This window comes from Thermobia domestica, chromosome 10, assembly GCF_964235325.1.
Source record: "Thermobia domestica chromosome 10, izTheDome1.hap1.1, whole genome shotgun sequence".
Lineage (NCBI taxonomy): Eukaryota > Metazoa > Arthropoda > Insecta > Zygentoma > Lepismatidae > Thermobia > Thermobia domestica.
The window spans coordinates 43,658,102-43,710,413 of record NC_137463.1 but is presented as its reverse complement, the minus strand read 5'-3'; the positions used below and the strand labels follow the sequence as shown (position 1 = coordinate 43,710,413).

The window sequence follows — 52,312 nt, the reverse complement described above, 5'->3', positions numbered from 1 at the left end:
GTCTCTGTTCTCGAAGGTTGTCGTTTGACTTTTTTCGAGGCTTGTATAAGGACTCCGCCATTCAGCACTTTGACGCTTGTATAAGGTCCATACTTGTTGCACCAACTTTCATCCCCTCCAATAATCTTTGAAACAAATGTGGGATCACGTCTGCCTCTATCCAATACGTGAGTAGAAATTCTTCGTCTTTCTTCTTTCTGTTCGTCAGTTAGTGAGTGAGGGACGACTTTTGCATGAAGTTTCTGTTTCCCTAAATCTTCGCGTAAAATCTTACATCACGACTCAAATTCAGTTCCACTGATATCGTATGCACAGTTACACGACCGTCTTCTTGCAGGAACTGCCTTGCACGCTACACGTTTGCATTGGTATGTGCTGTAGACAGGCGACTAGTTCTGGGATCGTATTGCACTCAATCACTGTTGTGTGTGTTGTTGTTTAAGTTAGCTAGCTATGGTGTAGCTAGCACCCATTGCGAGGGCTCTACCCTCTACTAGGGAAGGAGATTTGACATTATTATGAGAAAAGAAATTTCTGTTGTGCAAAGGGACATTTACTAACTTTATTTAACATCCATAAGTTTTTTTTTTTTTTTTTTTAATTCGAAGATGCAGTTTGGAAGTCTGAGTGGACTAGCAATTTATGGTGAGATGAGTAAAGTGAAATGAGAAAGAAGTGCTGCAAGAACGGCACAACACAAAGGAACTGGTTGATAAGACAGATGCTGGGTTATAATCTTCTGTCCAGGGGCGACTCTGGACGTGATGAGATACATGAGGAGGCTCTGTAAGCAACAAGCGGATTTACTGGGCATGATATGAAGGTGAGATATGGGCCAGGATGTGTGACATGCTGAGGATATTGATGATGTTAAAGTCGGGATGATCTGGAGGTACAGTATATTTATATAGTGCGAAAAGCAGTGAGAGAGGTGAAGGCGTGTGGCGATGGTTTTGGGTGTAGAGAGCGTCGCTGTAAACGGTTTCAAAAATGAGAGCGTGTTCGCTGTCATAGCGTTGAGTTATATATTTAAGACGAAGAGCTTCGAGATTATAAAGAAAATGAGGAAATATAATGCGGCCGTACAACTCATGGGTTGGACTCGGTAATTTAATGCGGTAGGCTAGGCGGAGAGCATGTCGTTCCATTATTAACAGCTTTTCGTAATGTTTTGCGCTTGCTGATATCCATTCGGTGAAACCATACATAAGAACGGGACGGAGGAAGACCTTGTAAGTTTTAATGGACGTAGAAGAATGGAGACCCCACGTTGTACCTATGAGACGTTTAAGCCAATTTAATCTATTTTTTGGATTTGCTTACGGCGGTAGCGAGGTGTGGACGCCATGTAAGATAGTGATTAAATGTTATACCCAAGTAGCTCACTGTCTTTAAGTGCTGTATTGCTGTATCATTGGCGGTAAGTGCAAAACTAGCTGGGTTTCGATGAACTCGTGATCGACGTTTTGGTGAAATAAAGACTATGGCCTGAGTTTTGGTAGTGTTTATTGTTAAGCTCCACGTCCGACACCAATCGCTAAGCCGACGGATTTCTTCATTCATCGCTGTGTTTATTTGAGAAATAGTTTTAGCTAACTCCAAGAAAGCCGTGTCATCGGCATACTGAAAAGTATGAACATTTTGTAGTAAAGATGGCATGTCGGCGACATAAAGCAGACAAGGCAGAGCCTTGAGGGGACAAGGTAGAGCCTTGAGGAACGCCGCTATGAAGAAAGATAGGATAAGAGACACTATCATTGATGTAGATGTAAGCCAGGCGGTTTGTAAAGAAATTATATATGAAGCGGATATACGTGATAGGAAGACGGAAAGACAGAAGCTTGAATACTAGTCCCATGTGCCATACTTTGTCGAATACTTTTTCGAGATCGAATAAAACTAAACAGGCATACTTGAAAAAATTGTAATGATTAGTGATCATGTTGGTGAGACGAGTTAGCTGATCGTTAATACTACATCCTGGTCGGAAACAGCTTGATGTAAAGGTAGCAAATCTTTCGCTGTTAAATGACTGTGAAGTCTGTTAACAAGGATGCGCTCCAATATTTTGCTGCAAGTCGGAGTTAATTGTATGGGCCTGTAAGATGATACGATATTCAGTGGTTTGTGTGGCTTAGCAAACATGAATGTTTTGGAAGTCTTCCATTGATGGGGAAGATAACCTGTGTGGAGAATAAACGTAAAGATAGTTGCTAATAGGTGTAGTAAGAAGTGAGATACTTCTTAGACATACCGATAAGGATTGAATACAGACATGGGGCAGTATTCCGTTTGCGAGCAGTGACGGAGTTGAAATATGTTACCGTGATATGCGTAGCAAGAGGATGGTTCGGTAAAATATGAGACGTGCTGGGTTGAAGTTCTGGTGAATTTATGTTAAGGGCATGTGTGGGATGTCTGCGAGGTATGGCAGCTTCAGATGGCGTGAAGATAGGTTGTAGATAGGTTGCGAAGGCGTCTGCTTTCTCTTTGTCCGTCTGAAGAAGATTTTCGTTTTCTATGAGAGGATAGGTAGTTTGGGTCTTGCGACCAGTAAGCATGTGGAAACGGTGCCAGTATCTGGATGGGTGTGCAGTTTCTACCAAATTATTCCAAGATTTTATCCATTGACGGAGTTTATATGCTTTAACATAATTGTGAACTGTGCGTTGAAATTGACGATGTAAGTGCAACGACTCTGGATTTCCTGTACGTTTGTAATCTCTGTAGAGTGCTCGTGAACGTCTGATAAGTGGTAAATAATGGGGTGGGAGCGTTGAGTGATAACTATGTCATGTACTAGTCGGTATAAAACGGCTGGTTGCGTCATGGAGTGCAGTAGTTACTCTATCCAAAGAATTATAAAGATCTTCCTCCGTTTCTGGTAAAGTTGAGTTGGCAAAAGTGCTACTGAGGTAGTTTCGATATTCTGGCCAGTCAACTTTATCGAAGCGCAACGTGGTGCGAGTGACAGGAGATAAAAGTGATGCTGGACGGTGTGAATACGTGAGTGATAATTTAACGGGAACATGATCACTACCAACTGCACTGTGATCGAGTACTGTGAGAGTACAGCGTGCAGAGATACTGGCTAAAGCAATGACAATGTTTGGAGTGGTATCCGAGTCAGATCTGGAGTAATGAGGCAGGGTATGAAATGTGTTGGATGTTTCGGTTGCAATGAAATCTAGAAATTGTTCCTTTTGGCAGGCCGTTCGACTGTGAAAATTTATGTCTGTCATAATGATGTACGTGCGGAGCGTGTCTCGGATATATTGAAAGAATTCGAGAGGTATGACATGACCAGGGCGGATGTAAATGGTAGCCAAAGTGACACATATACCTTTGTAGTATAGAGTGGTAATGATGTATTCCGGGATGTTTGGTATTGACAGTAAATGTTGGCGATAGGCGATTGATGGAGAAAACCCAAGGGCGACTCCGCCATTTGCACGGCACATGGGTATGGTTGTGTCATGTCTGAGCAATGTGTATCGTGAAAATTTGCAGCTTTGTTTAGGCTTCAGATGAGTTTCGTTAAGGAGAAATGCATTGACTTGTTCTTCTAGTAGTAGTTGCTCAAACAGTGGTTTATGAGGTTGAAGAGACCAGATATTAAGAAACAGAAATATTAAAGCCATAATGATCGGTATACAATGAGTGAGCTTTTTAAGACCTAGGTGAAACCGCAGTAGCATGGAAATAAGCATATGGACCTGAATATGTAGTATTGAATGTGACGTTGGGAGTTGCCTGACCTGCAAGTTGGATTTGTTGGAGTACATATTGTCTTTGAAAGGGGCAAATGTTTTGCAGAGCAAGGGTGAAAAATGCCAGAAGTTATTCGATCGTGATAGGTTGATACACTGAGGTGATAGGCCGAGATTCAGATTTAGTTTCGGGCGTTCTGACAGTCACCAGAAGTTCAGGTTTAATCTCATTCACTGGTGGCCTGGCTTTGCATTTATAGCTGAACGTAGGATGTTGTTCAGGGCATGTAGTGCTTTAGGCAATTGGTGAGTATTTGGTCAGACCTTTAATGAAGTGAGACCCGGAACAAAAGCCACACGTTGGTTGATTTGGACATTTTGATGTTGGATGCGAGTTATATTTTTGAGACTTTTCGCATTGAAGTGGGAGAAATTGTGGAGTGCGAGATGCCTCGACCCGATGTCGACGTTTAAAGATGAATGCCCCTGAAGTAAGAAGTTCATCGATGGTTTCTTGATGCGAGGAAAGAACACCCATCATATAAGTCGGGCCCATATTGTTCTTAATACGGATGCATTTCGTAATGACATGGCCTTCTTGTTTGAGCTCTTCTGCAACCTCTTCATCTGTGATCGACCGGTCCACACCACATATAACTACAGAAAAGGTAGGCAATTTCCGTGGTGGTGGTGTCTTTTTGACTCTTTTGTCGGTTAATCATGTCATAGTGGTTGTTTTGCAAAAGACTTCACAGTTACAACGGTTCAGAATTTTATAGGCCAGTTTTTCATTTGTTGATTTGATGATGATGGCATTGCGAGTAGATATTGCTCAGAAATTGATGTACAAGGTACGTACTTGTGACAATTGCCTCATATTCGTTTTCATTTAATTTTAAATAAATTCTTTTAATTCAATTATACATATAAATAAAACAACTCGAGCGAATGTCATTTTAAATTTTGTGTGTTTAAAAGCAAAGTTAACTAAAATTGCATTCTTTATTTTCTTTTCCTATCCAAACGTAAGATGATTCATTTTTATTCTGTATACCTGTCGTTGTGGCAATGACATTATAACTACCCTTTTTTTGTCCCAATAACAATACTCGCTGAACGTCTGAAGCCACACAAAGACCACGCATACAGAGGACCCTTCGTGAACCCAATGAAAGAAACAAAAGAGCTTTTAACATCTCTCTGTGAAAGAAGAGAAACATATTAAAGTCTGTTCAAACTGAATAGAATCGTAGTGCAAAATAATCTCTATGAATTTGTGAAACACACATCTCACTCAGAACGTCGACATGTAGAACCCAGATAAAATTTTTACACAGGTCTGTAAGTTAGACCAAGAGCATGGAAGAGACAGAAAGTCTCGAAAGGAACTCCCATAAAAATTTTCGATATAACTTGTGAAATTTAAAGAAATCACGTACTTTGGAGAGACGACGCTAGAGCACCGTAAATGGTCGCACACGAATAAAATAGAATTAAGGACACCAAAATAATTAGAATGAATGAGAGAAAATTATGGAGAGCAAAAACGCAGTTAGAGGCGTGTCCTAAAAAAACGGCGAGTTGAGAATTCAAAATTCCAAGTCAGTAGCAGTTAGTCGGAGACCGGGAACAAGTGAAATACAAATTCGGTCACATACAAAAATTCCACACACCACTAATTATCACAAGTAAATTAAGAGAAAGAATGCGCGGTTAAGCTAAAGAGTAGCCCAGTGAAAGATTTTTCAGCAGCACTAAAGTATAGGCATTTATACGTAGATTTTCTTCAACTAAGAAAAACGTTCAAATTCCGAAATAACGTAAAACGTTTACATACATTTTGTGTGAGTAATATATTTTCACGTGCTTACATATATTTACGAAAAATTCCGCACAGCGAGCGTTAACGAACTGATTTCGCTAAGATTACTAACGAGTCGTGAAAACAAACTTGAACGTTGCTTACACACTTTCAGACAGCACTTTAGGAGGAAGGCCCAGGAGGAGTCCAAGGAGAGAACTCGGGACCCAAGACATTCGTCACGCAGGCACAAAACGAGGAAACGTAAGGACCTCTGTGTATGAATGGTCAGCGCCGTTGCAACAACGAGTGTGGTCAAGGCAGTGGTGACAACGGAAGGTAGGACCCATCTAAATTATTTATTGGTATTAAAAGGGAAATTCTCAGCATTAAATAAAAATGCAAGACGTTCTCTGTACAAATATTAAAGCCGGAAATAGTTGAGACTTCCAAGCATAATTTCATCGCATTGAGAATAGATACTATAATCCGAACCTTAGCTATCAAAGATTAGAATTTTTACCTTAAAGTCAGCCTACATTGAACTATAGAGACACTTTGGCAATTTTATTTATGTTGTATGTGATATTAGTGACCGCATCGTTCTCATTAAAGAGATATGAATTCCTATATTTTTTCTTTCTTTTTTGCCATTTAGGAAGCATAATTGCGCATAAAGAGAGAGAAACTAAATGTAAACAAAATAACATGTAGACTTTTAGTGGCTCGAACTGTGCAATTTTTGATAGAGGATGATAATCTAAGCATTCAAATTAGAATAGTTAAATTTGTATGAAGTTAAAGTGCGTCATCTAAGCTGTTGACAGACACTCTTTTGATGTAAGATGATTAAAAACAAAGCTTGATATTTTTTGGAGTGCAATCAGTATATTGTTTAAATTGTATAAAATCACTATGTTTGTAAAGTCATTTACATAGAAGTTGATAACTGATTGAATTTATTTCAATCAATATGGTAATAGGAGCTTATAAAATAATCTGCAGTCATGTCTCATTGAAAGTATTCGACGTAGAGAGCTTAAAGGTTAATTAGTAATTAGAAAAACGCACATAATCTCACGATCAGTCATTTTTGTGTTAAAGATACGGAATCCGCCAATAAAACGGAACAGATATTATATTCTGTCATAAAAAGTATGTATTGGCAATAACCATGAAGTAGGCTAAGCAAAGCCGAATTTAATGAATTATTCTGATCCTCCAACCAATAGAGCGATCACAAGTCTATGCGCATAGATCACACTAATAACGACAACCTACGGCTATATGCGTATGTTACTGTTGCAACATAAGGAAAACTATGGGAAATAGACACATTTGTCTAACAATTCTTTTAAAAGACGTCTTTGCATCTATTATGAATATTTCAGTATTAACTGTGTTCTGTGTATGTATGTATGCCTATATTTGATTTATCTATGTATATTTGTGTCTTGATATTTTTTTTTATAGTCGCCAATATGTATGTATGTATGTTATGCATGGTTAAATCACAATATTACTCGCGTTGATATTATGTATGATGTATTTTTGTTGTTTAGCTATATATCAAATTTAATATCGGGTGTAATTGTCTCCCATTCTCAGTTATGATTAGAAACGATTAGAAGTCAGGCATAGGCTTACTTACTTTCTTTAGGTCATTGTATTTTTCTTTCAAACTTCTCACTAAATCCTAAATCAAAGTCATGACTAATTTCAACTTATTTCGACTTATTTCAACGTATTCCAACTTATTCTGGATTATTTCACTATATATTTGTAATTTTGCTTAACATAAATCGTAGGCTGATCAACGCTAATCATATGATTATTATCCAATGTTACGCAAATAAGTATTTTCAAATGTAAGATTGTAAATTAACCAGCTTGTATTGAGCATAATTATAAGAGGTCATTATGTAAGTATAATCAATCGTAAATTTCAGGTAGGACTGGTTATAGATATCGGTTTCACTATAACTCGACAAGTTTCAAACCAAGATGCGCAGAACGCTGCGGAGCACTTCGTATTCCGCCATCCTCCCCACTACTCTTCCATCCACTGGTCTGGCTTTGAAAGTTCCAGTGATACTAACTCAGCAAACTTATGTTACAACAAATATCACCTGCTAAAATGTTTAAAGTCCGAATCTTACTTTTTTTTAGTAGGTTAGCAACCTCATGGTAGAGGTTTGCACGAGCTCGGGCCTAGGGCCGGGCCCGGGCCGTAAATTTTTTAATAAACAATCATATTTCTCGGGACCTTTTCGGGCATAATACAACGATATTTTCTGGAGAGCTTTTAACGCACACCTAAATTTGTAACTTAAGACGCCCACACTTAAAATCACTGTGCAATTGAAAGAAAAGCTGTGTAATAGAGAAAAAAACTAAAGTAACAGAAATAAATATGCTTAGCTTGTCTGAGTGAAAATACTGCTTCTTACACTGAATTAAAAGAACAAGAGCATTGGGAACAATGTGTCTTGGTTTTTTCTTCAAGACAATGTCAGTTTATATTATATGAGAATTTATATAACTTTTTTTTAATTCATAGTAAACTAAATGTACAGGATAACCTTTATTTCCTTGTTTTCTGAATCATGAAAGCTTTTTAACTGCAAAATTAAACATCTAATTGTTGCAAATAAAAAATACAATTTTGCCTTAATTGTTAAGTTTTTGTAATTCGGGCTTATTTCGGGCTCATTTGATTATCACATGGGGTCGGGCCAAAATGCTAAAACATATTTCTAACTCGGGTCGGGCCTCATATTATTAATTCACGGGCCGGGCCCGTGCAGACTACCTCATGGATACACTGTAAGCAGTGACGCTTTCCGACGGGGCGATCCCTTCACGCCTTCTGAAAGGAAAATTTCTCTTGTTGTTATTATTTTTTCATGGTACGAACTGGCACAGTCAATATACAGCATTTACACTCAAATGTTGTAGAAAATCCTCAGACCATTCCGCTCCCTGCAGATTGCAACACTGCAAAACATCATCGTCGCGGAGAAGGGAGTGGGGAAATGTAGGATTAGGTGCGCAACAGCTAGGCTGCAGCGTTCTGTTTACAAACTTTTTTACTTATAGTTTATGTATGTCAAGTTACTTGTAATAGTTCATTCAAGCTGTAGATCAAGAAGGAAAGCAAATGTAATTCACTTAAATTAATTTTGGTGCTAAGGCCTTCTGCCTTATTCTTCATATCTGTTGTCATAAAATTCCAAATTCAGTGTTAATTTTCATCATACTTGATCTTTTTTAAATATTTTTTATCTAAACATTTTTGTTGATTTTTACTCATTAAAGCTTTTATTATATTGTTAACCTAAATTCGTGAACTTTTTCTTTCATGAACAAATTTTATCCTCAACCTGAGAAATAACATTTTTGTCTAGAGTCTGTTAGGCTAAACTAATCCGGCAATGTAGGCAATTTTCTAATTCTATCTACCATGGACTGAATTGAACTGATTTTCATGATTTTCAATCAAAATTTTAAATTCAACATATTTGTTTGTTTTCTTGCATGATTATTATTATTATTATTATTATTATTATTATTATTATTATTATTATTATTATTATTATTATTATTATCCAATTTTCATAGAAAGTGAAAATGAGTCAGTTCATCCCTACAAACCAAAAATTAGAGCAATTTTTTTTAGCATTGCAGCATGTGAATAAATGGATACAGATCCAAATAAAATAAATTTTCGTTTGCTCTCGGTTTAGGGGATCTTATTTCCCTGAAGCCCTGGGATACCGCGGGGAGATAGGATTTCCATTACCGTGAAATCCGTCTTCATGGAGTCATAAACCATTTTAGTTCCAAGAACGGAGACTTCAACGTGGGGCACATGACAAATTGTGGTACCCGGAACACGAACCCAACACTTTACTAATTTTTCTTAAGTTCTAGGAAATTTGACGCTCCAAACCACCAGCCATACATCTCTTCATATTTTTAAATTTTCACAAATATGGCGCTCGCACAAACCATTTCTATTTTTTAAATTTTTCACATACTTACAGAATTGCTGGAGCAGAATTTTGAGATTGGTAAACTTAGGATCAAACTGTTGAAGGAGAAAGCTGTATACGGGTGGACGTTGCGGTGTTTATAATGGGGGAAATTGCCGGTCATCTTCTAGATCTGTCTGAAGTTCAGATTCAGAATCGCTAATGGTGTGTGCTTTCTTTGATGGCTGAGACAGAGTTGATCGTGAAACAGTGGTGAACGTGAGCGAGATCGAGATCGACTAGTGCCTTGAGCACGTTTATGGCTTTCCCTGCGTTGCCTGTCAAGAGCAGCTGCGGCTGGTGGACCTGGGATGATTTGCAGTAATTCACAATGCTGATATGAGGGTTGTATCGGAGAAGCCATGGCCTTGTGTTGGGAAAACAAGCAATGAAAGAGGAAGACAAGTATTCGTTAGCCGGTAGAGATGCCAAGGTCTTCAACTGATTTCGGGTATCTCTGCCTCCGAAGAGGAGAGTATCAAAACATCGAAAGGCAAAGAAATAGCAAGGTCATCAATTGTTAGGATCAATTACGTCTGTTAGCCTCCGTAGAGGCTTAAAATCAATTCGACGGTTGTTTCCTTGAACCAAAATGAGGCCAGTTATCCAACCATATATGAGAAGTTCGCGATTATAATTGAACCAATGAGGATGAAAACACCAAGTGACTCGCTTATTTTTCTCCGCCAGCTATGGATAACCTATTTTTTAACCTGATTAGAGCTCCAGGTGGCCAGTTCATGAATCTCGATTTGTACCACTCAAAAACACGACTCTTTGAGAGTGCCTCGCCTACATATGCTTGCTTAATCATGTCTCACGCTTCATTAGGAGGTTTTCCGACCTTATCACGGAACTTAATGTTTACTCTACAACGAGATTGTATATCTAATCGATAAATTACTTCTATTTTCTTGTAGTTATTTTGTACAACGGTGTTTAAAAGCTCACAATTGTTTTGATAAGAAGAAGAAATGTAGAATATATGTGATTCTATATTGACAGTCAGGTAATGTGAGTTGTTAAAAAGAAGATAGGTATTTGTCTGTTGTTGCTATAGCAACAGAATAATTTTTCATGAAATAAGAAGAATGAAAGTCAGTTGTCAAACATTTAATGTGCTTGATTTTCAAGGCATTTAATAAATATTGCAATTACAGGTAACAATCAATGTGTTTAATCGTGTTTACCAATTTAGTGACTCGAACTGTGGACATACATACCTTGAGAGTTGCGTGAAGAAAAGTAAGCAATCTCGAAAAGACGTCAAAACGGAGTACACTTTGTTGAAAAGTAAAAAAAAAAAAATCTATCGCAATCTTAACATGGATGTTGAAAGTAATAATGAAGAAGCTGGTGGAACATCACGTTTGGAGACATCAACAAATGAAGCTGACCTTACAAAACAGTTAGGTCAATCTTTGTCGCAGCAAATGCAACAAATGGGCACTAAATTTGAAAAGTTTCAGCAAATGGACACTAGTTTTCAGCAAATAGATACTAAATTTGAACTAAATTTTCAGCAAATGGATACTCAATTTCAGCAAGTGGATACTAGGTTTCAGCAAATGGATACTAAATTTGAACAAATTACACAGGCTATGACTCATCGAATGGATAATAAATTAGAGCAAATAACACAGTAAATAAATACTAAATTAGAACGAACCGACGGTATGATGGAACAAATGTTGCAGAGATTTACAATTGTGCAAAGTGCAGTGGATGTTGTTGAAACACAGGTTAGTGAACATAGTAACCAAATTAAAGCAATACAAGAAGAAATAGACACTATAAAGGAAAAGATCATCACCATAAATATTAACCCTGATTTGATCATCAACAGGGACCATTTATCCAATGAACCCAGATTGGCAATAGATGAAAGTGATATACCGGAAAACTCTTCGGAGAGGGATGAAAGTGCCTGTAGTATCGGGAAGGAAAAGAGGAGACCCCGTTCATTATAATGCAGGAAATCCAGATGCGTAGATCTAATCATACGAAACTGTCTCATAGTAACAATTATCATGTCAAATTCAGTGAAATACGATCTTAAACGAAATTCAGTGGAAGGTCGGAGGACATACCCGCCAGTGTATTTTTAGAAAAATTCGAAGGGGAATGTGACTTAATCGGTATAGACAAATCAAAATTTCTCAAAATGTTACCGCACGTTTTACTACCACCTTGCTCCATTTGATTCAAAGCAATCAGGAGGAGTTTACGCAATTATTTAGATTTTAAGAACGCTTTGCTTTCCAATTTTGAAAATGATTTCATGTTGGGAAACCGAGACGCCTTGGTTCGAAACAGACGGTTTGATCCTAAAATTGATAAGAATCTAACTGATTTTGTGATTTCTGTATATAATGAGTTGAAATTAATTAATCAGCACCAACAAGAATCACGAATTATAGCATCGATCCGGATACTATTACCTTTTAGGTTGCAACAAATACTGATTTCTGTACAATGCATTAATTTCAATCATTTGATTATGATAGTGCAAAATTTTGAAAATCAATCCATGATGCAAAGTAATAATAATCGGAAACAAAATTATAATAATAACCAAAGTCAAGGAAATCGTATTCCCGTCCGGAATATCAATGTGCGTGAAGAATGTAACCCTAACGTAAGGAATAATGATAGACTCAATTATACCGGTAATAGAACTGAATCTAATTTCAGAAGAAACAGGAATAGTAATTATACAGAGTTTAGAAATCAGGCAAACCGTACACCTAATTTTTCTCTAAATAGGTTTCGTAACAATTTCATAGGTGGCAGAGGTTATCAAAATAGAAATCAAAGATTTGGAGGAATTCATAATATATAGAACTGTACACAAGATTGTAGTAACCAAATTAACTGAGCCCTTTGGCAATGTAACTTAAGCTAAAGTTGTGGCGTCCCAGAAAATATATTCAATTGATTTTAGTTTTATTTCACTTTAAATATTGTTATGATTTCATTTGTTTACAAGAAAGTAGTTCTAACAAATTGAGAAAATGTATTATGAAAGATATTCGTTTGAATCATCCGAGATATATTTGTACTTTCAATTCTTTTATAATCATCCTGATTATGCTCAAATGGAAGGAATAAGTTGTGTAATATGTCAATGTACTTTTGTTTAATGATTTAATGAGCTCCGAAGATATTGATTTAAAGAATCTATTTTAGGACCAGAATAATTAACAAGTTGGTCGCATTTTTGAATAAGTCCTTTTCGACGATAATTTATAGAATTAAAATATAATTGATTATTAAATAAATGTAAGATTATTGTTGAGATAAAATGAAATTAATATATGTATTATATATATATATATATACGAGGGATATTCGAAAAGTAAGGTAACCATGTATGTAAGAATATGTAACGGTCCAGGATTGTTTCTTAAATTGTAATCAATTTAAGAAGTTCTCCTCAGGAGCGATATATACACAACGAGATTGTATATCTAATCGATAAATTACTTCCATTTTCTTGTAGTTATTTTGGACAACAGTGCTTAAAAGTGCACAATTGTTTTGATAAGAAGAAGAAGAAGAAATGTAGAATATATATTGATTTTGTATTGACAATCAGGTAATGTGAGTTGTTAAAAAGAAGAAAACTATTTTGCTTGGTTGCTATGGCAACCTAATAATAATTTTCATGGAGGTTTTGAGAATAAAAAACTTGGTGTTCTGCATTTGATGTGTCTAATTCTCAATGCATGCAATCAGTAGTTTTTTACAAGTACAGGTAAATAAAATTAAGGTGTTTAGCCGTGTTGACTTATGTTATAATTCGGACTGTGGGCATATATAACGAAATATAAAATATAAACGTCGCCATTTATCGTTATAACTCTTTGCTCACTATCAGCATCCATTGTGTCACCTTAACTAATGCTACAACAACCTAAAAAGTATGTTGCTGAGCACAGCCCTGCCACCTAGCGAGTTTGCGCGGAAACATTACCAAAGTCATTTTAAGTAGAAACACATAGCAGGTAACATAAAAACAACATTTATTTCTTTTTAATATTGCAAACTCAGAAATAAAAAAATGTCCTGGAACTTTTCTGATAAAGATTGTACTAACAGTCACTCACAGTGTAATAAGATTATGACACCGATGTTGTAAAGAGTTTGTTTACCCTACAGTATTTTTCCACTTAGTTTTTTTTATTTTTCAACATCAAAAACGTAAGAGAAACTGATATTACTCTGCAATGTCTACTCGCGAAGTGCCTGGAGGGATTTAACTACCTTCCAAACGGTATAAACTACGGCAAAATTCACTATACCAGTGAATTTCCGGGAAAATTGCACATGAATTTGAAGCATCACTTGCACCTATTGCCATTTGAAAAATTAAAATTTGAATCGAATATGGTGGATGCAAGAGGGCGGTTGGGGTGGTTAACATGTGTCAGAGAAGCAGTACTTGATTCAATTTGTTTTGCATATGCCCACATTCATGTCCAGCTACATCTAGAGAAACTAAAAGCAATTTTGTGTCCGAATGTTTTAGTAGTGTATGATTGAATTCCAGATACATGAAGGCCATAAATATGCAAATGACTAGTGTGGGACGCTAAAATTAGTACAATACACATTGGTCCGTGGAGAACTTTGCATTTGAATCAATTTTACACGAATCCCGAGGGGGTACTTCGCAAATGTTCCTTGTTAAATAAGAATTAGTTTAAGAATTTATCATAGTTTTTGGGTATATCTTATTAACCATATTGTGTACTATCATCTTGCCAATGTCAAAATTAAAAGCTTGATGAGGGTATACATAAATATAAGTTTCATTTTAATAGGTCGCGTGAATACCGTACATATTCAATTTTTAGGTTTTGAAAAAAAAAAGAAAAAAAAAGAAAGCTTTCCCTCCATTTTCTCGAAATCAATGCATACGGGTTTACAATAATACATATAATTTTGTTCAATCGATTCTCACTATTGGACATTTCTTTTTCTATAATGGTAATAATGTTGAAATGAAATGAAATCTTTCAGTTTTACGACCCACGTTTATGCCTGTTAAGTTAGGAGAGACAGATGATTAAGGCAAATGAGTGATGATGGAAGAATTGGTGGAATGAGAATATGGGAGGAAACGGGAGTACCCCGAGAAAACCCGCGGACACGATGTTGTCCACCACAAATTTACTTGGCCGGAGATCGAATCAGAGACCCCACGCACCAAAGGTAAGCGCTCAACCTCTGAGTCACCGTGCCGGTGGAGTGAATAAAGTGGGAGAAAATGGGAGAACCCCAAGGAACGGTATTTGTCCACCGCAAAGTCCCCTGAGCGCGAGTTGGGATCGAACCTGGGACTCCACGCTCCAGAGGTGGGTAATACTATTGTAGAATTTTCAAAGCTTATTTAATTCTTCTGAATGTATCAAAGAATCCATACCTTTATAAACAAAGAAAGGAGATTGTTTTTTATAGTTCCAATGTACCATTCTACATTGATAATGAATAGTTTTTTCGGGAGCTGCCTGATCGAAATAATGTATTGTAGGCTCTGTCACTCTTAAGACACTGTCTTAAATTTGTCATTATATGCTACTTTATAAACAAACAAACAATTCCTTATCTTGACCTTAAGTTGTTTATCTAACTGTAGGTGTGTCTCTGAGAAAGAGAAGATAAATCAATTATATTTGGATCTCATGATAAAGTAAATCAATGTTGGGATTGTTTAGAAGGAATATAATAGTAGGACAACGTTCAATCATTGTTGACGTTTCTGCAATTATTAGATAGTAGAGTCATATGTTTGATTAGCTGTTTATCATTTCAGAATTCGTTATAAATATTGAAAGGTCCTTGCCTTAGTTACGATTAACCATGAAGGTTCTCTGGCTTTTTGCTCTTCTGCATATTGTATATTCTGAATGTCCGGAAGGGTGAGTTAAGCTCTTCTTTTTTGTTTCTATTCACTGCGTTAAACAATGGACTTTAAACAATTCAAGTCACGAGATAAAAACACTTACTAATAATTACAATACTTAAAATCAAAACATCTTAACCGACTTCACACATGTGACCCACTTGTTCAAAATGTGAAAAACACAAGTATAACGTACAATGAATGTGTTCTGAAACTTTACAAACTTTACATGCTGTCTGATGCAACCACAACCAAACTAAAGAGTGAATAGGTTACCTCGTATAAGTATGCTACACTGCCTTATAAATCCTATATCCGTTGAGTTGTTTCACAGGTTAGTTCCAAAGATTGCATTCAGATTCTGAAAAAAATATGTGCACGCAACGGAAAGGTATATTCTTTTAAACAAAGTAAGAATCATCAAAATCGATGCACTTACCCGTACCCGTAGTAGAAGTTACCCGTAAAAATACCAGAACATACAAAGCTACATAAACAGATTGAATTGAGATTCTTTTAAGTTGGTTAAAAATGCTCCAACTTGTGGGTGAATATTCAAAAGAGCGATTAATTTTGTGTTTGGAAAAGCTTTCTTTACAAATATGATTATTTTTACTTTATTAGTTTATATTGCAATTTAACAGTTTCATTCATTTGCCTTTCAAACTGAACACAAGAAGAAAAGGTTGTTTTGGTGTTTAAGTCAAACGTTAAATTATGTATAGAAAAGATTTATGGTGCAGAAACTACGATACTTTACTCTTCAACTCATTTGTCTTACAATTTAAGAGATAATTCGGCTGCTAAGCACTAAGCAATTTTAAATCATTATAAGTAACAACTAGAAATTCCATGATAAAACTTCTATCAATTAGGAATCATGTCTTTGATTTCTTATTTCCCCATTATGGTTGGGCTTAACAGTCATTGTAGAATTTTCCTAATAGGGTTATTTTAAACCCACCATAATTTTGTAATATATTCTTGACTGATTTGTTCCAAACCCAACACGGTGGTAACAAGACTTGTGGTGTACGAGTAGTTTTGAAATAACTACCCTTTTCAATAGAAATAAGTCCATATTTTTTTCTGAATTTTTTCTCTAAAGGTACTGGCCGACACAGTATTTACTCTACTGATATACTTAGTAATAGATTTTACGTCACTAAATTATACATTCATAGTTCTTTGATTCACTCATCTCCCTTGTGTTTTTTTTCTCGCTATCTGAGTTTGAAATAATTAGTTGTTTTCTAACATAGGAGAATATACAATGATGAATATTGTCCGTAAGGTGTTCTTCTATAGTGACAGGAATATATTCTCTCGACTTTTATTTGTTGTCATCGTTGTAATTCATAATACTTCCGTTGAGTTTTTCTTTCAATTTCTCGTATTTCCTTCTCAGTTCACTAAGAAGGAAATACGTTGCTCTTGATGGTTATTGACCTCTTAGTTCAACCTCTCCAACACCCGTCTCATAGGATTCAGATTATCATGTAACGGTAGTCGCATACTATTAAAGATTGTTCAAATCTGGTTTTCCACAACCCAAGTGCGTACTTGTTCATTAACAGGGGCAAGTTCGAATAAAGTTTTCGTCCTGTCAAACATAATTTATTCCTGTTTACCTTCAGACATCACTGCAGATTGATTTCTATTATCCATTTAAAATTCAATTTATTTTGATAGAAATAATTTAAGGAGCAATTGTAGTTTACGGCACTACTCCATGTTTCGATTGACTGCTAAGGTAACAAGTAATTTGAATAAGTACGTAGAGAATTAGGTATACAGATCACAGTAATCGGGAAAGTGAATGGGGAAATCCAAAACTAACCATAACTTATATATTGAAAGCTAAAATTCCTATTTTTATGTCAATGTGATAAGTCTATATTGTAATCAAACTTACTATCCATTACGATATAAAGAAATAAGCATTGCAATTGAAAATACAAAATAAAAAATCTTCACTAAAAATCGTGTTTACCTCATTACTCGAGTTATTATTATACATATTTACGTAATTATAAGGTAACTTTATGCTAACACGTTTAGTTCAGTTCATTTTTTCAGTTAACTCCCTTACGGGAGATTTATATAAAGTTAGTCTCGGCCTTAGAGCCCTTTGGACTGTTTCACTAATGTTGTTTTAAATGAAAATTGTTTGAAATAAGATTATGTATTAAGATGGCTTGTGCCAAAATGGCCGAATTAGCCTGTTTTAATTATAATTGTTTTCCCACTGTTAATGTAATAAGGAAGGATAAGCGGCGCATGAACATATTGAAATTGAATAACAGTATATTAAAATTGTAACAAATAACAAAATTTTTAAAAATATTGAAATGTAAATAGTAAGAATTGAATAAAAACTGAGATTAAAGCTCTCCAATACTTAATGTTTACAGCGCCATGCAATTTAAATATGACACGTTGTCATTCTTTATTTCACTTGTTGTCATAGCAATTCCAGTAACAATTACTATTGACTATCACTAAATAACTAATTATTTTGCAGCATTACACACACAGACTAGAATACCTATTCTAGTCTGTGATTACACAGATTGATAGAACATGAACAGATTAACGAATTATAAAAGAACTTATCTGATAACTAGAACCGGATCTATTTGAATCCAAAATAAATTGTAAAAGAACTAAAAATTGAACTGAAAGAACCGTGCGGGACATAGATTATAACAGAACCTAATTTAAAACTTAAAGGTTTAATGCTTAACATTAATCTCTTAAATTCACTAAATGAATATGTTTATAAATATAGAGAGCAAGGCTTTCTAAAAAGTTCCCAGTAGGTCGTCTATCCTTGTGTTTTGCCCTTCTTTGATCTAATAAAATGAACCAAGACATTTCATTTTCATGATAGTATTATTAGATTATGCTATTTGTCATCCATCGATAGTCATGATCAACAATTATATGTATTCTTGATATAGTTTCTGTAACAATATTAAAAACAACATTTTTCTTCCTTTTTTCGGCTAGTACGAGAAATATAAACATTTCTTACCATTTGTTAAACAATTTAATATTGTAATAATTTGTCGGACATCTTTTTAAACAATGTTTGATCGAATGTCCTTATTTCTCATACAATACTTCCAAGATACTTACTTGACATTATATGAAGACAAATATTCCATTGTAGTAATGCAACATACTAAACTGAGAAAATAACGAAATCAATTCTTCAAATTAGAACAATTTGTACCTTACTCCCTTACTTACATAATAGCGACAGACCAAACGTAATGCTACGATCAAGCTGATGATAGAGATCAACATGTGATGTAGGCATTAGAAAAGTAGTTCTGTTCGAATGAAAGAACATATCATAAGTGTATACACTATTACAAGATCTGTGTAGAGGGCCGATGCCCTTCTACATCATCTGCATATCAAAATGCAGATGAGGGGCACATTTGCATATGTATATGTAAATATGATATTTTGTGGAATAATTATTTGCTTAGTATTTGCCTATGCAGTGCATATTTATTTGATATTATTAGTAATGAAGTGTGAAACACCTAGCATAGTACGTAAATATTAATACAATATTGTATTATATTGGATTTATTTCATTGGGTTTTATTCCATTTATAGGACTTATATGATGTATTAATGTGTTGCATATAATTACTTCGTTGTTGCATTATGTATAACTAACAGGGGATTATGGAAGATAATGAATAAAAAGCAGAGATGAAGAATTAATTAAATAAAAATGAGAAGATTCTATAAGAATCATATGGATTTTCAGAACGCTGGATGAGAGCTAGAGCTAAGAGAAGTTTTTTTTTTTTTTTCTCCCGACTGACTGTCGCCTTTACTACAGGATGGGAGGTCTATCTCAACTCACCACAGAAAGAAATACCCAGAATAGAAACTAAATAAGTATCTTATCCCCAGGAAGTAGCCTATAGTCTTCCTTTGGTGAATCTACACTGGGTTTGATACAATGTGTTGGAACACGGAGTTCGTATTGTTTAAAATGCCATAAACTTTTTCACTTCTACATGTGAAAATTTTGGTTTCTATAGGTGTGAGTTGCTATGTCCCGAAGTTCAGCGTCTCTTCCTCCCCCCTTGTTCGCCAAAAAACCAGTAACCTGGCTAGCGAGCCTCTTGCTTGGTTCCCACCATGCAACACTAATTTGAAATTGTGTACTTTAATTTGACTTATTTTATGTGTTTATTATTAATATTTACGTACTAAGCTATACTCGTTCTTGGAAAGACCGTATAAAAAATTCTGTTATTTTAACAACGTGTTTCCCTTATCGAACAAGACACTTAGATCTTGTATTTGTGAAAATAAATAATTAACAAAGATGTTTCCTTCAATCTCTCTCCAAGCAAGCATGGCTGCATTGGTGAGCAGATGATTTGAATGACGGCCACAGAAATTGGGTATACCGCTGCTTCTGAGGGAGATGACAGTCAATAAATTGTATAAATATGTATTCTTTGTATGTTTAACTTTATTTTAATGTAAAATGTCATATGTTTCTATACTTTATTTGTTTGTAACTAGCAAAGGAAAACAAAAGTAGGCGGAAATCTGTCATAGTTTCTGCTGTAAGCAAAAGCTTCCGTGTTGTCCGCTATCAGGAGTGGGGGCAGCATGTATCAGCCAAGAAAGGTGAAGTTGGATACGAATGGTGGCTGAAGAAGGGCATTGACACAGGAGACCACCCGCAATATTCGCCGCAAGGCATGAACCTTTTGTCAAAGGGTGCTGGGAGAAGCGAGTTTCTTCGTTTCCTGTGTTTGGCCAGAAAGATATACTCGTTTTCCTTGGAGAACGGGGTAGTTGAAGCTAGACTCGTGAAGTAACAAGAGATAGTTTTGCGGTGTAGTAGGAAGTCACCTAACTTCCTGTACAGAGTTCGAGACCCAGGACACGGTGTGAACAATTGTTCGGTTCCCCGGGATTTGTCCTGTGAATAACTGTATCGCGAGTGAGTTGTACAATATTTCTTCGAAAACATGGAATAGTCCAGTGACAAACAGTGTGTTTCTTACACATATTTTAAGTAATACGTCAGTTGTGTTTATCAATTTCAGTGACAATGGAAGTTTAAAATTTGAAGTTATTAATTTAATATTCGTCCATTGCTCTGAGTGCTACAGTCACTCAGTAGAGCTCACCAAATTTGAAGCTCATTCGAAAAACCATTGTTAATATGGGACAACCCATTTCGCCAAATATGTGAGAAAATTATATCCTAACATATCTCAAGTAGAGATATATAACCAAGGCCGGTAAAGCTATTACACCGTGCCTGTCCTTGGACATTTTAGCACAAGGCTGCAAGTAATTAATTGCTTTTATTTTTGGAGATAGTAAACGTTTGTTCCTTGAACGGCTGAAATTCAGCGTAACTTACCTTCTACCGAACATTTTTCGTATAGTGGAATGCCTATCTAGGAGGACACTGTGGTCAACTCAATTTAAATACTTGTGAACGCCAAGTGAAGTTTTGAACTGTGCTACAGCATGTAAAATTATTATCCTTGTGTATCATTAATCGGTGTTTGTTAACCCACAATTATAGTGAATATGTTTCTTCGACAGTGAAAATACATCTCTCCTCTAACAAAACAGTTAGAGACAAGAAACTAAAATGATGAGGAGATAATTTATATTGTAAATATTTATATATATATATTTTTTTTTATTCTAAAGGTCAGGTAGACCTTTCAAATTTCCATTTAATATACGTTCTTTCTCATTCATTTTATTTTTTTTTAGTGTGATAAATTATTAAGTATTTCAAAATATCTAAGTAAAGTGTTTATGTGATAGTGCACTACCAAGGTGATAAGTCTTTAGTGTATAAAGTGTGATATTATCAACGCATCTACCATGTTGAATGTTCCTGATCCCTCTGTCAGAAATAAATCTGTCAGCTCTGTCCAGAACATCTGTGTATTCAATTGCTGTAGGGTGAGTACCTGCACTAATGAGATCTTTGTTTCAGGAGTATGATTCAAGGAGACATTATCCCCTTGATGTTGTATGTTTGACCATCTCTCTGTATGGGGCTCAGAGAGAATTCTGCCCAAAAGAACAAGCTAACAGCCATGAATAGTGAGATCAATACAGGCTGCTACCTGTAAAAATTTAAAATCTATATTTTTTTTTTCTTTTAACCTATTTGAAACTCATAACTGACTCACTATTATAGCATCCTTGAGCATGGTTGTTATGCAGATGCCCTGAGATCTGCTGTTCTACAAAAATAATTAAAATAGTTTGCTCTACCGACTTCATAAGGGAGTGGTGGCCCTTACAGGAGAGAACCTTGATCTCCAAGAGGGAATAAATAACTTTCACCTATTTTGATATTTGCATTTTATGTAAATATTTCTGTTAATTAAATATTCCCAGCCACTCTCCTTTCAACATTTTTTTTTATTTATTGTGTTGGTTTTGTTAGGTAAACAGTAGCTACGGCTCTGGCTACCTAGCACCTCACAATAATTTGTGGCACCCAGCTATCGGGCTGGAACTTCACGTGCTGTGTTAGCCACAAAAAGAAGTGCTACCCAGCTGCAGGGCACGATATTTCACGCCTTTGCGCCACAATAATTTGTGGCGCCATCAGCGTTAAGGGCATGAGAGTATAATCCTATATACTCAATGGTCAACATACAGTTGGTTTAAATTTCGGTATATGTTTTGTTTTCTCTCCCCAAAAATTTCCAAGAACGTAGGTGTCTTGTGTATTGAAATTTATTTGTGATTTTGATTTTTGCTTAACATTACTGTGAATTAGAGAATTCAGTTTTTTGTTTAGAACTTTGGGGGGAAGAAATCTTGTAAGCCCGTTTGTTGTTTTTTTAATGGTTGTAACGCGAGCACAGGCTCGAAGAGTTAGAAATATGGATAATGAGTTCGTATCTGAAGAGTTCGCTCAGAGAGCTGGGGAGCTCTCAGATGAGAGTAATGTTATTGACATGCAGAGCGCTAGCGAGCGTCCCGTCAGCGTTGTGGGAGACGCTGATGCGGTGGATACCGTTCCGCCAGTTCCAAGTCGGGAAGCGGAAGTACCATTGCGGGAGGACAGGGAAGTAACCGCAGAAAATACAGTACGATGTGTTAGCCCAGCCGTTATTGTAGGTAGCTCTTTGGAGAACATGAGTACCATAAATGTAGCTGCTATTTTAGGTGAACTTGTCAAAAAACTTGAAGAAAGTACGAGGAAACAACTTCAGGAAAATGCAAGTCAGTTAGAAGCAAAATTAGAAGAAAATAATCGTAGTTTAAAGGAGGATTTGAATCTAAGGTTAGTAGAAAGTTCAAAGGGTCTGGAAAAGCTAGAAAAGAAAATCGAGGAAAGTAATAGCACGTTAGAGACAAGTTATCTGAGACTAGAACAGGCGGTCGAGTCCAGCAATGCTCGTCTTGAACTCCAGATGGAGGCTGTGAGTTCAAGACTGGAGCAAAGTGAGCGTCAGCTGACGGAGCGTCTAGAGCTCACGACTGCAGAGCTTAGGGGGGAGATACATCAGGCCAGAGAAGAACTGTCTACGCGTGTAACAGAAACTTCGAATAGGATTGATGAAGTTCAAGAGAATGCTTCTAGCTTAGCCAGACAGTTAGATGAGAATTACACCGAACTTGCTGAGAGTGTTAGACAGGTATCGTCTCGGGTCGAACAGACCACTCTTACTCTGAATAATCAGGTCAGGAGAGTGGAAGTGAATTTCACTTCCCAACTAGCAAGGATCCGGGGAGAACTAGAACAGGAAACGCCACTTGATGAGATCAGGTCGGAATGTAACGGCAGCATCCAACAGATGCAAGAGACCGTACATGACGTGTGTGCACAGCTCGAGAAGAAAATGGAGGAGTGGAAGAGCTCCATCCAGAAGGAGACCAGTGAGGTTATAGAGGGGAAACTCGCTAACATCTCGGTCTCCAGCACACATGAAAGACCATCATCTCCGAACAATGTCTCGAGTCGCGATCTGCCTGGTTCTCAACCTGGGAACCTCGCTACTTCCCGCGAGACTGAACCTGTCCCGTCGACGTCTCGCTCATGCAATCATGAGACGAGACAACACCTCGCAACAGCTTTTGGACTAATACACAGGGACGTTACTCTACCTGTATATGCAGGGAATGAATCAGAAACCGAAACATACAACTTCCTCCAAGATCTCGACCGGTACTTTGAGGTCACTGGAGTACCGGACGAGATGAGGCTCAGCTTCATACCGAGAGCGATTCGAAATACTTGCTACCAATGGTTTCAGGTTAACCGAAACAAAATTAACACCTATGAAGATTTTGTGCATAACTTTAAACAGTGCTACCTTAGTGAAGAGAGGCTGGCAAACCTAAGGGCAACAATTCTGACCTCCCACTTTGACAACCGTATACACAAATCCCCCGCAGAATATCTGCTAGATCTGTTACATAAAAACAGTATACTAGAACCGAGAATGTCTGACGCAACATTATTGAAGGTACTTCCGCGTCATTTCCCGAACTGGCTGTTTAGGGCGATAGTCTCTTCTCGCCCGAAAACAATCGCAGAGTTGTTAAATCTAGTACAGGAACTGCAGTCGTCGATGACGAATCGCGACCAGTTCTTCCAGGGTAACCAGAGGAAAGGGGTCAACATGCTCCAAGTGAGCATGGAAAACGAGGACAATAACCCCTCTGGCCACAGTGGGAAGCACGCTGCTCGCAAACAAAATAGAGCGAGAGAAAATCAGCGTCCTTACCAGAGAAAGAGACATCAAATCACGAATAATAACAACCACCAGCGATCCCCACCTCGCCAGACGAGCAGTGGAAGTGGGTCGTCTGGCTGGTCACGTGGGGGGAACTCCCACTCCTCTCACAACAACAACAACAACATTCGTGGAGCCCGCGGTAGGAGGGGAGGAACGCGCCACACGTATAGACCTCAGGGAAATTCCTTCCGTCATGCGGACGAGGAGATCCAACTGCTGGAACATTATGACCGGGCGCCTCCTCCTACCAGTCAGAATCAAAACATGAACAGGAGTAACCAATCCTCTTCTTCTGCTCCCAGAGAATGAGGATTGTCCGCATGTACTTGGGACAACGTTTGGGTGACAATGGAGAACACGAGTACATCCGAGTTGACAAATAAAAATTCCAAGTATGTGCGTAATTTAGAAGAAAATGTAGAAAATATTCATTTATACGAAGAATCATGTGAAACCGCAGTGAAAGAGATTTTTGAAAATGTAGCAGAAAAGGAAGAAGAAAACTGTAATTTTTGTTCAGAAATAATAGCAAAGAAGCATTTCAGTGAAGGCATGTTCATAAATAAGTTAACCTTGTTAAGTAGGACAGGAGAACACATTGATTTAGATAGGGCTGTATATGAAGAGGCCAATGGCATTTTTAAGAATTTATTCGATTCAAGTGATGAAGAACTACCCAGTAATAACGTAATATCACTACCAGAGATAAATGTACTTTTGTTTGGACAGGAAGTCAATTCTTTATTAGATACAGGAGCATCTTGCTCAGCTATATCGAAAGAAATTTGGGACTCCGTCTCAAATAGCCACCCCACACCCGCATTTTTGAGTGCTAAGAATATACGGGTTACGTCTGCTTTCGGAAGTAAATCAGCGACGATCATAGGCCAGACGCTGTTAGTCATTCAGATACATGGGAAGGAATTTCATACATTAGGCATCATTATTTCAGGTCTGAACAGATCTTTGATTTTAGGTTCCAACTTCTTTACAGAATCTCGTGCCGTGTTAGATTATGATACTGGCCTTCTACATCTCAAACATCCTCATGATGTAGAAGTCAAATTTAGATCTGTAGATTGCGAGACTGAGGATTTAGTAGTTCGATGTTTAGAATTGAATGGTGAGTGCGAGAAACCATATAGTTTCATTGAGGAGTTAGATAATTTTGAGTGTAACATTTCCCCGTCAGATGAAGGACGGAAGGCCATACGGGATAGCGCACAAATTGAGCATAAGACCTGCAAAGAAAAGGCTGCTCGCGCCCCGAACTTGGATGATGGGAGATTCCCAAGTGCCCAAGAAATGGCAGTTCATGTATTCCCACCAGAAGAGTGGTTGAAAGTGAACACACGTGCCTCCCATTCAGATATAGAAGATTTTGTTGCGAACTACTCAGATCTCTCAGCCTCACAAAGAGAGAGTTTGAAAGCCGTACTTTTAAAGCACCAGGCGCTTTTTGATATCAAGCCAGGTTGCATAACTAACTACGAGCACGAGATTGGAGTAACGGACGAACGTCCCATAAAAACTAAATTGTATCCTTACCCAAAGAAATTCAGGAATTTGGTATCGAATGAAATTTCGCGTTGGGAGGCCTGGGGTGTGATTAAGAAGATGCCTACAGCTTATATAAACCCTCTGGTGGTGACTCCGAAGAGCGACGGACGCATTCGTGTGTGTATTGATGGAAGAGCTCTGGCTAAAATTTCAGGGGACCTCTCTGACAGACCCATGCCACCCCTATCTGTTCTCCAAGATATTTGCGACAACTCTTGGTTCAGTTGCGTGGATGCAACTGAGATGTTCTTACAAATTAAGGTGAAAGTGACCAGAAATATCTTGGGTTCCTACATGAAGGCATTTCATATGTTTTTCAAAAACTTCCGTTTGGGACAAAACAGAGCCTTGCTTCTTGCGTAAGAGCATTAGATATGATAATTGGATCAGAAGCTAGAGAGTACTGCGGCGCTTATGTTGATGATTTAATTATAGCCGACAGGAGCTTCGAAGATCACTTGGTACACCTCGACAGAGTGTTGGGTTTACTCACTGCGGGCGGCCTAACTCTCAGGCTGAAAAAGTGCAATTTTGCGAGAAAATCACTGAACATACTTGGTTTCCATCTTTCGCAATCCGGTATCGGCAAAGATCCGGCGAAGGTGAAGGCGGTGTTAGATTTTAGGACACCACGGAACGTCAAGGAACTGCGTTCCTTCATTGGCTACTGCCAATACTATCGTTGCTTTAGTAGGAAGTACTCGGAGGTTCTCCATCCGTTGTTCCAACTGCTAAAGAAGAATGTCAAGTTCAAATGGGAACCAGTGCACCAGGCAGCTATGGACAGGATTAAGCAGATCTTCCAGGAGGAAGTAGTTCTGAAAACTGTCCTGCCTGACAAGCAACTGATTCTCGAATGTGATGCGTGTGATATTGCGTGTTCTTCTCTGTTGTACCAGCGTGATGACAATCATGACATCCGTGTCATTGCTTTTACGTCACGTGTGTTCAATGCCGCACAACGCAACTATTCGATAACGGAGAAGGAATTTTATGGACTCATAGATGGCGTTGTTAAGTTTAAACAGTACTTAGTTGGTACTAAATTCATAGTACGCAGTGACCACCTTGCTCTTAAGTTTATTCTCTATTGTAGACTGACAAACCAGCGCATCACCCGGTGGGCGATGTTACTCTCAAATTTCAATTTCGAATTCCAGTTTGTCAAGTCCAATGAGAATCTGAGTGATTATCACTCCAGGTACCCTCCTCACACAGAAGAAGACCTCAGTGTTGCACGGAAGCCTATCCTCCAGGAGTCGCTGATGTCCATCCTGACGGAAATCCCATGTGAGTTGAGGAAGATGATAGCCATACTACCGGAGATGCAGTCTTCAGATCCTGTCTACGGCAAGATCAAGAAAGACGTCGAAGAGAAGACGGACTCACCAAAGGTGAATGGTGATTTTCACCGGTATGAAGTTTTGAACGGGCGCTTATGCAAGCGTGACCGGGAAGGAGTCCGAATTTGCATCCCAGAAGTGTTAGTAGTTCCACTGCTCGATTATTACCATTCTGATCGAGGGCACATGTCGGCCAGTAAACTACTACCACTTCTATCAGAGTTTTTCGTATGGCCAAAGATGAGGGCAAGTGTGAGGCGTTTTTGTGCTTCCTGCGAACTATGCCAGAAAAGCAACCCTCCCCAATGTTATCGTCCGGGACCACTGAATCCCGTCGTAGTTGAGAAGCCAGGCTATTTGGTCTGTGCTGACTGGTTAGGGCCTCTAACCAAGGGAATTGGGGGAGTCCATTACGTACTAGTATTTTATGATGCTTTCTCCAAACTAATAGGATTGTACGCATGCAGAAAGGCAAACACTACCACGGCCATAAGGAAACTAAAGGAGTATCTGAAAGTTAACCCTAGTGTGGAACTAGTCTTAACAGACAGAGGGTCACCTTTCCAGTCTAACCGCTGGAAAACAGAATTAGCAGATCTTGGTATCAGGCACATCACTTCGACGCCATATTATCCGCAAGGAGAAATGGCAGAAGTAGCTGTCAAGGCTACAGTACGTTTGCTACGTAAATTGTGCCATGATAACCAAAGATTGTGGCCCAAATACTTGGAAAAGATAGAGAAGTGCTTAAATTCTGCCAAACACCTGACCACTGGCGTGTCAGCCTTTGAGTGTCACTTTGGGCAGTCTATGTCAAGAGACATAGCAAGGCTGTTTGAAATCCCAGAAGTGGATAAGCGCCATGACGTGCAGTACTATGTAGAAATTGCTAGAAAGAACCATAAAAGGAATGCTGCTGCACGAAAACGCAACTTTGACAAGTCACACCGTACTGTAGAGTACAAAGTGGGTGATCTTGTACTAACTAGAGTTTTTCCCAAGTCGGATGCTCTAGCAGGTGTATCGAAGAAGCTCTTGCTCTTGTACTCCGGACCATGGCAGATTGTCGCCGCCACTGGTCGTAACATGTACACACTAGGGGATCCAGCGACTAAAGAAGCGAAGATGACAAGGAATGCGTTTCTATTAAAACCATACATCTCTAGAGAAGAGAAGAATCAAAGTGGTACTGGTACATAGAGAAGACACAGATCACACATATAAGCATCAAATACCGGAAGTGACAACTAGTGTATATAGTGTTAGTGTAGTGTATATTTCAGTGTGTTAGTGTAAGTGTATGTATGGGGATCCTATGCTTTTTATGTTCAAGTAATTCAGGGAACACTGAATTCTCTTATTTAGCTTTGATTATTGATTTGCATTTATTATGTTAATTGTGTGTTAACATTGATGTTTGTTTTTAAACCTTGGATGTATTTTGTAACTCTAATGTTTCAGGAACAAAAATGTGCCCTCCGTATGATCTACGTCCTGTACCAGAAAGTACAGCACCTAGAATCATAGGGGGGAAATTTATGTAGAGGGCCGATGCCCTTCTACATCATCTGCATATCAAAATGCAGATGAGGGGCACATTTGCATATGTATATGTAAATATGATATTTTGTGGAATAATTATTTGCTTAGTATTTGCCTATGCAGTGCATATTTATTTGATATTATTAGTAATGAAGTGTGAAACACCTAGCATAGTACGTAAATATTAATACAATATTGTATTATATTGGATTTATTTCATTGGGTTTTATTCCATTTATAGGACTTATATGATGTATTAATGTGTTGCATATAATTACTTCGTTGTTGCATTATGTATAACTAACAGGGGATTATGGAAGATAATGAATAAAAAGCAGAGATGAAGAATTAATTAAATAAAAATGAGAAGATTCTATAAGAATCATATGGATTTTCAGAACGCTGGATGAGAGCTAGAGCTAAGAGAAGTTTTTTTTTTTCTCTCCCGACTGACTGTCGCCTTTACTACAGGATGGGAGGTCTATCTCAACTCACCACAGAAAGAAATACCCAGAATAGAAACTAAATAAGTATCTTATCCCCAGGAAGTAGCCTATAGTCTTCCTTTGGTGAATCTACACTGGGTTTGATACAATGTGTTGGAACACGGAGTTCGTATTGTTTAAAATGCCATAAACTTTTTCACTTCTACATGTGAAAATTTTGGTTTCTATAGGTGTGAGTTGCTATGTCCCGAAGTTCAGCGTCTCTTCCTCCCCCCTTGTTCGCCAAAAAACCAGTAACCTGGCTAGCGAGCCTCTTGCTTGGTTCCCACCATGCAACACTAATTTGAAATTGTGTACTTTAATTTGACTTATTTTATGTGTTTATTATTAATATTTACGTACTAAGCTATACTCGTTCTTGGAAAGACCGTATAAAAAATTCTGTTATTTTAACAACGTGTTTCCCTTATCGAACAAGACACTTAGATCTTGTATTTGTGAAAATAAATAATTAACAAAGATGTTTCCTTCAATCTCTCTCCAAGCAAGCATGGCTGCATTGGTGAGCAGATGATTTGAATGACGGCCACAGAAATTGGGTATACCGCTGCTTCTGAGGGAGATGACAGTCAATAAATTGTATAAATATGTATTCTTTGTATGTTTAACTTTATTTTAATGTAAAATGTCATATGTTTCTATACTTTATTTGTTTGTAACTAGCAAAGGAAAACAAAAGTAGGCGGAAATCTGTCATAGTTTCTGCTGTAAGCAAAAGCTTCCGTGTTGTCCGCTATCAGGAGTGGGGGCAGCATGTATCAGCCAAGAAAGGTGAAGTTGGATACGAATGGTGGCTGAAGAAGGGCATTGACACAGGAGACCACCCGCAATATTCGCCGCAAGGCATGAACCTTTTGTCAAAGGGTGCTGGGAGAAGCGAGTTTCTTCGTTTCCTGTGTTTGGCCAGAAAGATATACTCGTTTTCCTTGGAGAACGGGGTAGTTGAAGCTAGACTCGTGAAGTAACAAGAGATAGTTTTGCGGTGTAGTAGGAAGTCACCTAACTTCCTGTACAGAGTTCGAGACCCAGGACACGGTGTGAACAATTGTTCGGTTCCCCGGGATTTGTCCTGTGAATAACTGTATCGCGAGTGAGTTGTACAATATTTCTTCGAAAACATGGAATAGTCCAGTGACAAACAGTGTGTTTCTTACACATATTTTAAGTAATACGTCAGTTGTGTTTATCAATTTCAGTGACAATGGAAGTTTAAAATTTGAAGTTATTAATTTAATATTCGTCCATTGCTCTGAGTGCTACAGTCACTCAGTAGAGCTCACCAAATTTGAAGCTCATTCGAAAAACCATTGTTAATATGGGACAACCCATTTCGCCAAATATGTGAGAAAATTATATCCTAACATATCTCAAGTAGAGATATATAACCAAGGCCGGTAAAGCTATTACACCGTGCCTGTCCTTGGACATTTTAGCACAAGGCTGCAAGTAATTAATTGCTTTTATTTTTGGAGATAGTAAACGTTTGTTCCTTGAACGGCTGAAATTCAGCGTAACTTACCTTCTACCGAACATTTTTCGTATAGTGGAATGCCTATCTAGGAGGACACTGTGGTCAACTCAATTTAAATACTTGTGAACGCCAAGTGAAGTTTTGAACTGTGCTACAGCATGTAAAATTATTATCCTTGTGTATCATTAATCGGTGTTTGTTAACCCACAATTATAGTGAATATGTTTCTTCGACAGTGAAAATACATCTCTCCTCTAACAAAACAGTTAGAGACAAGAAACTAAAATGATGAGGAGATAATTTATATTGTAAATATTTATATATATATTTTTTTTTTATTCTAAAGGTCAGGTAGACCTTTCAAATTTCCATTTAATATACGTTCTTTCTCATTCATTTTATTTTTTTTTTAGTGTGATAAATTATTAAGTATTTCAAAATATCTAAGTAAAGTGTTTATGTGATAGTGCACTACCAAGGTGATAAGTCTTTAGTGTATAAAGTGTGATATTATCAACGCATCTACCATGTTGAATGTTCCTGATCCCTCTGTCAGAAATAAATCTGTCAGCTCTGTCCAGAACATCTGTGTATTCAATTGCTGTAGGGTGAGTACCTGCACTAATGAGATCTTTGTTTCAGGAGTATGATTCAAGGAGACATTATCCCCTTGATGTTGTATGTTTGACCATCTCTCTGTATGGGGCTCAGAGAGAATTCTGCCCAAAAGAACAAGCTAACAGCCATGAATAGTGAGATCAATACAGGCTGCTACCTGTAAAAATTTAAAATCTATATTTTTTTTTTCTTTTAACCTATTTGAAACTCATAACTGGCTCACTATTATAGCATCCTTGAGCATGGTTGTTATGCAGATGCCCTGAGATCTGCTGTTCTACAAAAATAATTAAAATAGTTTGCTCTACCGACTTCATAAGGGAGTGGTGGCCCTTACAGGAGAGAACCTTGATCTCCAAGAGGGAATAAATAACTTTCACCTATTTTGATATTTGCATTTTATGTAAATATTTCTGTTAATTAAATATTCCCAGCCACTCTCCTTTCAACATTTTTTTTTATTTATTGTGTTGGTTTTGTTAGGTAAACAGTAGCTACGGCTCTGGCTACCTAGCACCTCACATCTGGTAAGTTATTATCATAATAAAATTAATCAATGAAAGAGTCCTAATCCTAAAGAAACTTTGTAAAAGTAATTCCAAGCTATTGTTGAAACTATGTCAAATTAATGTTGTTTTAACACACCAAGAAAATGATATTACTCATTGCAAATACAAGTATATTGATATACGTAAGCTTTGCAGAGCAGTGCCATGAGCGTTGCCAAAATCATCCAAAAAATGTTCAACTGTGGATCAGGATAGCTAATATAAAGAATGGAAAAGATTATTTATATAGTTGATCAGGTTATTTACAATACACTTGTACAAACTATATATACATATCCTCTTTTCTTCCATAGACAATTGGAATACTGGGTGACAGATCCTAACGACCAATATGATAATCCGGGAGCTGGACTTGCACAAGGATGTCTTCCTCCAGCTTCACCTGACAAATGGAAAGATGTTCGGGCACCAGCTGTCTTAGAGGTTAATCCAACAGAAAGACACCAGACAATACAAGGGTTTGGTGCTGCCGTCACAAATTCTGCGGCTTATTTGATACATTACAGTCAACATAGAGAAGAACTACTTCAAACTCTTTTCAATACTACATCAGGGATCGGTGTAAGTTATATCCGTCTTCCAATGGGTGCTTGTGATTTTATGGCCAGAGGAGCTGCCTATACTTATGACGACACGTATGACCCAGAACTTACAAACTTTAGTATCGAAGCTGATCTTGAATTTGTGGTCCCAACACTGCTTGCAGCTAAAGAGATAAATCCGGATATAAAAATCTTAGCCAGTCCATGGTCAGCTCCAGCGTGGATGAAGACAAATAATTTCATTGAGGGAGGTAGTTTTGATACTCAATTCACAGATGTCTACGCTAACTATTTTGTTAAGTTCGTGCAAGCATTTGCGGAACAAGGAATCCATATTGATGCGTTAACAGTACAAAATGAACCTTTATTGTTAAGTAACTATCCCAGCATGCAACTTGTTGCTGAAGACGAAATCAATCTCATACGTTCTCTTGGGCCAAAATTGGAAGCAGCGGGACTTGACACGAAGATCGTAGTGTGGGACTTTAACTGGGATAATACAGACTATCCTATCCAAGTTTTGAATGACAGTGTCGTCAGACAATATGTTGATGGATTTGCCTATCACGGCTATTCGTCGAATTTACCAGACGCTGCTTTGACTGTTCTTGAGGCTCATCCAGAGTAAGTTATATTTTACAATATCAGGTTTAAGTATCTAAATCTAGAACTTTCTTGGTATATTTTGAACTTTCAATATTATTAAGGTCGATAACTACAAAATCAAGTTATTTCAAAAGTAAAGTGTCAAGATGTTGATAAGGTAAAATTAAGGTTAATGATAATGTTAAACCACAGATTGGTATTTAAAAATCTGACAACCTCTGAACCTAGGGTCTGCCAAATATTCAATAATACCGGATTTTTGGTTGGTTATAAATGCTGTACATACAGTATTTGACAAAATGACTCTCTGTGTAGTAGCAAATAAATGATGAAATGAGAAAAATGCCTGTTAGCAGGGTTCAAGCAAGGCCCAATAACTGACTATCGACAAAAGTTCCTTCAAATTACAAACGGTGCTATCAGAAAACACAAGCACGCTTATACGATAAATTTAAAAATGTGCTGTGATATCCACGACAGAAACCTGAAGGAACCGAATGTCGATGGCGGGATTTTTGAGTGTCAAACTGTACCACCTAATTTTTTTAGTAACTTTAAAGTTTAATATCTTTCTACTCTCTATTTATATATTTTATTGTAAATATTATGTTGAAGAACTGATGCCCACAATCGGCTATATCTAGATGACTAATTTTAGTGTACCTATTCGCAGTGTAAATGCGTCATATTTCCATGAGTATTTTGAAAGGGTGTATTAAGAAACATACATCTTCCCATATAGATTTACACAATTAACTATACATTCTTCACTATTCAATATTTGAAAGCCAACTTTGGTATTCAGTTATTCTTATTGTTTAATTGGACTTAACGTTCCTTTTTCAGCACCACAGTTATATAAGACGAACTTACTGTTTAAATTGGGGTTCAAAATTTTACTCAAGTTTGCATCAGATTCAGGTATTGCCAGAGGGTATCTAATCTGAAACCGTGCATGTTCGCCACTCTTCCACGAAGGGGATCTCGGTTTATGCGTGTATGAGTGTCTGAGTCCGTGTAAGAGTATCAGTATAAAAGTCTAACATAATGCCAATTTACCGTACCGGAAATTGAGCAGCATTCTTTTTACCGCGTACTTCGACACAAAGGCCAGTTTTCTACTTCTTATGAAGATTATGGGAGCTTCACAGCCAACTTAAACAGCTAGTGACACGTGCATGAAAAGACGATATGAATGTCTATAATATGAAAATCCAATTTCAATATTATGAACTCTTAAATCTCGGATATCATATTATATTTTCAACTCGTATTTCTCACTTACTACAGAAGTATTTTATATTTTGTATTTATCATTTTATAATTCCCATTTAACATATTATAGAATATTTTCCACTTACTATTATATATCTTCTATTTATATTACGTCTCTTAAGAGAAGTCACATCGGCAAAATTTAAATCTTATGCTTACGAACTAACTAAAGAAAGATAACCTAATGTATTTATTCTTGCAGACATCTTTCTGAAGCTGTATAAAGTTCTCTTCATTTAGCTTGTAATGAGAAACTTAAAACTTAACCAATGTGACTTCTATTAACTGATAGTGATAACAACTTATTGTTTTACTACGTAGTACTTCTTTGTTGATGTCTCTGTTCAACACAGAGACTATACAAGATGTGAACCTAAGTCGAAGTTGGAATCTGAACTAGTGTAATGCATTCAATGCTCTCCCACTGGGAATCAAACCTGGGACTATGTTCATAAAGTCTTGCGCAATATCGTTTAGGTCAGATATTCAGTTATTCATTAGATATTTTAGTGTCAAGTGGGTATAAGATGGTAACAATTTAGCTTTCTGGTGATTCTGCTTATAACTTTGTTTTCATCTGAAAACTGTTTCAACATATTAAAATTAACATCCTGTATACATAGCATACATCTTAAGATGTACAAAATCATTCAATACATAGGCTAAAGTAGCAAAATAAAACTCTCGAAACTCTCTAGATTTAAATGTATTCTAGAAGAATACTAAATTTGCTCATTTTTCTTACCATTCGTTATAATCTACTATATTTCACTATTTTTTTCTTACAGTGCCAACTATTATGTTACCGAATACAGTGTATTGGATGGCAATACTGATTGGATAAATACATTCAGACTTCAGCTTGGTACCTACTTCGTTCATCAGGTGCAAATTGGGGCTTTGAATGGAATCCTATGGAACATAGTCTTAGATGAGAATTTCGGGCCACAATACGAAAACGGTGGCTGCAAGGGATGTCGTGGAGTTATTACATTATATTCTGACGATAGTCGCTTTGAAACAAATGTCGAGTATTATGCTATAGGCCACATGAACAAAGCTGCAACACCTGGAGCCGTAAGAATTGGAAGTCCTACAAGTTTTGGACAGGATGGAGCACTTACTTCTGTAGCCTTTGAAAATCCTGATGGAACAATTGGTATCGTTGTATTTAATAACAATTATGTTACAGCACAGGATGTCCAAGTAAGATTTGGCGATACATCATACACTTTCAGTCAAGTATCTCCATCTTCAGCTGTAACATTTAGAACAAACCAACCATTATCTGATTTGTATTAAAGAATTCTCTTCAAAAAATAAAACTTTCTCTTTATATTTTAAAACATTGATCAACATTTTATTGTTTTGAGTGTTTTGTCTCTTTTTCCAAACCAATAATAGAAATATTAAAGGTAATACAAATACTTGCAGGCAATACCTGAATCGTGATGAATTCTTTATTATACTGAACCATCATCAACATCGAACATATCTATTTACTTTTATACTATCAAAATTGCCCGTTTTGAGTACAAGAAAATTAAGATCTATAGGAAAATATTTGGAATATTTCTCTAGTATCACGATTTTTGTAGACGTAAGTTATATTACATTAGGGTTTCGTGAGCTCCATAGACAATCGCTTAGACATGTTTTCACACAAAACTAGACTAAATGATTTTCAGACTATGTAGATAATTGCCAAAAAAGATGAATAACCATATGCTCAAGAAGGCGATCTCAATAAGAAATGGCAAATTGTTGTTTGGCTGTTAATTCGTTTCAAGATTAAAATAAACTACAAACAATCTAACATTAGGAAGTACCCATGTAGTGTCTGATTGCACATATACCCACCCAACTATATCCCAACAGAACATACACCAGAAGATGTAATACTTTATTTGAAAAATGGTTACATTAGTGTTGTTGAGTGTTTTGCATGTGAGCCAAAGTTCCTGATTTTCATCTGAAGACATACAAACTGAATATAAAGTAATTGAAACGTAATCAAATTTCTGGCTTCGAGTTGAGAAATCACGGTGAAACGAGTTTGATTTTATAATAGTTCTAGTACTCCGTCACCCAAAAGTATGTCGTCTTGTGATCTGGAAAATTGCATTTGCTCCTTTCCATGCCTCTGTGATGTGAAATTTACGAAATTCGTGCAAGTACGTGAGACTTTGTGCCGAAAACTCATATACCCGATTTCATGCATGAACATTCAGTTGATAAGAAAAACTTCCCTTCCCTCTGAGTTTCTGTGCGTCTCATATTGAGTTTCTTCAGGGTAGAAATCAATATGTTTTTGAATCCCATTTCTCTATTCCTCTAGGGTAGAATCCATAAATGCATGAAAAATCTTCCTTAATAAGTTTTGCATCTATTTTTCTAACGGTTCAAATAAGAGAATAACGTAGTGACGAAAGTTGTCAATCCTATATCAATGTCAAAAGGTTTGTTTTCATTTTGCTTTTACTTGCTTATTTTGGAACACTAAACAAATTAATCCTTAGGAATAGTGGCAACATTGAATCAGATGTATTGGACAGCTGTTGAGAATGCGGTAGAAACTATAAGCATTATACATAATTTATTAGGCTGCTGTAATTAAACCAGCAATTTTGTTTAAAAACTATGAACCACTATCTTGATCAAGTATCGGGTTGATATATCATCACTTATGAGTTATTTTTGTGCAAGACTAACAAGGAACCCTAGGTATCTATCAGAGCCCGATTTTCACGAAACTTTGTATATACAGAGAGTACCTCGGGAAACTCGCACAGCCAAAATTCTAGCTGCAGAGTCCAAGACGTTGGGGCACTAGAGCCCGAGAAAGATCAAAAGTGGAATCTCACCAGGGATGATATCGAAACTGCACCTTGAAATGGGAGACATTCTATTTATTTCCTGATAGGACTTCTCTAGCAAGTTCCAAAACAGGTGTTCGTTTCTTGCCCGGAAGTGACCCCGCCTTTGCAGGGGCTAAAATATATAGAACATTTTGACCTATTTTCTATAGCAGGCGATCACAAAGTACGTTGCTACTCCTAAAAGTTGAAAGCTATGCTAATACGCCAAAACACCTGTTTCATCATTGTAAAAGCATAATTTAACGAAGTGAAAATATTTGCCCCAGGGTCTCTGCAGGGTCCCAGGTGGGGTCCAACTCAAAATTGGCAATTGAAAAGAGGGGCAAGTAGCATATCGTTTGAAAGCTAGTGTTAAAAGAAAAACAATAACAGAAGTCTCACAGCTCTAATCAAACTCTGTGCGAAATGGAGGAAGATTCAAAATTTGAAAACAGTCTGCAGCTAACAGCGCATGGCCACCACTAGAATTCCAAAACTGTGATACAGGTGTCAAAATTCTAAAACATGTGTTACAGTATTTAAAAGTGCAATTTATCTAAATGAAAATGTTTGCCCCAGGGGCCTGGTAGGGTCCCACAAGAAGTCTACCTCGAAGTTTTCATTTGGAAAGGCTTCAAAAAGTATATCGTTTATAAGCTATCGTTCTTCAACTTTCCGACGACCCGTCTGGTAGAAGCAGTCTAGAAGACACGGCTCCGTCGACTGTTGTTTGCTGAAGCTTGGCCTTTGTTCTGGTCTATGTGTGAGAGCCACGTAAGTCACACGCCACGGTCGTAGCAACGTGGTAGCTGCCAAGACTGTATCTTTTGTTATGCAGGTATGAGGGCCATATGCATGACGATCACTCTACGGCGTGATAGGCTTGAGTGTCTCGTGGAGTGGTGCGGCCGTGCTATTGTTCATGAAGAAGTGATAAAAGCACAGTGGTTGGAGACACCAAGTGCACTGAATAAAACTCTTCTCCATGCAGTGTTCGTCGTCCGGAATCGAAAATGTCAAGAAAGCTGGATTCTTTGTGTGGAAACTGAAAGACAAGTCTTTCACTGACTGGTAATTAAAATCATCAGGAAGGTCGATGTATCCACATTTGCGAAAGCGTACTTGATCATATCTTGAAATCTGGGTGATTCCAACTGATTTCGTGTTACCCCAATCAAGTGAGCACTGGAATACCGATTTGTCATGTCTAGCTTGTCTCCAAGTCCTTCATTCCGAACATGCTTGTGGGCACGCTTCACCATCATTTTTCTGTAAAGAATATATCCCATATCGAATGGCTGTCCATAAGAAGTACAGCCTGGAATGATTGTTCCTGGATGTAAGTCAGGACACTCTTGATACAAGTCCGGATCTCTCATGATGGCTGCGTCGTCCTTCAACAAAAGACAAGAAGTTCCAACGTCTCGAACAAGATGTGGCAGGTATTCCTTGAATATTGCCTTTGTCATCATTCCTGACTTGTTTGCTCTGATCATGACTCCAGGTATCTGAGGGATTTTACATTGGACCCTTGTTTTAAATTTCCCGGATGGTTCGCGGAGCACAATGACAGTCGGGCCCACGAGCTTTCCTGATGCCGAAATCGCTTCCTGGACTGTGTAAGAATGTCACTTTTGATTCGCATCTTACTTGAGTTTAGACATTTTTTATTCCACGTTGAGTTAGAGTTCGTGGTGTTAGTAATTCATAATTGAATCCACTTTGATCAAGATTCACAATTTGATCAAGGTTGTAGTTATCCTATTCAATCTCTCGCCTGATTTGTTGAATGTAGCTGTCGAATTCGTTTGAACGTTCCAGTCCTTTTGTTCTGGTTGCCATTGTCATGATTTTTGTGATTTTCCTGGAACTCCAGTTCATTTCTCTCAATAGTCGGCAGATCCAGGATCGGGATGCCTTGAAACCAGTAACCCCTAGCTTCCGCGATTTTTCTAACGCTTCCACGGCAATGCCTTCTTCAGTGATCCTGAAAAAAAATTCGGAGCAGCGCGTTGATTTTTGCACCAAGCTTTGATAGATTCTCGGAGTTCTGCTAGCTTGGTCCGCTTGGATGCCTTGTCCAGGAATAGTTTCATCCGAATGATGTCACTTGTACAGATGTCAACTCTTGCAACACGTTTCGCATCCTTGAGTTTGCGACCACTGGATGCGTTGTTATAAGCTGCTACAGTATCCTTCAATTTCGCTTCCCTCCATGATCTCCAAAATGCGGTTTCCTGAGAATGATGTGGGCCCAGGTAGTCGTAATCAGGATCGCCTTCGTTACCCGAAGCAGTTCCTTGTTGACTTGATGTCGTGTCCAAGGGCTGGAATTGAGTATTATCTTCGAACGTAACACAATTGTCTACGGTCATTGTAATGTCCTGGAGAGCAGAATTTGTCACCATCAACTTGATGAGCTTGTGAACCTTCTTTGCAATCTAGAGAATCAATTTTCTAGATGTAAGTCAACGTTATTGCAAATTGACTAACACAACTTTTCATTCAAGATAATCACAGGTTATAAGTCAGAGTTGCTGGCTTTCTAAATTCGTCATTGCAAACGTTCAATATAGAAATGAAAACGTATGTCCTGGAGTCCCTATATGCGGGCAGCGGTCAAACTACACATTTTCAAATGGGTTAAGTAGTATTTTCTTTCAAAGTTTCTCAAAACAGACCGCGTATGGAACCAATCTTTCGTCTCTACGCCAATTATGTGCAAAATGGTAGGGTATTTACACTACGTCTACATGCTGAATCTTAAGGTTCATGACCATGTCGAACTATGTGGTTCTTCACATCAAAACGACAACACTTGTAAATGCAAAACAGCCACGTGGTCTAGAGGTTTCTAGATCACTTCTACCAGACGGGCTGTCGGTAAGTTGTAGCGGGATAGCTTTCAAACGATATGCTACGTGCCCCTCTTTTCAATTGCCAATCTTGAGTTGGACCCCACCTGGGACCCTGCGGGGGACCCTGGGGTAAACATTATCATTTCGATAAATAGAACTTTTTAAATAATGAAACACGTGTTTTAGAATTTTGACACCTGTATCACAGTTTTGGAATTCTAGTGGTGGTCATGCACTGTTAGCTGCAGACTGTTTTCAAATTTTGAATCTTCCTCCATTTCGCACAGAGTTTGATTAGAGCTGTGAGACTTCTGTTATTGTTTTTCTTTTAACACTAACTTTCAAACGATATGTCACTTGCCCCTCCTTTCAATTGCCAATTTTGAGTTGGACCCCACCTGGGACCCTGCAGAGACCCTGGGGCAAATATTTTCACTTCGTTAAATTATGGTTTTGCAATGATGAAACAGGTGTTTTGGCGTATTAGCATAGCTTTCAACTTTTAGGAGTAGCAACGTACTTTGTGATCGCCTGCTATAGAAAATAGGTCAAAATGTTCTATATATTTTAGCCCCTGCAAAGGCAGGGTCACTTCCGGGCAAGAAACGAACACCTGTTTTGGAACTTGCTAGAGAAGTCCTATCAGGAAATATATAGAATGTCTCCCAATTCAAGATGCAGTTTCGATATCATCCCTGGTCAGTACATTAAGGACATGGTGAGAAAATGCACGTTTTTTCTTTAAAACTAATCATTGTAACGACACGAAATGAGCATACATGTATATGAGATGGTCGATATGATCTGTTGAAAGTTATAAAAAGAATATCCGCCATCTTGAAAGAGGCCATGTTGAAACTGGTGCGATTGGTGCAAATGAGAATAGGGCCACCCGATGCATTAATTTGAACGTAAATAGCCACAAATACCTGTTGGTGAAATCTGTTGTGAGATTACATTATTCCTGTGCTTCTGGTAGAGTGGTTTAGGTACAAGATGAGCAAAGTGTATCTTATGACACTCGAGCAGATGCAGATTATGGAGCGCTGTGAGTGGGATCAGTGGAACTAGAAAACCGAGCGGAATATAATTTTAGCACTACATCATTTGTGTCAGAGTCAACATGTAATTTGTGGGATGTGCTGGTATGACGGGTTAAATCTTCATAATAATATCATGGTTGACATTAACTTGTAACTTTTTATTAGACTTAAATTAATTCGAACAGAAATCAGAACGTCATATCAGTCCACCTATAGCGCTCCATACCCTCCATCTGCTCGAGTGTCATAGGATACACTTTGCTTATCTTGTACCTAAACCACTCTACCAGAAGCACAGGAATAATATAATCCCACAACAGACTTCGCCAACAGGTTTTTGTGGATATTTACGTTCAAATTAATGCGTCGGGTGACCCTCTTCTCATTTGCACCAATCGCACCAGTTTCAACATGGCCTCTTTCAAGATGGCGGATATTCTTTTTATAACTTTCAACAGATCATATCGACCATCTCATATACATGTATGCTCATTTCGTGTCGTTACAATGATTAGTTTTAAAGAAAAAACGTGAATTTTCTCACCATGTCCTTAATGTACTGAGGTTCCACTTTTGATCTTTCTCGGGCTCTAGTGCCCCAACGTCTTGGACTCTGCAGCTACAAATTTGGCTGTGCGAGTTTCTCAAGGTACTCTATCTATATACAAAGTTTCATGAAAATCGGGCTCTGATAGATACCTAGGGTTCCTTGTAAGATCTCAACCTGAAGCATCATTTCGCAAGTCTTCGCAAAATTCTGAGTACAACAACGCAATACAAAAGATGCAAATTTATTAGTTGCGACTTAATAGATCCCTGATGGTATCATAAAGAAAATTACTACATAGCTGTCCTATAGATTTCATCAAGGAATTAAACTGCTTGCGTCATTGCAGATTTTGCCAGTGAGGGATCAAGATTATCCACCGACATTAGAGTTTCGCTATTTTATTAGTTTATCAATATACAATTTATTAAATATCATGAGTTTCTCAAACTCAGGAAGGTAATTATCCTCCCCAAATGAAAGGAAAGGAAATGTTTCAGTATTACGTCCCACGATTATGCTGGTTAGGCTAAAAGAGACGGTGATGATGAGAAATGAATGAAATAGTGGAATGAAGAAAGAGAGATGAAACGGGAGAACACCGAGAAAATCGATGGACACGGTGTTTGTCCATCACAAAATTCACTTGGTGCGAGCTAGGATTGTACCAGGGACCAAATGCACCAGAGGTGAACGCTCTACCACTGAGCCACCGCGGCCCCGCTCCTCCGCAAAAGACGTCACTGAATTAAACTAGTAGCGTTTGGCAATATAACTTCTGATTGTTAATATTGTTCCGGAAGAAAGTACTTAACTTGGATATGAGTACTTAAGTTATGGTGTGGGGGCACGGTGGCTCAGTGATAGAACGCTTACCTCTGGTGCGTGGGGCCTCTGGTTCGATCTCCGGCCAAGTAAATTTGTGGAGGACAACCTCGTGGCCGTGGGTTTTCTAGGAGTGCTCCAGTTTCTTCCCACTTTCTTATTCTACCCATTCTTTCATCATCATGCTCTGGTCTTAGCCATCGTCTCCTTTATCCTAACGAGCATAATCGTAGGACGTTAAACTGAAAGATTTCATTTCACTTTTTTGAGTTATAGTATATTTTTGGTTGCTATTAATTTCTGTATAGTTTCAAAACTTGACAAACCATTAACGTCATGAGTATGTTAAACTGTTTAATTAATAGTACGTTGTTGGTTTACAGTGTCCGATTTATTGTTTCAAAGCGTTTGATACATGCTTCGGTGTAAGCTTCATCAATGTTGAATGGGTCGAAATTTAAGTGTTTTGCCACGTCAAATTTAGTAGAACCTGTTAATCCGTTGTCCATTGATTCATGCTCAAATATTGTGAAAGCACAATTACAAATCAATGAATAAGCTGCTCAATACGTATCTCCTCAGCTTCTCTTTAATCATGCATACATAAAACAAGTTGCTCTTACGTCTACATAGAAAAAAAATATTTCATATATAGCTATTTCTCGTTCATATGCTAGCGCCAACAATTCTATCAAATTCTCTGCCTCACTATTCCATCTCTCTTACTCCAAGAAATTCTTCTTCCTATCTACCACTTTTCAGTTCACCAATCTTTTCTCACCAATTCAATATAGCCATAATCTAAAGATTTAACGAAAGAATTGTTAATCTTATCATATCCTGGAATGTGGAAAATAACTAAAGCACTTCGTATTAAAATTTTTCGTAATTGCAATGAATTACCAATCTAATGTCAACGTTGCCAACGTGGTTCTTCTTATTTTCACACATTTTATTGTACCTCTTAAGATTTTATTAAAGTTTCTATGGTGTCAATGTGATGACTGATGATTTATAACCATTCCGAGGAATCAATACATTGGCGAAAATTTTCTTAAAATCGGTCCATTGTTCTCGAGTCATTGAAATCCAAATAGACAGCACATAAATATGCCAGATATAAAGAATGGATTAGCCGATCTAACTTACCTAATACTAGATAACAAGCATGTACATGGTCTGGTCATGAGATATTGGACGTCTGCTACACTGATGTGATGCCCCTCGCTCACTGTGTATACCACAGTTGCAGCAGAGTACGAGGATGTCCAGTTCTGCGTTCCATCTACTGATCCACATAGTCTCACAGATTAAAAATTGGATGTAAATCTGGGAGCTTAGCAGGGCAGACCAGAAGCAACAAGATGCCTAAATGGAAACCACGTACATGCTTTTGCACTATGAACAAAGGTATTACTATCTTAGAAGATCAGAGTGACCACTACATGTTCACTATGAACATGGAGAAATTGTAGCACTTGCTCATCGAGAGTGTCTAAATAAATATGCCAGTTTATATTTACATTTACTTATATTAGTGGCCCAAGTCATGGCAGAAAAATAATCCCATTCCAACTTGAACTTCACACTGCGAGTAAAATGTTTTATGCTCTAGGTGCATTTTAAGCCTAGCGCTGTTGAGTATAGACTAAAACCCGACCCGTCAGACAACCAGTCTGCTGCAGTATATTCCTGATTGAAGACGTGCAGTTTTGTGTATGGCAGAGAAATGATTCTTTTTTTCATTGTACATACTGAACACCAAATATCTATTGCATAAAATTTTATTTGCAATCTTCTTTCGAAAACTGATTGCGATGGGTTTCCATTTATGGGTTTGAAAACGATTTCTCTTGATCGCGTGTGAAATTTGTTGCCTCTTGCTTAACCTTTCCAGGTCCAAGACCTGATCCGTTACAGCTAGGACAAAGTGTGGCACTTTGTGCCACGGTGTTAATATTAATTTAAAGACTAAGATTAGTTTTCTATTTGTGAATAACAAAAGTTAACAGTATTTTATAAAGCAAATTAACAACTTTAATAAATTTAAACCCACTCAAAACTATATATATATATAACTATAAAACTTTCATAGTTTCTGATAGTGATGCTTCAATATTTTGGCGACTTCTTATGTGCCTTTTATACCTTTTTCCTTAGTCACACTCTTCTAACTGGGAACTAGCACACCTTTCAACGGACACCGTCCTCTAAATAATGATAACATCTCATCAACAACTACATTTTCACTGGGCCTGTAATATTGGAGAAATGTGTCATTCATCATTTCAAATATTTCTCTCAGAGCAGCGAATTTGTCTGTTTCCCTACGGACATCTCTAGTCTCTTTGTCATCAAAACGAATAATTGTCATCAGTTCGCGGAATCTATTTCGACTCATTACTGATAAATAAACAGGTCGTCCAAACCTCTCTGACCACAGATCATGAAAGTCTAGTTTCGTGTCTTCTAGGGATGCGCACGAGACAAGATTTGCGGATGTCTCGTCTCGAAAATATGCAGTAAAAGTGATGACGCTATCTTCTATTTCACTCACATCCTCGTCAGAAAATAGGGAATCATCATTCCATAACTGTTGAATTTCTTTCTCTATTTCGTCTTTATTCAGATTTTTTTTTACGTTTTACACTCATTTTTTGCTGTCAACCTCCGTTTGTAACAATCATTGACGTCTACACACAGAAGCACCTAACCACAACAATAGTAAGGGTGGCGACCACCAACCAAGAGTAAGTGAAACTGAAGTAGTAATTTACTAAAAGAGAATGAAATCGGCGACTTCCAGTCGAATGTACTGAACTAAAGGAGTAAATTACTACAGGAGTAAATTTTTCATTTACTACAGAAGTAAATTTATTTACTCCATAACTAGTGGAGAGCACCATCAAAGAGTACGCTACTAAATTAGTAACTTTAGGAGTAAATAAGGCCAAAATTTACTCCTAAGCAGTAGTAGGAGTAAAGTTAGAGAGTAAGATGTGTTCTTTGATTTCTGTGTATTAAATATCGAATTCTATGGATTATCTGGACTATGAAGAATATATGGAGATGGAGGAAGAGGTAGACATCCCAAGAATGAGGGTTTGAATGGATAGAAGAAACCCTCATTCTTGGGATGTCTAGCGATGTATAGCGACAATGATTTCAAAGAGCATTTTGGGTTTCGTAAGGAATCTTTTGAGTCGCTGTTTGTCATGTTGGAATCTTTACTGCGGCATAATTCTAACAGAACCATGCTTTCTCTCCTAGACTGCAACTTCTTTGTGGAGTGCGAATCTTTCGCACTGGTACCTTTCAAATCGTAGCAGGGGATCTCATTAACATCCATCGTACTACTGCTGGAAGAGCTTTCAGCAGTGTTATAAACAGTTTAATTGCCTTAAAGCCACTGTATGTGTCCATGCCACAGAACCAGGAAAATATATCAAGGAACAAAAGGTAGTTCTATCGAATTGGTAGATTCCCGAATGTCATAGGGGCCATAGATTGTGTACATATACCCATACTTTGTCCTTCTGGAGCACATGCATAACTATACAGAAATCGCAAAAATTTCTTTTCTATCAATACACAAATCAATTGTGATGCCAATATGAAGATTTTGAACGTGGTAAGCCGTTGGCCGGGGTTCACGCATGATGCACGCATTTGGGAAAATAGTAGAGTTGCTGCGGAATTCGAAAATGGACAATATGATGGGTTGCTTGTTGGAGATAGTGGATATGCTCTCTTCAAGCATCTTATGACTCATGTGTTTCGACCCCACACGGGAGCCGAACGACGCTACAATAGAGCCCATGTTGCTACAAGGTGTATAATTGAACGTACATTCGGTGTTTGGAAGAAACGTTTTCAAATTCTCACTAAAACAATGCGATATAAACCAAACAAGTGTGGGAATGTTATTGTGGCTGCTGCTGTTGTGCACAACTTTGGAATAGAAGTTGGAGATGTGTTTCACTCTGATGCTGTGGATGTGAATGACATCGCCCAATGTGCACTTCAGCCAGAAGCAGATGCTGCAGGGCAAGCTGTCAGAAGGTCTATAATAGTTAATTATTTTAATTAAAATTGCACCTAATTTCCTACTAAAATAACAAGTTGGTGTAAAGACTTTTCCTTTTTAAATGGATAAATAATGCACTGGATTGTCACTTTTGCAGTGAAATGTGACCCGTTTTATTTATGTATAATTTTATAATTTTATGTATAGTTTTTTTAGATTTGAGTTATACTCTCTTTTTAGTTTTTTCTTTTTTTTTTTTTTTTTTTTTTTTGCAATTAGGGGATTAACATTTACATTTTATTTTTTACTTCAGTACACAGAGTTATACAATAAACATGTTTTGATTATTTACAATAAAAATGTTTTAATTATTTCTAAGATAAATAAGATGTCTACTTTTATAATTTTGCAAATACAAATGAATATTATAATGTGGTAATTAGAAAAAATATATGTACTTATGCTGAAATAATAAACACAAATATTATGTCATGTGAAAAACAAAAACATATTAACCATTGGAAAAATATCGAAAAAATATAATATGTTTATACATATAAAAATATTAATTCACAAAAACATAAATTTCTCGAACACATTGCCTGAAGAACTGGAACCTGAAATTTGGTGCATTTCCTTCTTGAACTTATTCAAAATTTCCATTTTAAGGTTATGCTCTTCTTAAAATATTTCTCTTTGTCTTTCAATTAACAACATTTTTGCATTGTATTCCTCTCGTATTAGGCGCTTTTTTAACAAATGAAGCTCGCCTGATTTCTTCAACAACTTCTTGTTCTTTACAACAGTCGCATGTTCTCTGCCTTTTTTCATGGGTTCATCTTCTGATAAGCTTCCACCAGAGAATGCAAGCCGAGCTTCATGACTATGGGATAAAGTTTCACCTTCAGCAGTTTCATTGTCTTCTTCAGAGTATTTATCATCATCGATGTTGCTTGAAAGGACCACATTATCTTCAGTTGCATCGTTGTCGTTAACTCCAGTTATCCCCTCGAAAACTTGTGGGATCATACCAATTACCATTTGGCTTATATCGTCCAGCTTCGTCTCAGCTACTCCACCGCCAGTTTGGAATTGTTCTCGATGACATTTAGCTTTCAGTTTCTTAGCTTTCGCTTTCATGTCCTTCCAAATTACTTTAAGCTGCTCTTGTGATTTTGTGTAACAGCTTCTGCGTTGTATTCAACGTGTATTTTTTCCCAGGCATTCTTTTTCCTTTTTAGGATGTTGACATCGTACTTTTTAGATTCAATAATAGTTATGTAATTTTTCATTATTTCAGCATACCGCTCTTTTTCACTTTCTGGTATGTTTCTTGAACGTTTCTTAACACTTAAATTGTCCTTGACTACCTCCATGTTGCTGCTCGCTCGTATCTCAAGCTGCAAATGATGCCGCTTAAATTAACACGTGTCACCCACCAATAATGAACAGTGGTAGCTGTAGATGGTGGGGTTAAGCATTGAACAATAGATTCATACCTATATTAATACCACTTTTCTTTTTCATAATACACCGATCTTATCATTAATACAACAGCATTTAATTTCTTTAAATATTAATCCTTTCCAGCATAAATTACGGTAACACGATATTATTGTCACAAGATGATGCAATAATGTCTGCCGATAATCAATATTGTTCGACAGGAAACGAAATGCATGTACCTGCAGTGTGCAGAAATGGCTTACTTCTTTACTAAAACGGCGTTACTACTTTAGTTACAACTAAAGAAGTAAATAGAAATTGAGCTCTCCAACAGTTACTAAAAGAGTATATTACTACGGAAGTAATTTACTAAAGTAGTCCAGACTAAACAAGTAAGAGTTACTACAAGAGTGATTTATACTAGTTTGGTGCTCGCCACCCTTTTACTCATAAAGCTATCAGTAGTGCCAACTTTGACAAATGAAAATGAAAAAAAAAAATATATAGGAATTCAGGGGTATCGTCTTGGACCAAGAGTGGCACTTTTTGCCACCTTAAGAAAAATACATAAATAAATTAATTCAATATGAAAAATTTAACGGTACATATATATAATTTGAATAACTATATTTCAAAGAACAATAACTATTAATTTCAAGATTCTTCCTCAAGTAACTTTCGAGTATGAGAAAAAGATATTCATTTGTGGCACTTTTTGCCACTCTTGGTCCACGGAGGGTTAACCCTTGTTGTAACCACAGTTTTGTATTCACCTTCGTGTGTAAGGGCCTGGTTCGTACTCTAAGTTAATCTTCAAAAATAATTCAAAGCGTTTAACACTTTCTTAACTGGTTTTTAATATTTGACCATGCGAAGTGTACATAATTAACTTTTCTGCATATCCAACAAGATATCTAGACCTTTCTACACACACTTATTTACTCGTCAAGATGTCTACGTACATGTACATTTATTTTTGTTGTTGCTATAGTAACAACAACTCTTATTTTAGTTACTGATTACACAAATAATATCTCGAAATCTCTATATGTCTTTCTTTTCTTTATACATTATACTGCTCACATAATTCGCCTCTGATCCCTTTCTGTAAATAGGCACAGATTGTTAATATTACATACAACGTCATACAACGTTATCATTGTAGATGTCGCCTCGAACGGGACTTCCATAATAGTTTTACTATGAAGGAAAGAACCCTGAGTTAGATATCATGAAACATTTACCTTTTGAATAGCCCTCACATATATAATATCACCTTTAATACAAATATTCTACTTTTCCATTTATATATAATATATTATAACATTACACATTTTTTATATTTGTCAATATATCTCAATATTAATAACGACGAATTACAACTATCATGAGTAAGGCTATTCAAAAATTAAACCTAACTGGTAGTTTCCTTCTAGGATACAAATTAATTCATATACAAACAACACTATTTACAAACAAAGATCTTCATAACATTAAATATTAGCAAGGTCAGAAGTCAACAAAGTTGGAACATATAAACGCATTGATGGTCATCATTTAATACATTAATAAACTTCGAAAAATTAAGAGATTCGATATTCATTATTCTTACTCTTTCCATATAATAAGGTGCATTTATTTGATATATCTGTCATTACCTTCAAAAGTTTACATTAAAATTATGATCTTTTATTATTTTAAAACCTATAATATTCATATAAGTAATTATGAGAGAACTTTGCAAAAGACATGAAACATAGATTAATATTTTCTCAGTTAATACTATAAAAGGAAATTGCAACAAAATTATAAGGAACAAATTCAATAATATTTTCAGTTGATTGTCATAAATTAACTTCGTCAATATTCCGTAAATAATGAGTTTTACCCATAATCAAAATATTTCATAATTACAAATGTTTTCAACGTACATTTTAATAATAAATCGACTGAAGAACATATCAATCATAGACGTAAGCAAAGGTCAATTTAATACAAATCTATCGGACGCCTTTTTGTCAGTTCAAGTTATACGTTCGTAGGGTTCATTTAAGGAACATTGTACAGCACAATCTTGTGTACGTGCTTGTCTTTCATAGGATGATACCATATTTTGATTCCTGTTTACAAAATTCCTGCCATCTGCAAATTGATTTTGTGAGAATCGGCGATAATTATTACTCCTACTGAAGTTCCTGTTGTTATTTCTGAAATTCCTAGCTCACTTTCTATAGTTAGGTTGCCTTTGATTTCCGGTACCATTATAACTACTCATTCTATTATTGAAACTACGAACATTAGAATCATTTTCAGGTTGTATATCTACATTACAAACAGATGCATATTGTGTCTGATTACGTGCATAATTACCCTGACCTCTATCCTGCTTCTTATTGTTATTCTGAATTATAGACTGACTCTAATAACTCTGAATGAGCATAATTAAATGGTTGAAGTTAATGCACTGAGCCGACATTAACAACTGTTGTAGTCTAAACGGCAATAAGATTCTAATTGAAGCTATAATTCGGGATTCCGGATGGTTGGGATTTAATGATCTTAACTCATGATATGTAGATACTACAAATTCAGTAATACTACGGTGTAACTTTGGATTGTAGTGGTTCGTTCGCAAAACAGCATCTCTATTTGCTACCATAAAATCGTTTTCATAATTTGACAAAAGAGCATTCTTAAAATCTGAATACGTATGAAGATTACCTCTAATAGCTTTAAACCATGTTAAGCAAGGTGGCAACAAGATATGCGGTAATAATTTTAAGAATTGAGACTCATTTACACCCATAAGCTCGCATTCATCTTGAAATTTTTCGAGAAATGCCCTAGCGGGTATATCTCCTGGCACGCCACTAAACTTTGTGAGCGACTTTACTTCGCTAAAACGCAACTGATTACCTGTGCACGTCTTCATACCTCTACTGGAATTGTGTCTGCGCTTGGATGTTTGCCTCACTCGTTCTTCCCTGTCACTACTCTCTGCAACACTCGAAGATCCATCGAATTCCAAAGTTGTTCTGTGAGGATGATCAGGTACCCAACCTGTGGCTATAGGATGATTCGAGCCTTCGGCATCCTGGAATGGAGTTCCGGGAATACATCTTTCTTTGAGGAAATTTACTTCATCTCGCAGTACTTTAAGACGGTTTTCATGGGCATTAATTGTGGATTCTAAAACATCCATGGATTCTTGCATTTCTGTGCTTCTTTGTACTACCTTTTCTATTTTCTCTTCGTACTTCTCGAATTTTTCCACCACATGTAGGTTCATCTGGTTTAATTGATGTTGGATACGATCCCATCTGTCTTCATTACATTGATTCATCTTCACTATTTTTTCGTCAAAGTCCTGGGCTAACTGAGTTAATTTCTGCTCCAATTTTTCTTGAATTTGCTCGGGCTGATTTCTTATCTGTTGCGCCAACTCATCACCTTTTCGTACTTGGTCCTTGATTTGCTCGGATTGATTTCTTATCTGTTGTGTCAACTCATCACCTTTTCGTACTTGGTCCTTGATTTGCTCAGACTGATTTCTTATCTGTTGTGCCAAGTCTTTTAGAATGTCAGCCAAATTGTTACTCGAAGTCAATTCAGGATGCATACTCTGTTCACCAATCATATTATTACTTTCCGTACTCATGGCCATATTTCGCTTAATTACTTTTCCACTTCGCAATATAGTAATACTAAGGTCGCGTTGAAAGCTTGCCGTTTTTACTAACCTTCGAAACGACACTTATATAACTCCCGTGGTGAGGCACCAATTTTTGTAAGGGCCTGGTTCGGACTCTAAGTTAATCTTCAAAAATAATTCAAAGCGTTTAACACTTTCTTAACTGGTTTTTAATATTTGACCATGCGAAGTGTACATAATTAACTTTTCTGCATATCCAACAAGATATCTAGACCTTTCTACACACACTTATTTACTCGTCAAGATGTCTACGTACATGTACATTTATTTTTGTTGTTGCTATAGTAACAACAACTCTTATTTTGGTTAGTGATTACACAAACAATATCTCGAAATCTCTATATGTCTTTCTTTTCTTTATACATTATACTGCTCACATAATTCGCCTCTGATCCCTTTCTGTAAATAGGCACAGATTGTTAATATTACATACAACGTCATACAACGTTATCGTTGTACGTGTTAGATCATATTCTGTAGGCACATCAACAAATCTGTTTGCTTTGATACACCAACAAATCTGACAAAATTGACTTATTGTGTTTTTGTGTGTAAGAGGAGTTCCTCAACCTAGAGACCTTTTTTATTGTTGTTTTATTGAAATGATTTATTTGTGCAAGGTTAAGAAAAAACATGTGCCTGCTAACTAGATGCTTCAGCTTCATATTGCAAGAGGTGCAAGCGTATTGCAGCAATTAGAACAATACGAGATAAGTTTTATTGAACAGTAA

The 52,312-nt window shown here is 37.0% G+C and overlaps 1 protein-coding gene across 1 annotated transcript; it reads left to right on the top strand.

Annotated features, from left to right (window-relative positions):
- The first annotated feature begins 15,377 nt into the window (after nucleotides 1–15,377).
- LOC145661978 (uncharacterized) lies at nucleotides 15,378–35,603 on the top strand. Its single transcript, XM_081727322.1, has 3 exons — nucleotides 15,378–15,469; nucleotides 32,136–33,008; nucleotides 35,054–35,603. The coding sequence occupies exons 1-3, from the start codon at nucleotides 15,411–15,413 to the stop codon at nucleotides 35,565–35,567; spliced, it is 1,446 nt and encodes a 481-aa protein (XP_081583448.1). The 5' UTR covers nucleotides 15,378–15,410; the 3' UTR covers nucleotides 35,568–35,603.
- Nucleotides 35,604–52,312: the final 16,709 nt, after the last annotated feature.

Coding starts and splice junctions, on each gene's coding strand:
- LOC145661978 (XM_081727322.1), top strand. CDS start 15,411: ATGAAGGTTCTCTGGCTTTTTGCTCTTCTGCATATTGTATATTCTGAA. Junction 15,470..32,135: donor TATTCTGAATGTCCGGAAGG/GTGAGTTAAGCT, acceptor TTTCTTCCATAG/ACAATTGGAATACTGGGTGA. Junction 33,009..35,053: donor GTTCTTGAGGCTCATCCAGA/GTAAGTTATATT, acceptor TTTTTCTTACAG/TGCCAACTATTATGTTACCG.